This window comes from Carassius auratus, unplaced genomic scaffold (genome assembly GCF_003368295.1).
Source record: "Carassius auratus strain Wakin unplaced genomic scaffold, ASM336829v1 scaf_tig00005954, whole genome shotgun sequence".
In the NCBI taxonomy this organism is placed as follows: Eukaryota; Metazoa; Chordata; class Actinopteri; order Cypriniformes; family Cyprinidae; genus Carassius; species Carassius auratus.
The window spans coordinates 296,674-368,762 of NW_020523716.1; the positions used below are offsets into that span (position 1 = coordinate 296,674).

The window sequence follows — 72,089 nt, forward strand, 5'->3', positions numbered from 1 at the left end:
GATTCCAATTATTAACAAATAGCAGTTTATGTTCTTTACACCATGACAACAACCATTAATTTAAAGCAACAAGTCTACTAAACCTTTCATGTCCTCGTCAATACCTGGGCAGTGATCCTGACACCATGATCATAGCCGCGGGCGTCATGCTGCGAACCGTCTCGATCAGGCTCCTGAAGTCCCTCTTCAGCCTCTCCGCTGCTGCAGCGTGGTGTCGTTAACCCCGGCGTGAAGCATGACCACACGATCACAGCGTCGCATTCCATCTCACGGAGAGAAGCAAAGCAGGTGGAGATCTTGAAGACCAGAGGGAGAGAAGCCGTCACCCGGGGCCTGGTTTGAGTCCTCCGCTCTGGATGCACCCAGGGTCCGTGGTGTCCCAGTGCCGGAGTGAAGGACATCTGGGAAGATCGTGTCTTGGGTGCACTTGGCCTGTGCAGAGAAACACACGGAGTAGACGTGGTGGGACTGTTAACAGCACGCTGTATACTTACCTCGGACTTGTGAGCATCCGCCCGGGAGGTTTCCAGCATGGCTCTTTGCTCTCTCGGCTGGGTCTGCCTCACCTCCAGGTCCCGAATCTGCTTCTCCACAGCCTCCAGCTCGAGATTCACCGAAAGCAGCTTGAACTTGTCCTCACCTGCAATCAAAGGTAGACATACATCCACCATTAAAGCAAGTAACAGTGAGTGAAGCAATGGTAATGTGTGTGAATAGATTATTAGCAATGCAAGCGTGGTTAGCAGCAACCGGTAACCAGGCTATAAGCTAATAGCGGACCTGGGAGATCAAAATAAGACTAGTTTTTGTTGTAGAATACGATGGATATATTCACACATTATACACTGTAAAACCGAACAGTGAAATTAATCAAATGAAATTAGTTAATTGCACTCAAATAATAACGAAAGTTCATTGGACTTAATTTAAATAAGTTCTGTTAACTCAAAAATTTGTTTTAGTGAGGTGAACTTAAAATGATTGTGTTTTCTAGTTCCCAGCATGCTTTGCATCAGAAAACAAGGAAAATAAATTTAGAAATTAAGTGTTATTTTGTGTGTTTTTACACAATATTAACATAGAGGGACATAAGTTAATACATAAATGTTGTGTTATATTAGATTTTACAAAGGTTTATGTTATGTTGGATTTGTAGTGTTACCGTTGTGGTGAAGAGTAGAGCCTGTGGTTAGACTGAGGATGGACAGCAAAAGCCTAATTTTGAGTGTATTTGCCACATTATAGGAGTTGAAAAATAGATAAAATTATGAGTGAATGACTCCCTAATTATAAGTTCAGAAATATAATTGTTTAAGATAACTCTGAGATAATTTAAGGCAACTGGAATTAAATTTTTTAAGTTTATGTAAACTTAAAACATTTAAAAACATCACTTAAATGTTTTTGTGTAATCTGTTACAAAATATTTTTTGAGTTTTGTGAACTTATCAGGGTTTACAGTGTAGAAATGAAAATAACAGTGTATAAAATAGATTTTTAAGATTAAAAAAAGTCTATAAAAAGAATATGGTGAGGGAGCTCAAACGCAGTACACACGGCAACAACAAACAGGCTGTTAATACAGCTGTATTAATGTTTAACAGTTAATATTGCATTAATGTTTTAATACAAACATTAATATAGGCTGTATTAATGTTTAATTACTTATAATATTGGCAAGTAGTCCAAGTAAAAAAAAAAACAGCCTTCAAATAGACAATTCTCTTCTTTCAACAAATCTCACCTGTATAGATTCTGGAGAGGTTGAGTGACAGCATATATATATATATATATATATATATATATATATATATATATATCATAGTATTAATTGCACTATTACAGCTGACATGAACATTAAGACAAAGTTAATATGGTCATAATTTGTTCAATATGCAAAAGAATATTTCAGTTCGTTTAATAATTTGTTCAGTGTAATTTCAATTTTTAAAATTCATTGTGTTTGGAAGATGTGGAAATGAAATGGAGAAATATTCAATTAATGAATTGGTTTATTCTGTTGTATTTGTTACAAGGAAGGTGGAATAAGTGGTGATTGACAAAAGTGGCCTGATCTATAATTCTGGGATCAACTGCTGACGTCTCAACTCATTTTCTCAGATGAGATCAGTGGAGATTCTAGACTTTTTTAACAGGGGTGGCCTTAGTGGAGCACTGATTAATTCAAGGGTGGCATCATAAAATCATGCACCGAACACCATACTCATAAATTGAAGGACAAAAGCCTTACTCTTACATTAAATTTATTTTTATTTGAGTAAAATCAAATATAAATAAACAAACGTCTCAAACATAAAAATATACCTTCAAGACTTTGTTTTTCACAACTGCAAGGACGAAAGAACCTGAGATACTTTGATCTCCTGAGAAAGAGACAATACAAACATACACGGCATCTTCGAGACACCCCACAGAGTGGAGGAGCAGGAGACCTCCTCCCCTTCCGGCCATTTGTTTCATTTTAAATCCCTTCACCCATTCTTCCTTCTACTCAGTCTGCTCAAAATGATTACATGAAAATGTCAATGCAAGTGAACTAACACTCATGTCTAGTATCATTGGAAATGTCTCAGTGCAAATGGTACAATGGTCTCACTCTCACAAAAGTAGATTAGAAGATAATACAGATCTGAAGAGTCAAGAGATATCTTGATTACTGTGATGGGAGTGTCCTTTCCTAGGGTCCTCCATGTAAATTACCCTCTATTCCCATTGAGTTGGAAAACCACCCAGGCTTGGGACCTGAGGTAATGCAAATTCCAATGGTCAGTTCCTCTCTCCATCTCGGGGGATGTTTGTCTTGGTCTGAGGTATTTAAAGGATTGCAGCAAAAGGATCAGGGCGATTTCTGTAGCCAGAAAGCCCGTAGTGTGTTGTGTGTCTCTTCACTTCATACTATGTATTTTCTAAGGTCAGGTATGCATATTTTACTTGTAGATTCATCTTTGAGAATTTGATGTTTTGTATTGATATGATTTGATGTGTTTCAATTGGATATGTAATTGGCAAAATACATATCTACCTGACTGTTAATAAATTGTTACATTTTGATTCTATTCTGTTTTACTCTGTAATTATTGACTAGTAGATTACGTAGAATCCTTGTTAGCAACACGAGCACCCGAATGAACAAGTAAATATAAAAATAGAGTTAACTATATTTGAATAATCAAATGTCAGAAGAATATTAATTAAAAAGGCATACAACCTATTTGCATTTCAACCTAAATTCAGGATCATACTAAAATGGAGTCAGATTAAATGATAAAATGGAGTCAGATTTGAGTTGAACCTAAACTGAATAACTTTACGCGCGTAAAGACAGAACACGCAGGAAACCTTCATCCAGCACCGGATACCTTCCTTGGGCCGAGTGCCTGGACCTTACACAATAACAACTCAAACATAATATCTTTGGCCATCTATTTCTATAACTGTTAACATCCAAAATCCAAGTTCTCAGCTAAATACTATTTATTCATGGAACAATGAATTACAATTTGTTTGCCCATCTATATATTGGTGTTAAAACAACTGATTTAAAACGCAGATTTTTGTGTGAGCTGGTGAAAACCTTGATAAAGTCATCCATATTTAAAGCTTTTGCTCTCCTGGATTCAATACTTAACACACCTAAGAGGCTAAGCCTACCATCAACCAGGGTTCTCCGCAAGTGTGTCTTTATTAGCTTCAGGGCTGAGAAGCTCCGTTCACAGCCTGCAGTACTCACTGGGATAGCTGTGGCAACCTTGCAAAGCCTAAAGAGGTCAGGGAACACCTCTTTATAGGGTTCCAAAAATACAGTGAAGTCTGTAACACTTCCCAATTGTACTGCCCCACTGTCCATCTTTCTCTTTACAACCCTTCTGGCCTGATGCAGCTCATGGGTCAAGTCCTCTTGATCACTGCCATACAAATAACCTAATTGTAAGACTTGACCCTTGTCTAGGAATGTACAGCTTTGAGGGTTCAGTGCCTGTATCCCATTCATGAGTACACAGTTTGACTTTGAAAACCTTCTGTCCATCTCACTCATGATGCAATCTAGGATTGGGTACAGTAACCTTTGCCTGAATGAGTTTTTGTCCTCATCACCCCTGCGTAGGCCTATAGTACAAGTTATATGAGACCCACCCAGTTTTGAGCTCACTCTCTGTTCTCTCTTTTTTGTGACATTTTCAACTGCTACATTACACAGCTTGGCTGTATCAGATATTTCTTGCCACAAATCATGTGCAAATGTCTCGTTCCTGTACTCCTGAAATGTAGCATGAAGTGATTCAATCAAATCAGCTGCTATGGCTAAGTCAAGTGAGGGGGCCTGTAGCAGGTCAGAGAGGCGATTTGTGGTTCCAAGGAGTTTTTGGAAAGTTGTCAGTAAGGCTATGAATGTAAGGTCAGTCTGTGCTAATAAACCTTGAGCATCAGCAGATCTGTCCCCATTGTCCTCTGAACTGATCAGCTCAAGAACATGCAGGACGGCTGGTAATCTGTCCAATAAGTTCCTGCAAGCCACCACTTTACACGCCCATCGTGTATCACTCAGTTTTTGCAACTCTCTGCATTGGCCACCATACATATCTTTTTGAACCTCCATCCATTTTTGATGTACATAGGACCCGGTCATATACACATAGAGTCTTTGGAGGAGGGTGAAGAAACATCTACCTCTGCCACTGACTTCACTGTGTCCACTAAGACTAGATTCAGGCAGTGGGCATTACAGTGGACATAAAATGCCTGTTTAGCCTCTGCCCGAATTCTGGCTGCCACACCCGAGTGTTTCCCACTCATCACAGCTGCTCCATCATAGCCTTGACCAATCAGGTTCTCCTTGTAATTGAGCCCATGTTTTTCAAGGCATTGTATGATTTTATCACGAAGTCCCTTAGCATCCAAATCCTGAGCATGCTGAAAATCAAGGAAACTTTCATGTATAGCCCCACTGTAGTAATACCTCACTACCAACGACAGCTGCTCCTTTTTCTGGAGGTCTTTGCTTTCATCTGCAATTACTGAGAAAACCTCACTCTCCTTCACCTCCTTTACGATGTCATCCCTCACCATGTTTGCAAGACACCCCAGAATTTCATTCTGTATGGTTCCAGATGTGTACTTTGCATTCCCCTTTTCCCTCATTTTCTCACTTATAAGTGCATCATGATTAGCAATCACAGTTAGAGTTTCTATGAAATTCCCCCTATTGTCACAGTCCTCTGACTCCCGGTGGCCCCTCTGAGCCTGCTTCTGAGTTGCTGTTAACAACAGAACCTCTGCAATTGTTTTTATGTATCTCCTGATCTCCTCAACTTTTCTTTTGTACTCTTGATCAATTAAATCCATTAACCCAGAATCAGACAGCATACGATTCTTATATTCTCACCAAGCAAACACTGCATTCACGTGACTGTCAGTCCGGTCATGCAATGTAAGGCCTCCATCTTTATACAGCGCTTTCTTCCAATGTGAAAAACCTGCCTGGGACGTAAATACTGATTCTGACGCTGAAGGGAGTGAGAAATGTCTACATGCATAACAGTAAGCTGAATCTTTGCTAACAGAGTACTCTAACCAAGAATACTTGCTGTACCACTGCGGGTTGAATGCCCTTCTTTTCTGGCCTTGTGTGGTCTTGGGAAACATCCTCAGCACAGGTTGAGTTGGATCTGCTGCCCTTGATTGGGAGATTTCTGGAAAGAACAGAAGTAATTCAGCAAATCATACAAACATGTTTTTTCTATATATATTTTAACCAGGATAAAACATACAGTACACACCATGAGGTCCAGGGGTTGGGTTTGTAGCTGCACGTGGACAACCAGTCAGACAAGATGATGATGATGGACCTAAATTTAAATGTAAAATACATTTTGTTGTATTAACTAAAACAAGTGCAATTCAATCAGATATAACTGAGATGTCATACCCTTATAAGGATCTGAAGTGTCTCCAGCACCCTTGTCTGAATCTGAAATAGCATTTAGAATGATTTCACATGATTTCACTTAGATGCCTAAACATTTTTGTTTTGTGTAGGCTAAATAAAAATGCTGTTTTCCAAATACATAGCCTATTACATCAATGATACCATAACATTTAATTCTAGATTTTACATACCCAGGTCATCAGGTGAAGCTGCCTGTCATCATCCTGATCTGACTCGCTAACATTATCTGAACCACTGCTGGTACTGCTAACGTCAGCTGCTCTGATCAGTTCACTGTCTTCATCAGGTTTGCTTTTCTTGCTAACGAAGAACTGTTGGATATTCTGGATTTCCTTCAGAACAGTCCAACCAACCCCTGGCTACATAAACACCAATTAAATACTTTTTTTTCCATTTACATTATTAGTAATTATTACTTACATTATTATTAGAAATTGAAATTAAACAAACATGAAATGGCACAATGCACAACAAAGAATGTATTATTTACAATTAATTACACAAAATTAAAGCTTATTCAAAGGCCACATCTGACCTGTGAGCTAAACTATTACTATTTATAAAGTTTAAACTATATAGACTACTCTTTCATGTCATTACTGCATTGGTGATGTGCAAGTCGAATTCAGTGGCTGTCACTTTAAGGCGCTGACGGCCGTGAGGTTTGCTTGATTCTCACGGTTTAAGCTAAATTGTTGTTGTGCATTTTGCATAAGGATATGTGGATGAAATGAATTATGTTTTCCATGTCATTTGTTAAAATAAATGCTTTAAAGTCTAACAACTCGAAGAAAATCTGTCTTGGATTACAGGAGATACTGTAAGTGTCTTGTAATGATAATTTCTATGATTTTGGCGAGCACAAATAACTATCTCCAGTTGTAAATGGTTGCATATCCTATTACTCAAATTCAACTAAACCCACCAGTAGGCTAGACCTTCATTTCACAGTAAAGGTATGTTAGCAACACAGGGTTTGAAAACATTGACTGTAGAGCCTATATGTAACCCAGGTTACCAACACTCAGATGAGCTGGGAGTAGTTATATTCATGAGCTCTGAAATGGCCAATAAGAGCATATTGTATTTATAAGAATTGACCAATCACGGGTGAGAATGTTGAAATGTAAAAATTTGATTAATCAAGTAGCAATATTTGATTAAAACCAGAGTGACATTCATTTAAAGACGCTGAATAGAGACTAGAAGCAAAATTGATAAAAATAAGAGACTGTTGAGTCGTTTTTGTATTTCGATTGCAGAGAGGAGGCCTCGTTTCATGCATACGGTGTTATCCATTAATTAAGCGTTTCATAAAGACGCAAAAGACGTTTTCGATCGAAAATCGATTTCATGAAGTTTAGGAGTGAAAGACAAGAGTGGAAACTGAGTTTGTTTGAACTACAAGAGATTAAAACAGTCGATCTCATCCGTGGTCTTGGTGAGTTAACTATTTTATGTGTTACTCTGTGAAAGGTTCACATAAGTGAAAAATGAGAAAAGATGCTGTTATTGGGTAATTAATTGTGAATGTTTGTTTTTCTCTCTTGTAAGACTATATGTGATACACTTTATGCTTTCCCATAGGAAAAATGTGTTGCTCATCTGTTGTTCAATCTCATCTCTTGAGATCAATTTGAGCTTCTCATATTCATATCATTCTGTGATCATTTGTTTCTGAGTTGCTTCTCCTAAGGGTCCCTTAGGAGCAAGACATAAGCTAAAAAGAGACAAGACACCAGTAAGACAAAGGAGGTTAAATTGAGAAAACCATTTGAACAATACTTGAGAAGTGGGATAAACAGTGGAGATCTCATAATTGTATACCCCTGATCTCAATTATGTCTTGGTTATTTGAAAGAGAATTAAAGAGAATAACATGAGATGAATCCGAGATTTTAATGAGACAAATCTGAGAATTATGAGCCTTAAAAGAGATCTTATTATTGTGTGTCCAACGTCTCTCCCATCTCTTGATTATTTCTCTTTAATATCTTACTGAAGCTATATATGAGAATGATATCTGAGGTGTATTTGAGAAATACAAGAACAAACTGAGAATGCAATTTAAAGATTAATTATCTTTATTAATTAGAAATAACTGTAAAAACAATACTCAATATTGAAAAGTTGAAAACTGTATTTGTGTAACACCAGTACAACACTTCAAGACAAAAACACCGACCAGCAAGTGGAACGTGGGATACGTGGAACAACAATGTTAGGCTCACACATGAAAAGTATGGTGGCCTGGAGGTGCAAACCAACATGAAAAGATTACAGGGTTTGGTTAGAATGCTAACTATAGTAAGGCACACTTGTACCAACTCAGCCCACTCCTCAGATGTAGGTGCTAGAGTGTGGGGACATCACTAGTACAGTAAGGCAAGGCAAGTTTATTTATATAGCACATTTCGTACACAATGGTAATTCAAAGTGCACGAAATGTACATCACTTCCAGACTGTAAAAATAAAACACTGACTAGCACATGGAACAATAATGTTTGGCTCACACACACATGAAAAGTACGGTGGCCTGGAGGTGCAAACTAACATTACAAAATCTGAAACACTTTTACAGAGCTTGAAACCAATTTAAATTTTAGAAAACATTTTTAGATATCATAAAACAAATTACATTACCATAACACATTTACAAGTCCTGAAACAAATTAAAATTTCAGAAAACAAATTACCAAGAACACACTTTTACAAACAGCAAGACAAATTGACAAATATCAACAACAAGAAAGGGAATGTACCAACTCCGAGGTTGAACCGGAGGTGAATGGGAGCAGCCAATAGGAGTTGTTGTTGTTGATGGTGTTCATTCTGACCCGATCGGTGCCGTTGCCGGCAGTAGACTACCGTATGTGAATTTGCCATGGTCATTACCGGTCTGGCGGTCCCGTTGCCTACTACTACTAACTATATAAACAATTACCATGAAAATGAATAAGAAAAATAAAAGAATGGGTGGAGAGAGAGAGATAGCGGTCCACATAGGACAGGCTATATCAGTGGCCTACTCCTTGGAGCCTGCTCTGGCCCTACATTTGTTCACAAAGGCTTTCTTGAGCTTGGCCTCCTCAATTGGTTCCCAGTCCGGTAGAGTTGCACATCTCAGGACATAAGCTGTAAGACAAGAGCATTAAAATCTGTCATGAGTAATTTGACAAAAAAAAATTACCACATAGACCATATACAACTGCACTTCAGGTTAAAAGGAAATAACACTGTGAGACGTCCATTTCAGTTCAGAGAATTGCAAATCAGCAAGTAAGATTTTTTGGCCAATCATGAATATAAATAAAACAACTGTGTTATCCTTAAAGGTGCTATAAAGTGATACTGGATCAAACTTCATTTCTGGTTTTAAACTTCTATTCTGACAGAAGTCAGACAACTCTGAAATTAGAACAAATAATTTATAAGCATTGCATGCTGAAGCACAGCATCCTTGAGCATGGATGCAGCAGGTTTGGCATCAGGCTCTGACTCAGTAATATGTTCCCTGAATGATCTGCTTTGCAAGACATTACAGGGAATGAAGCAGACCCCCTGCAGGGGATCATGAAGACAGAGCTCAAAGGTGGATGCTGGGGAGGAGGTGGGTTTGCAAAACCTAATCAATCCCTCCAGGATTTCGCGATGTCGCAATCGCAACTATTGACGCAAATTCAACAAATCCCTGTGAATTCGGTGCGATTTGCAATTTGGACCAATCACCACAACGTTTGACCAATCATTGCGTTCTCCTGCAAAGGGCGTTGTCATATATCAGCAAACTCACTTCCTTGATTTGTTCAGAAAACTCCGCAGACATGTATGTGTGCTACCAATGTCTCACATTTGCCTACAAAATACCATAACAGGTAACACTTTACAATAAGGTTCCATTAGTTAACATTAGTTAATGCATTAGTTAACATGAACTAACCATGAATGACACCTCTGTTCTGCATTAGTTAATATTTGTTAACGTTAACTCACACATGTACTAATGCATCAATTCACATTAACAGCACGGTTAGTTAACATTAGTTAATGCATTAGTTAACATGAACTAACCATGAATGACACCTCTGTTCAGCATTAGTTAATATTTGTTAACGTTAACTCACACATGTACTAATGCATCAATTCACATTAACAGCACGGTTAGTTAACATTAGTTAATGCATTAGTTAACATGAACTAACTATGAACGACATGTCTGGTCCGCATTAGTTAATATTTGTTAACGTTAACTCACACATGTACTAATGCATCAATTCACATTAACAGCACGGTTAGTTAACATTAGTTAATGCATTAGTTAACATGAACTAACTATGAACGACACCTCTGTTCAGCATTAGTTAATATTTGTTAACGTTAACTCACACATGTACTAATGCATCAATTCACATTAACAGCACGGTTACTTAACATTAGTTAATGCATTAGTTAACATGAACTAACTATGAACGACACGTCTGTTCCGCATTAGTTAATATTTGTTAACGTTAACTCACACATGTACTAATGCATCAATTCACATTAACAGCACGGTTAGTTAACATTAGTTAATGCATTAGTTAACATGAACTAACCATGAACGACACCTCTGTTCAGCATTAGTTAATATTTGTTAACGTTAACTCACACATGTTCTAATGCATCAATTCACATTAACAGCACGGTTAGTTAACATTAGTTAATGCATTAGTTAACATGAACTAACCATGAACGACACCTCTGTTCCGCATTAGTTAATATTTGTTAACGTTAACTCACACATGTTCTAATGCATCAATTCACATTAACAGCACAGTTAGTTAACATTAGTTAATGCATTAGTTAACATGAACTAACCATGAATGACACCTCTGTTCCGCATTAGTTAATATTTGTTAACGTTAACTCACACATGTACTAATGCATCAATTCACATTAACAGCACGGTTAGTTAACATTAGTTAACATGAACTAACCATGAACGAAACCTCTGTTCAGCATTATTTAATATTTGTTAACGTTAACTCACACATGTACTAATGCATCAATTCACATTAACAGCAGGGTTAGTTAACATTAGTTAATGCATTAGTTAACATGAACTAACCATGAATGACACCTCTGTTCCGCATTAGTTAATATTTGTTAACGTTAACTCACACATGTAGCCTACTAATGCATCAATTCACATAAATAAGGCATTGATTTGTTGGTAAACATAATTCTACAGCGGAAAAATGTTGTTCATGTTTATATGCACTTTACTATCATTACTTGCATTCAAATAAGCATTTATTAATGGCTTGAGTGAACCTTATTGTAAAGTGTTCACTATTTCAACCTTAACTGATGTGTTACTAACATTTGTAGACTCTTTATTGACATGACTTACCATTAATAAAGCATTTATTGATGGAATTTATGAACCTTATTGTAAAGTGTTAACTATTTCAACATTAACTGATGTGTTACTAACATTTGTAGACTCTTTATTGACAAGACTTACCATTAATAAAGCATTTATTGATGGAATTTATGAACCTTATTGTAAAGTGTTCAATATTTGAACATTAACGGATGGGTTACTAACATTCGTAGACTCTTTATTGACATGACTTACCATTAATAAAGCATTTATTGATGGAATTTATGAACCTTATTGTAAAGTGTTCACTATTTCAACATTAACTGATGTGTTACTAACATTTGTAGACTCTTTATTGACATGACTTACCATTAATAAAGCATTTATTGATGGAATTTATGAACCTTATTGTAAAGTGTTCACTATTTCAACATTAACTGATGTGTTACTAACTTGTAGACTCTTTATTGACACGACTTACCATTAATAAAGCATTTATTGATGGAATTTATGAACCTTATTGTAAAGTGTTCACTATTTGAACATTAACTGATGTGTTACTAACATTTGTAGACTCTTTATTTACATGACTTACCATTAATAAAGCATTTATTGATGGTATTTATAAACCTTATCATGTACACTATTTCAGCATTAACTGATGTGTTAGTAATATTTGTAGGTACGTAAACAGTCAATATTTAATTTATCGGACCTTAAATGTGTGAAAGCCATTCATTATTAACATTTTCAGGATGTTGAGAAAAGACCTCTTTATTACATTATCAGAACTGGTCAACATTGGCAATCTTTGCCAGAACAAAACATACAAAACAAAATTTTTAAGGACAAAACAAAATGTGCTGCCCTATCAATTCAGGCCTAAACAAGGCAAAATATGTTATTGTAATAAACATGGAAAACACGTATATGGTTCTTTTTTTTTTTGCGATTTTTTTATAACATGAAAATTTACTATTTTCTTATTGGAAGCAACTTCCCATCCGTTTTCATTGTTTGTATTATGTTTGCAATGTTCTCATCGGCCATGATTGCGTCTTGACATTTCTGGGTTATGTTTGATAATTTCTCTCCCTTTTCCTGTTTTTCATTGATTTCTGCATATTTCTCTGGTGCTGCAATCGCCAGTTCAGCAATAGCTGCACTCTGCACGATTGTGTTCCGGAATTGTGTACGATTGTGTACACCATACTTCCGGAAAGCTTCTGCCATGTTGCTTCCTCTTTTGAAAAACTCCAGGACTGATTTGTACCGCTTTACCATCTGCCATGGATCAGTAACTAAGACAGTAAAAAAAGAGGAAATTTCGGCAATTGTTATGTTTCTAGAGATCACATTTTAGGAACCCATTCCATTCATGTGTTTAATGGTAAACTACACAACACAGATTACAAAACACAAGTTTTCCATTCCTGATATATTAAAAAAACATTTATTAAATTATTTCAATTTGCACAACCTACCCCTTTGACAGAATTTACTCATTTGCTTGTTTTTTTTTCTGTTTTTTCACTCTTTTCTTTGCTTTCTTTCCCTTCTTCTTTCTTTTCTTCTTCTCCCTCGAAGAGTCTGAGCCAGATGACTCTGAGTCAGAAGACTCAGAAGAGTCAGAATCAGTGGAGTCACTTTCTGAATCGATTTTCATTCTTTTGGGGATGTCTGCAGGCTTATCTTTAATTCTGTCAGGAATGTTGTTGTCCATTTTGATGGCTTTAATCGGGGAAGAAAAAAAAACAGTTAAATGTCATATTCTGTATGCCTGCATTTGTGACTATAGGTTACATGTTAACTTCACTCCAAATGACAAAAAAAGTCCATATCAACATCACCACTGCCTGTTACATCTATCTTAGTTCAGTTTAATACGTGGGTTTACCAGATTTACCACATTTTATGTATTTAAAGAGAGATTTTAATACTAAAACAACACAAAACTTTCACAAAAACTTTACCTTCTGACAGCTGTTGTCTAAGGAAATCTCGATCTTTTGTTAAATCTTCTATTTTCTCCTGCAGATACTGACATTTCACCTTCCAGGTGTCAGTCTCTGCCTTGGCTTTAGCCAAAGCTATAGACACAGTGGGCGCTGCTTCAGTGGGTTTATCTATAAAGAAAAATAAATAAATGATAACAATAGGCTATTTAACAACAAAATCATCCTGATTATGTTAACGTTACACACACAGAGGGAGGGAGAGGGGGGTTGGAGGGACTCTTAAGGTTTACTTAGTTAAAAATTGTAAGTAAAAATCGTTTCGTTTTCTCAGTTATTTCTACTATTCAAGCCTGGATCAACCGTTTTCTTGATGGTTTCATTTGTAAAACTTAAATAGTAGCTATCTAAAGTTAGCTAGTTAATAAACGTGCATCATTTACCGGATTTTTCTGTGCGTTCATCCCGAGACAGTTTTTTCTTCTGTCTCCCTCTGGTCTGATAGTTTAAATTGTCATCTGTCAGTCCACTCTCCATCATCAAACTTGCTTTGGCATTCCACACCTGTTTATCAGTCTCCGCTGGATAACCGCTGGCCGCTCTATTTATTTATTTATTTATTTTTTGCCACAAAGTGCTGAAGGATTGTGGGTATGGTAGTTTTTCTTTAAATGAACTGCAGAAATTAAGCTTCTTTTTAACGAAGCTGAAATAACAATGACTGATGGCTTCGATAAAATAACAGCATTTAACAATTTGAAAGTGAATAATACGTTTGTCTTGTTTTGATTTAAAAATGTATTGCTAAAAATCTCTCGGGATTTGTACTTCCGGAAGGAACGCTACTTCCTGATGAAAAGCCGAAAAGCCCGCTCAACTCCCTCGCAAATTAACAGATGCAACGGCGAACATCACGTACAATCCAGTGACACATCATGTAAGATTTGATTACAGCTTTTAATTATGTAAATCTAAGAATTGTAAATGATAAATGTTACATAAATGTATGTTTCTTTCTTCAGCTCTAACATGAAATGTAGCCTATATAGCACAACACTATAATTGTTTTTCTGATATATTTATTCTTTAACTATTTTATTAAATAAATAATTCTATATATTAGAATTATAATATACTGTATATTCATCTTTATTCATGAAATGCAAAAATGCATAAAACCTTACCATAGTTAATCAGATAATATTTACATTGTTTTCAGTCAATGTATTTGTTTTGTGTGTTGAGCAGGCCTATGTCTAAACCATCTGTTGCATGAATACTAAATATTAAGGTATTAATTATTATTATTATTATTTTAAATATACTCTTTTAAATAATTGTTTATGTATTTATAAGGTGACATGGCTCCGTCATTAAATCGAAAATTGCTGTCAATGATTGAAGGACGTCAAACAAAGAGGAAGAAATTTAAGTTGATTAAATGGCTCCAGAAAAAAAAAATTGCTTAAAGATAAAATTAAGTGCAATTTATGCCAACATAAAATGAAGCTGACTCATAAACCCAACAAAGCAGACAACTATGTTTGGTAAGTATTATTATTATTATTAATTTAAAATAATTGTTTGACCAGAGCTTGCTTGATTAAATTATCTTTTTAATAATTCATAATGTTATTGTCCAGACATAGCTGGACAATTTTAAATGTGAGCTATGGTTTTAGGAACAAATTTATTTAAACAAATATGACGCTCACTAGAATCTTTTATAACATGTTTAAAGGTCCTGTACACGAAACAGACATAAGGGAAGGTTCAAGTCAGTGAGGTATGGATCACTTTTTGCCAAGTCAAAGTGTAATTTATTCTCATGGATGAAGTTCATATATCGGTATGTTTAAAACATTTTAATTGAAGTTTTAGTCTAATTTTGAAAATAGTTGAACAGAAATATGAACACTAAAGTTTTGTCATTTTTTTTTAACAAAGGTTTGCTCAAGGCCTTCAGTTGAGACAAATCGACATGATTGAAGATGGCATTGCTGGAAGCTCACGTACACTCAGCAGCATGGTCAAAAAAGTTTGAGCTATTTGTAAAGAATCTATGAAGTTGTATGCCAGAAGGAAGGGCCAAGTGATAGGACAACCCAGGGAGTTTGTTATGATTGATGAGAGCAACTTCCGTCACAAGCGAAAGGTAATTTAAATATTACCATAAAATGTATCTTTATTTTAGATTAATAACCTTAGTTATGTTAATGAAATTGTGTTTTACATTATGTACTTTGTACATTTGGCAACATTTGCAATTTGGCTAAACAAAAAATACCCAGTTTGGTAACACTTTACTTGAAGGGGTGTGCATAACACTGACATGACACCATCATAATCATGACAGATGTCATAAATGTGAAGGAGGTCTTATGCATGTTTATGACAACTGTCATTAAGTGTCATTCGCTCAATTATGACATTTTTAATGCAAATATGACATTGTTTGAGATGTCTTTGTTATGACAACTTGACATAAACCAATACATCATAACCTGTCAGTGTCTTTGTCATTACAACTTGACATTACCAAGACAACATAAATTGTCATAAATATGTCATAAACATGACATAGCAGATTAACTATCAAACTTAAAGGGATAGTTTGCCAAAAAATGAAAATTCTGTCATCATTTACTCACCCTCAAGTTGTTTAAAACATGTATGATTTTTTTTTTTTTTCTGCTGAACTCAAAAGAAGATATTTTGAAAAATGTCGGTAACCAAACAGTTGATGGACCCCATTGACTTCCATAGTAGGAAAAAAAATACTATGGAAGTCAATGGGGTCCATCAACTGTTTGGTTACCGACATTTTTCAAAATATCTTCTTTTGTGTTCAGCAGAAAAAAGAAACTCATACAGGTTTGAAACAACTTGAGGGTGAGTAAATGAGAACAGAATTTTCATTTTTGGGCGAACTATCCCTTTAAGAAACCACTAGCTTCATGGGTTAACATTACATTAAACTGTCATGTGATTGGTTTTGACAATGGCTGTCATGAGGCCATTATAACTGTGTCATGAATGTTTTTCTTGACCTCAACTACAGTGGTACAAATTTAATTTGTCATTAAAATGTTATAATGGCTTCATGACAGCCAATGTCAAAACCAACCACATGACAGTTTAATGAAATGTTAACCCATAAAGCTTAGTGTTTGATAATGAATCTGCTATGTCATGTTTATGACACATTTATGACAGGTTGTGTTGTCTTAGTAAAGTCAAGTTGTCATAACAAAGACATCTCAAACAATGTAATGTTTGCATTAAAAATGTCATAATTGAGTGAATGACACTTAATGACATTTGTCATAAACATGCATAAAACCTAGCCTGGTAATACCAGACTCTGCTACTTCACTTTGCTTCGTAGACAGAGTCTGGAATGGCATAATAGAGAAGTGTTTTCTCTCTGGCTAGGGGGGGCTTGTCTGAAGTTTAAAATCATTGGTTACCCGTAAGCCAATCAGATACGTTTAGTTATGACGTATGTTATGCGCCTGTACAGCCGCATCGAAGCACAGACATCATGCATCGAACTCAAATCTATGGTTGAACTTCCACTTTAAACCTGTTGTTAAACACTCTTCTTGTTCTGGCTTCAGTTTGAAAAAGAGTTGAATGTTCTCCATAACAGAGCGAATTGCATCCCGTGTCTCGTTTCCCATTTCCGCGGTCGTTTCGGTTTTCGATTTCTCTAACCTACAATTTAAAACTCGGCGCTTAGCATCTACGTCACGGCTCTCAGCCCGCCCTCTGCTCGTTGATTGACCCGGCTGTTTTCAGACCGGTGGCAAACAGAAAGCTCTGACGCTGTATCAGACTGAGTACAGAAGCGAAATGAAATTGAGCGGAAGTAGGAAGTCTGATGTAGTCAGGCTACATAAAACCTCCTTCATATTCATGACATGTGTTATGTCATGATTATGATGGTGTCATCTCAGTCTTATGCACACCCCTTCAAGTAAAGTGTTACCAAGAGTTTTAAGTGTTAAGTTCAAAGAGTGTTAGATTGATTGTTAGGCCGATGAGTGTTAGAATGTATAGAAGGATTGCATTGTTTTGAATGATGTATGCCTTGTTTCCACCGAGCGGTACAGTATAGTACAGTACGATTCGTCATGGTAAACCCTGATCCGGCTTGCATTTCCACTGCCAACAGTGGGCCAACCCTTACTTGATTGGCGCGGTGTATGCCTGAAAGAAACGAACAATATAATTATTGTAAAGTAGAAAACAACACAGAAAATAACAATGGAGTGCATACAGTATAGCAGATCTTGTTCTTGCTTCTCGGCTGTCCTTCTGCTTGTCACAATAAGAAATGGTATTGTGTTTCAACTGTATTAAAAATGGCTCCTGTTGTGTTATCATTCCTCTTATAGCAGGCGCAAGTGTTGATTATCTGTCAACAAATCAACGTTCTGCTAACTCCACCCTTTAGTACCGGACTACTGTGCTAGGTACCCCAATGAAAGGGTCTCAAAAAAGTGGTACGGTATGGTTCGGTTCAGAATTAGGGTATCATTCACATCTTCTGACAATCGAAACTACAAAAAGTGAGTACCGTACTGAACTGTACTGTGCCGTACGGCTCAGTGGAAATGAGGCATTCTATACATTTGGAAGCTTTGTATTTTTAAATATTGTATAGTTGTATACTTGTTTTTCAGTATGGACGTGGAAGGTTCGCAAAGACTTGGCGTAGAAGAAAGTGGGTCTTTGGGATGCTGGGGGTTGCACCAAGAAATAGCAAGCCTATTCTGAAACTCGTTCATCGAAGGTCCCGGAACCATCTTATCCCACATATTGTACGACATGTGCATCCTGGAAGTTCCATACTTAGTGATGAATGGCGTGCTTACAGAGGGGTACTAACCGATCTTGGCTATAACCGTTTTCCTGTGAAGCATAATCAGTGTTTTGTAGATCCGATAACAGGCAGCCATACACAAAATCTGGAAAGAGCATGGTTAACTTACAAAGGAAAAATATGGCGTCTTAGAGGAAATAGGACAGAGGACCTACTAAAACAACATCTAAAACTGATAGAGTGGACTTACTGGCTTGGAAATCGGCACAAATTCTCTTGAGGTCCTCTTGTAAGACTGTTGAAGGATATTCATCGAAAATATCACCTTTAAAACACAAAGCTGATAACTCCCGAAGCCCATTATTTCTCCAGCCTAACTTGACCATGCTGGCTTACTCCCAGATCATCCTTATTTTTACTCTTTTGAAACACCTCTTCCATAGTCCCATTCATTGATACAAACAGTATACATATTTCTTATTTTGTACATTTTGTAATTCTGCTGCAGATTATTTTTCTTGCTTCACACACTACAGTTGTACAAATGAATTTCCAATTGTCTTTTTATTAATTTGTAATATGTATACATTGTTAATTGATACCATTGTTATGTAATGTAGTAAAGGTTTTGAAAATGCAAGTGATGTGTGACTTTCACTCATTTAAGGTCCAGTAAAATCAATAATCACTACTTTGTATCAAATCTACAAATGTTAGTACATCATGTTACAATAAGGTTCATAAATTCCATTAAGACATGCTTTAATAATGGTAAGTCATGTCAATAATGAGTCTACAAATATTAGTAATCCATAAGTTAATGTTGAAATAATGTACACTTTACAATAAGGTTCATAAATTCCATCAGTAAATGCTTTATTAATGGTAAGTCATGTCAATAAAGAGTCTACAAATGTTAGTAACACATCAGTTCATGTTGAAATAGTGAACACTTTACAATAAGGTTCATAAATTCCATCAATAAATGCTTTATTAATGGTAAGTCATGTCAATAAAGAGTCTACAAATGTTAGTAACACATCAGTTAATGTTGAAATAGTGAACACTTTTCAATAAGGTTCACTCAATCCATTAATAAATGCTTATTTGAATGCAAGTAATGATAGTAAAGTGCGTATTAACATGAACAACATTTTTCCGCTGTAGAATTATGTTTACCAACAAATCAATGCCTTATTTATGTGAATTGATGCATGTGTGGCTACATGTGTGAGTTAACGTTAACAAATATTAACTAATGCGGAACAGAGGTGTCATTCATGGTTAGTTCATGTTAACTAATGCATTAACTAATGTTAACTAACCGTGCTGTTAATGTGAATTGATGCATTAGTACATGTGTGAGTTAACGTTAACAAATATTAACTAATGCAGAACAGAGGTGTCATTCATGGTTAGTTCATGTTAACTAATGCATTAACTAATGTTAACTAACCGTGCTGTTAATGTGAATTGATGCATTAGTACATGTGTGAGTTAACGTTAACAAATATTAACTAATGCTGAACAGAGGTGTCATTCATGGTTAGTTCATGTTAACTAATGCATTAACTAATGTTAACTAACCGTGCTGTTAATGTGAATTGATGCATTAGTACATGTGTGAGTTAACGTTAACAAATGTTAACTAATGCTGAACAGAGGTGTCGTTCATGGTTAGTTCATGTTAACTAATGCATTAACTAATGTTAACTAACCGTGCTGTTAATGTGAATTGATGCATTAGTACATGTGTGAGTTAACGTTAACAAATGTTAATTAATGTTGAACAGAGGTGTCGTTCATGGTTAGTTCATGTTAACTAATGCATTAACTAATGTTAACTAACCGTGCTGTTAATGTGAATTGATGCATTAGTACATGTGTGAGTTAACGTTAACAAATATTAACTAATGCGGAACAGACGTGTCGTTCATAGTTAGTTCATGTTAACTAATGCATTAACTAATGTTAACTAACCGTGCTGTTAATGTGAATTGATGCATTAGTACATGTGTGAGTTAACGTTAACAAATATTAACTAATGCTGAACAGAGGTGTCATTCATGGTTAGTTCATGTTAACTAATGCATTAACTAATGTTAACTAATGGAACCTTATTGTGAAGTGTTACCATTTAAAAAGGCAGTGAAAAACAGTATCCAGGGGGCTATAGCACAAAATTAGAATTTAACAAATCCAGGATAACTGAAAAAGTGAGGCTTGATCAAGTCTAGTATGTGCATCTTGGCTTGGTCACAACTTTAAATAGTAATAGTGCTTAACTGAACATCAGTTATGCACCTATTGTATTTTAATACATGTTGATAACAATAAGATAAAACTACTGCTGAGTGAACAGAAAAGGCCCCAGGATTAATAAATCCTGGCTGTTAGCCTGGTCTGGAGCAGGCTAGCTGCACAGAATAAATCTCCATAGTAACTAAGGTGCCTCTGCTTTTGTGAAAACAAGTCAAGACTAAATTCATCCAGGATAACTGGAAAATCCCAGCTTAATCCCTTATCCTAGTTTTGTGCAATACCCCCCAGGTGCTCTTTACGAAAGCGGGGGTAAACTGTTTTGAAAGATGTGCAATATAGTTGTCAAACATAAACAGAAATCGACAATTAAAAAACACTTTGCCACAACTAAATATACGCGGAGAATTCATTAGTTGTCAGTTATAATCATCAAAATTAAAATAAATAAAACACTTGATATATATCAGTCTGTGTGGAATGAATGTATACATTATACAAGTTTCACTTTTTGAATGGAGTTACTGATATAAATCAAATTTTTGATGATATTCTAATTATATGACCAGCACCTGTATATCACAGTAAAGGAAAGTGAAAAATACAAAAAGCATAATATGAGCACTTTAGGTAAAAATCTACCTTTGCAGTTTTAACCTATAAAAAAAATTGCAACTTTCATCACAACTTTTTAGAAAACCTGCCGCAATATTAGGCATTTTAGCCCGCAACAGTCACAACAAAAGCTCGCAAAATCCTGGAGGGCTAAAGGGTTACAGCAGCAGCAAGATGTATGCAGCAGCAAGGCAGCAGAGCAGGAAGTAGCAACGGCAGCAGAAGCATAGCCAGGGATGAGAAGGTAAGCTGGGGGGGGGGTTAAATAGACCGCCCTATTTGGACGAGGAGGGCATGTGACTGATCAGCTGATCAGCATGGGTGCAGCTTGAGTTATCTGCCAGAAATAGTTTCGCAGACTTTGCATCAATCATTGCTACACTGTCATGATTGGATATAATCATTCCCACTACCCTGGCCTAAAAACACACAGAGCCTAATTTTGAAAAAAACTTAGGATTCCGTCAACTTTTTTTACGGTCAACGACCTGCTTTCCTCCGTTTCCTGAGGGGTTGTTGCCAGGGCGACCAAAGGGCACTGCATTTTGACACTCCTCAACAGTGAAGAAATGATCAAAAAGTGCATGAAACAGACGCATGCAATTTGGTTTTGATGCGTGATTCATGGCAGCCATGCGGAATGATGAGATGAATATGCCGCTCCCAGGAAACAGCTCCTGCTGGCCTGATGGTGAAGCTGGGCTGCCACAAAATCTCTCTCCAATTAAGTCACAGAGAGTCTGAAGCTCTCTGACCTGGCCTGGATCTGAAAGGGAAAAATAGTACAAACAATACAAGAGTGAGAAAATACCAAGCTACTCTTTAAAATGGTTAAAGAGCTTTAATGGCAGGCAAGTTTATTTTTGAATATAATTAAAACATGCCTAGATAACCTTGCATAGGCTACAACACCACAAGAAAAAAAAAATATTTAGAGAGAGACACTTTGGAATAAGTCTGTGGGAGGTATATAGAATGAACACTTGAGAGATCATTAATAAAACCAAGGCTTGACAAACAAACCATAATACAAAAAAAAAATCTTAATTCTTGTCACAAGAAAACATTTCCATTTCATTTTTTTTCTTGTCATTTTTTGTCAAGCCTTGATTATATTGATTACAGCTGATGTCCTGTGTTAATTCTAAACATCTATCTTCCAATGATGTATACCTGAGTATTCCCCTTTTCCACAGCTGATGGTTATTGCACTTATGGGACCAATAGATGCATATACAGTAGCTTGTTCGTGTGGTGTCATGTTTTTCTACATGGCCTGAAGAATGCCTATGTAAGGCCAAACATATAGGCATGTTTTAATATGTCCCAAGACTTAAGTAGCCCACCATTAACTAGTGTGTCCCCTACAAAGGCTTTACTTGGGTGGCCCGCCCAAGAAGATGAAACAAGAACTGAAAACGAATACTGCTGCACTTAATTTATATTCATATTGAGGAAAAAGGAGTGAAAATGGATTTTACTTCATTGTACCAGTTCAGATTAATTTGATCACCTTTAGCCCATTTACGCACTTTCATTAAACTATCACAATAATGATTAATATAATGAATTGTTGTCCTGTTAAATTATGTTCATACTACAATATATTATTGCTATAATTTAATTGTTAAGTGTTATTTCTAATTTGCTAACAATATCAAGGATTATGTGCAATAAATAAGATTAGTATATAAACCATCCCATACCATTTATACTTTTTAACGCAACAACCCACTTTTCTGCCTTTTTTTAGGATAGTTTAAACAGTGTTATGTGTTCAAGGGCCAATCACTAATATAGGTACAGAACAATTACATCACAAATGAATTAGCAATTAGAAATTACTTGCCTATTCTCGAGATGACTTCATCGATCCTTCTCTTTTCCTGTAGAATTCTTTCAAACTCCCCCTTACAATCCTGACATGGTGTCCATGTATTTTCTTGCTTGCTGGCTGCATGGCCTCTGCCAGGTGATGGACCAGAGGTGTTGAGGCTGTACGGTGATGGGCTGGGTGTATGGCCTCCACCAGGTGATGGACCAGAGGTGTTGAGGCTGTACGGTGATGGGCTGGGTGTATGGCCTCCACCAGGTGATGGACCAGAGGTGTTAAGGCTGTACGGTGATGGGCTGGGTGTATGACCTCTGAAGGGTGATGGACCAGAGGTGTTGAGGCTGTACGTTGATGGGCTGGGTGTATAGCCTCCACCATTTGATGGACCAGAGGTGTTGAGGTCATACAGTGATGGACTAGGTGTATGGCCTCCACCAGGTGATGGACCAGAGGTGTTGAGGCTGTACAGTGATGGGCTGGGTGTATGACCTCTGAAGGGTGATGGACCAGAGGTGTTCAGGCTGTATGGTGATGGGCTGGGTGTATGGCCTCCACCAGGTGATGGACCAGAGGTGTTGAGGTCATACAGTGATGGACTAGGTGTATGACCTCCACCAGGTGATGGACCAGAGGTGTTGAGGCTGTACAGTGATGGGCTGGGTGTATGACCTCTGAAGGGTGATGGACCAGAGGTGTTGAGGCTGTACACTGATGGGCTGGGTGTATGACCTCTGAAGGGTGATGGACCAGAGGTGTTGAGGTCATACAGTGATGGACTAGGTGTATGGCCTCCACCAGGTGATGGACCAGAGGTGTTGAGGCTGTACGCTGATGGGCTAGGTCTATGACCTCTGAAGGGTGATGGACCAGAGGTGTTGAGGCTGTACGCTGATGGGCTGGGTGTATGACCTCTGAAAGGTGATGGACCAGAGGTGTTGAGGCTGTACGGTGATGGGCTGGGTGTATGGCCTCCACCAGGTGATGGACCAGAGGTGTTGAGGCTGTACGCTGATGGGCTGGGTGTATGACCTCTGAAGGGTGATGGACCAGAGGTGTTGAGGCTGTACACTGATGGGCTGGCTGCATGGCTGCAAAATTTCACCATCAAAGAGAAGTTATCAGAAATCTAAGAAATAAGTCACTGGAACATGCACGATCACAAAGCAAACATGATAAAGCGGCCGTTTGTTTGCATGCTTTGTTATATATTCAAATTCAAAAGCATCGATGTTTTAACTATAGAATAAGTGATACATTGATTATATTGATTTAATTTATCAGGACTCAAAATTAATCACACATAAATACACTTATTTCTATTTTATTTATTTATTTTTAACGCTCATGAAAATAGCCTGCTTATTCAGTCGAGTCTGATTCTTTTTATTAGCCACAGTAGCCGTCACATTTAGAATGAATGTTAATATCTCTATTTTTATCAAGCTCCCAAACAAAAAACATTATTATTTTCTTTTATGATAGGCAACGTAAGATAAACTCTGGAGACGAGGCTTGTGACAGATAATATACGTTACTAAATAAATACACGATTGTGATAAAGAATAAGAAGCTGACGTCTGATTTCTTCAAGCGGTCATATTTTACCATGTTTACTATGGTAACATGTTTAGCGTCCATTGTCAGACACAGACGAGGACACAGAGGATTCAGTGAAACAGTATTTAATGTGAATCAGAGGTTTCAGACACAGGTGAATCTTGACACGTGGAGGACACAGAAATAACACAACTTTCCTTCAGGTGAGTGGTGGTGCAGACGGTGACTCAGACGAAGACGATGGTAGGAGAAGTTCCGATGAGGATGAAGAGGGGAAGGCAGATCAGGTAGGTAGGTTAATGTCGTTCAGGTAAGTGAGGAGATCGGTGCAAGACCAGACACTGAGTGATGGTGACTGGTGGCTTTATATGTGGTGCTGGTGATGATGCACAGGTGTTTAGAATTCAGGTGATTGGGGACGAGTGGGTGTGGCGTAAGTGTCCGATCCTGGGAGTGTAGCAGGTGTGGTTGTGACAGTACCCCCTCCTCCACGGGCGGCTCCTGACGGCTGGGATCTTGTACGACGACGGGGTCTACCTCGGCCACGGGGAGCGGGGCGGTCTGGATGGTCTCGGTGAAAGTCAGTGAGAAGGCTGGGGTCCAGGATGTCGTTGCGATTAACCCAGCAACGCTCCTCCGGGCCGTAATTCTCCCAGTCTACCAGGTACTCCAATTGTGGACCCCGTCGTCGAGAGTCAAGGATAGCTCTAACCCGGAAGATGTCGTTGTCTTCTTCGATGGCTGGAGGAGGAGGTACGGCATCATCACCAGGCTCTGTGGATGGAGGAGACAAGGGTTCAGTGAAGGGTTTGAGGAGTGAGACATGGAATGAGGGTGAGATGCGGTACTGTGCAGGTAGCTGGAGTCGATAGGTCACTTCATTCAGTTGCCGTTCAATGGTGAATGGTCCGATGTATCGGGGACTCAGCTTACGGCAGGGCAGCCGGAGGCGGATATCCCTCGTCGAGAGCCAGACTCGCTGTCCAGGTTGGTATTGCGATGTAGGTCTTCGACGAGCGTCCGCTTGCTCCTTATGCCTCCGCACTGCCCGCTGGAGATGCACGTGAGCCGAGTCCCAGACCCTCTCGCTCTGTCGGAACCAGTGATCTACCGCTGGGACCTCCGAGGGCTTACCTGACCATGGGAAGAGCGGAGGCTGGTATCCGAGGACACATTGGAAGGGGGTGAGCCCGGTGGTGGATTGCTGGAGGGAGTTCTGAGCGTATTCAGCCCAGGGTAGGTACTGGCTCCAACAGTCCTGGTTACGGTGGCAGTATATCCTCAGGAACCTCCCAAGCTCCTGTATCTTACGCTCCGTCTGGCCGTTGGTCTGTGGGTGGTATCCGGAAGAGAGGCTGACGGACACCCCTAGAAGACGGAAGAAAGCGGACCAGACTCTGGAGATGAACTGGGGACCCCGGTCGGAGACGATGTCCTCAGGAATGCCAAAGTGGCGGAATACATTGTGGAACAGTGCCTCTGCCGCTTCAAATGCAGTGGGAAGCCCTTTGAGAGGGATGAGTTTACATGACTTTGAGAACCTGTCAACCACTACCAGCACACAGGTGTAGCCTTGAGAAAGAGGGAGGTCAGTCATGAAATCTATACCTATATGGGTCCAGGGACGTTCAGGAATGGGCAGAGGCACCAGTTTACCCTCCGGGAGTCTTCTAGGGGTGTCTGCTATGGCGCAGACGGAGCATCCCTTGAGGTAGCGGACGGTATCCAGAGCCATCGATGACCACCAGTAACGTTGTTGAAGGAGCGAGAGGGTCCGCCTCCTGCCTGGATGTCCAGATCCCAGAGAGGTATGAGCTAAGTCCAGGAGGGTAATCCGATGTTGAGGGGGGACGAAGAGTTTCCCTCCTGGACCTCCCGGCGGAGCTGGGTGTTGAAGGTTTTCTTGTTCAATCAGATGATCAATGTTCCATTGGATGGGACTTACAATCATGGCTGGAGGGAGGATTGGTTCCGGAGATTCGGGTTCAGGATCTGCTTGATGAAGACGGGAGAGGGCATCGGCTCTATTGTTTTGAGAGCCAGGACGGTAAGTGACCTTGAAGTTGAATCTCGTGAAGAACAGGGCCCATCTGGCTTGGCGATGATTCAGTCTTTTAGCTTCACGGAGGTATTCCAGGTTCCGGTGGTCTGTTACTACCTCGAAAGGGAACTGGGCTCCCTCCAGCCAATGACGCCATTCTTCCAGAGCCAGCTTGATGGCCAGTAGTTCACGGTTACCGATGTCATAATTTTGCTCCGCCGGGGATAGCTTCTTCGAGAAGAAGGCGCATGGATGGAGTCTTGGAGGATCCCCCTGCCGCTGGGATAGGACTGCTCCGACTCCGGTTGATGAGGCGTCCACTTCCACAATGAACTGTTGCTTAGGGTCAGGGTGGACCAGGATCGGAGCAGTCTTGAAGGCCCGCTTGAGTCGGTGGAAGGCTTCTGTGGCTTCGGGGTTCCAGGACAGAGACTTGGGCCGGTTCCAGAGGAGAGAAGTTAGAGGGGAGCTGAGTAAACTGTTATCTTGGATGAATCTTCTATAGAAGTTGGCAAAGCCCAGGAAGCGTTGGAGGTCTTTAATGTAACCAGGTTGAGGCCAGTGTGTAATGGCGTCCACCTTCCCCTGGTCCATCTTCACGCCTTGTGGGTCGATGATGTATCCCAGGAACTGGACTGAGGGCGTGTGGAACTCACATTTTTCCAATTTGAGGTAGAGGTGGTATTCCCGGAGTTTTCGGAGTACGAGCGTGACATGTTGGATGTGTTCCTCCTTGGATGTGGAGTAGATGAGGATGTCGTCGATGTAGACAATTACGAACTGGTTAAGGTATTCTCTGAAGACTTCATTCATGTAATTTTGGAAGACGGATGGACTGTTGGATAACCCATACGGCATGACCCGGTATTCGTAGTGTCCGGAAGGGGTAATGAAAGCAGTCTTCCACTCGTCCCCCTTCCGGATGCGGATTAAGTTGTAGGCGCTCCTCAAGTCCAGTTTTGTGAAGATCTTGGCTCCGCGTAGTTGTTCTAATGCTGCTGGGACCAGGGGAAGAGGATAGCTGAATTTGATGGTTTGAGAGTTGAGGTGGCGATAGTCGATACACGGCCTCAAGCCTCCGTCCTTCTTGGCCACGAAGAAAAAGCTGGAAGCGGCAGGGGAAGTAGATGGTCGGATGAACTCCTGAGCGAGTGCTTCCTGTATGTAGTCCTCCATGGCCTTCTGCTCCGTGATGGACAGTGGATAGACTCGTCCTTTAGGAAGGGTTGCTCCAGGCAGGAGGTCGATGGCGCAGTCCCATGGCCTATGAGGTGGAAGTTTCGTTGCCAACCGCTTACTGAACACATCCTGGAACGCCCGATATTCCGGAGGGATGACATGATCAGCCTCAGAGTCGGGGCTTTCCACTGATGTGGACTGGGCCGGTAGGGATGACTTCTTCCCAGGAGAAATGACCTTGGGAACTTTAGTTGGGGGAGTGATACAGGTAGGATGACAGGATTGTCCCCATTTCAGGATCTCACCAGTGGGCCAATGGATGTGAGGTTGGTGTTGATTTAGCCAGGGGCGTCCCAGGATGATGTCTGCGGTGGATTCCTCCAGCACCATAAACGTAATGTTTTCCTCGTGCAGGAGTCCCACGCGGAGGATGATTGTGGGGGAGAAATAGTGGACACGACCCTTGCCCAGCGGTTTTCCCTGTATTGTTGATATTTTGAGTTCGACGGGGCTTCGATGACGCTTGGCACTTAGACGAGTTAATGTTTGCCGGTTGATGAAGTTCCCCGCCGAACCGGAGTCGATGAGGGCTTGTACTGAAACGGAAGAATGGAGATGTCTTAGAGTAACCCAGGTTTTAGTCAAAGGAGCAGTTAGAGGTGGAATATGGATGGTACTCACCGCTGGGCGTGGAGGTCGTACTGGACAGGATGGTAAGAGGTGTCCATCTCCCCCACAGTAGAGGCACAGGCCGGTGTTAATCCTCCGCTGACGTTCCGATGTGGATAGATGGTTAGAATCCACTTGCATGGGTTCTGGTGCTGGAGGAGCGACAGATGGTATAGCGGGCGGAGGAAGTACAGCGGGAGTGAGCGGATGACAGGCAGTGAGTCTCTGGGCAACTCTAATGGATTTTTGGATTAGACACTCAAGTCCCAGTGAGTCTTCATATACCAAAATCAACTCTTGTACTCTGTCACACAAACCGTTTCATTCCAGCCGCTTGTGTAAGCGAGTGTACGGAAGCGTACGGCATAATCACTCACGGATTCATCTCTCTGTTGGCGAATTGTAAACAGTTGATCATGGACGAGTCACGTGATGACACCGAGCAAGATGGCTGCTTAGGTTGAGGGCTGTGGCGCCACGAGATAACATTTTGTGTGAATATATAGGCATCCGCAGTTTATTGCATTGTTTTTTTCCCCCGCAAGTTGCCTTAATAAGCGTCAACCACGTTCGATATGCCAAATCCCCGGAAAAACGAAAATGCGTCTCAACATCAGCAAAGTGCTAGGGCTACCGCTAGCTCAAAAGCTGCCTACGCCTCTCCTGTATCGCCAGCACGTGAAGATGCGGATGAGTCCATCTCGACTGCTAAAATTCACGAGCTTCTTCAAAAACTATCGGATGAGCAAGCTAAACACTTTGCAGATATTCGCAAGGACGTCACAGAAACGAGAAGAGCCGTTGAGGCGATGGAGGGTAAGCTGGCCGACATGCTAACCAGGATAAATAGCGCGGAGGTGCGTCTCGATATGTTAGAGGAGGCGGAGAAGCAGCGCAGCGTCGCCCCCCCCGGCTTCTGCTTCGGAAGTTGAAAAATTGAACGCCAAACTAACTGAATACGAGGATCGGGACAGGCGAGTTAATCTACGCATTTATGGGTTTCCGGAACGTGTGGAGGATAAAGATGCTGTATCGTTTTTGAAGGCCACTCTCCCCGAAATCCTTCATGTTGACTTTCAAGGGGGCTTAGATCTGGAGCGTGCTCACCGGTCGTTACTACCTGCCAAGCCCGGTGCCCCTCCAAGGCCATTCATCGTGCGGTTCTTGAGGTTTCAACAGAAGGAACGGGTGAGACAACTCGCTAGAGAAATCGGGGATGTCCGTTGGCAGAACAACAAGATAAGCTTCTATCAAGATTTCTCGAAGGCCACGCAGGAGCTTATTATTTTAACTCCTCAAAACCCAGTCGCTTAATGGCAATGAAACTTCGGACGGATGAGCACTTTGCTGATATCTTTTGCATTAAAGACAAAAATAACACTATACAATGTGACCCAAAGAAAGTAAATGCTGTTTTCGCCTCCTTCTATCAGGAGTTATATAATTCGGAAAATAATTTCGATAAAGATGTCTGCAATAATTTCCTGAAAGATGTTAAACTATCTCATCTCAGTAATGACGACGCCATAAAATTAGATCAACCAATCACATTACAGGAGTGCGAGACAGCTGCTAGGGACATGCGTAAAGGTAGATCACCAGGTCCAAACGGAATACCACCCGAATTTTATCTTACTTTTTGGCCCCAGATTGGCCCGCTTTTACTGGATATGGTTTTATATTCTGTCAGAGAGGGATCATTTTCTAGGGATGTTAATTCTGCATTAATTTCACTGCTTCTTAAAAAAGGAAAGGATCCAGCTGATTGCGCTAGCTACAGGCCTCTTTCGCTTTTAAATGCAGATTTAAAGATTTACGCAAAATTACTGGCCCGTCGGCTTCAAGGCCATATGACAGAACTGGTACATAGTGATCAGACTGGGTTTATAAAGTCTAGACTTGCTACAGATAATGTTAGAAGACTATTACACATTATACATGATGCTCAAGATTTAAATTCCCCTGCTGCTGTCCTTTCACTAGATGCAATGAAGGCCTTTGACCGCCTGGAGTGGCCATTTCTGTGGGCAGTGCTAAAGGTTATGGGGGTTGGTTTGCCGTTTATTAATATGATTAAGGTCCTGTATAAAAACCCAACAGCTGTAGTACTTACGGGCAAAATTAGCTCCTCCCCATTTGCTGTCTTGAGAGGATCAAGACAAGGCTGTCCTCTTAGCCCTCTGTTATTCGCCCTTTCTCTTGAGCCACTGGCACAAGCTATCCGCGGTTCTCCCACAATCTCTCCAATTTCCATTAGAGGTACACACCACCATGTTTCACTTTATGCTGATGATATTTTATTGTATATAAATAACCCAGTGCAATGTATCCCACATATTTTGTCTACCTTCGATCTTTATGGCAAGCTTTCTGGCTTCAAAATTAACTGGCAGAAATCAGCTTTACTAACTTTAAATCAGGCAATGTGCAATGCTCCCATCCCTGCATCTATTCCAGTTACTAATAACTTCACTTATCTGGGGATAGACATCTATTCCTCCATACAGACAATTATTAAAAACAATTTTTCTAAAACACTTAACAAAGTGGTGGCGGATCTGGACAGGTGGTCTAACCTTCCAAATTCGCTCAGTGGCAGGGTAGCCATAATTAAAATGAATATTCTGCCCAGAATCGATTTTGTCAGCTCAATGCTCCCCCTTCCCCAACCCCCTAAATATTGGGGCAAATTGCACTCAGCAATAAGTAAATTTCTGTGGCATGGCAAACGACCTCGTATTAAGCTCACCACCATGCAGCGAGAAAGGCAGGCCGGTGGCCTGTCTCTCCCAAATTTTAAGTTCTATGAGTGGGCCTTCACACTTAGACCTCTCCTATCCTGGTTTCACCCTGATGCTCAAGTCTCTGGGCGAACTTTAGAGGAACGGATGATAGCTCCATATTCTTTTACTAATATTTTGTATGCAAAAATCTCACCCCATCAATGCCGTTTGAAATTTGGTCCTATGATTTCATATTTACTTTTGGTATGGAGGAGGGTGGAGAAATTGGCTGGTTGTTTTTCTATCTGGGACCCACACTTTCCAATATTTAACAATGAGAGATTGCTGATTGGCGGTTGTCATATTCGATTTCCTGATTGGGAAAAAAAAAACATTTGTACACTTGGGGATATTTATGGGGAGGCGGGGTTACTTACTTTTCAAAATATTTGCATCAAGCATGGTATACCACGTACCTCCTTTTTCTTTTATTTGCAGTTGAGATCGACTCTAAAAAGCAACGGTGCCCCCTTACAAGCTCCGCTCACATCACATCCAATTCGAAAATTGTTTTACTCTGTCGGGAGCACAAGGGGTTTTGTATCAAGACTCTACTGGCTCTTGCTGCGATATGCTTATAGACCTCTGGCGTTGGACACAGTGTGGAGGAGAGATGTTCCACATTTGTCACCCACATTTGATTGGGATAAAGTGTGGATCAATATAGGTTTATCATCCAGAAACCCTGATCACCAGCAAATTCATTATAATTTTGTACATAGGGTTTATTTTACCCCTAGAAAGCTTCATTTAATGAAGGTTATTGACGATCCTACATGTACTTTCTGTTCTGCTAAAGTGATTGGCAGTTACTTTCACATGTTCTGGGAGTGTTCCCCAGTGGCTGAATTTTGGAAGATGATTGCCTTTAACCTCTCTAAGTTGTTTAAGATTAGACTGCCTTGTACGCCTGCTACACTTATTTTGAATGATTTGTCAAAGTTGGGATTGACACTGGACAAGAGAAGGGCATTGTTGGCTGGACTTACAGCTGCTAAAAAACTACTTGCCACACGCTGGAAACCTCCACACTCACTCTGCTTTCGAGCTTGGCTTTTAATGTATTTGGATATTGTTTACTTGGAGTTGTCAATAGCTAGAGTCCACGGTGCCAAAGAGTCAGCAATAGAGGCTTGGCACTCTTTGCTGACCACTCTCCGTGGGCTTTAGATTTAATCTGCGAGTGAGATATGGGGATCGGGATCCAAGGGGCGGGTGGGTTCCACATGGGATTTTATTTATTTTTCTTTTATTTTGTTTCTTTTTATTATTTTTTTTTTATTTTATTTTATTTTTTTATGTTAATTATGCTTCATTATATATGCTTATGTATAGACATGTATGTAAATGGATGTATATATACATTTATATTCTATTTCTGTGAAGCATGTCTGTATGTTTTTCCCTAAAGGAAAAAATAAAAATTTGATTAAAAAAAAAAACAGTTGATCATGGACAGATAAGGCCGAAGTTTGTTGACCAAAGACGGATTTTAACTGAGAACAGAAATTTGTTACCGATCCGATAGCGGAGGAGTTAGAGTCCCAGAGAGATTGAGCCCATTGAAGAGCTTTACCTGAGAGCAGGTTGATGATAAATGCGACTCAACTGCGTTCAGTGGTGAATAAATGAGCGTTGGATTCCAGGTAGAGGGAACACTGTAGTAGGAACCCGCTGCAATCCTCCGCCGTGCCGCTGTATGTCGCAGGTTTGGCCATGGGACTCGCAGGGGCAACTGAAGAAGTGACCGGCGGTGTAGCGGTGATAGTCGAAGCAGAAAGTTGAGTTTGTTGTAGTAGTGAGGACCGTACAGCGTTAACCAGTTCGGTGAAGGGATCCGCGGTGCGGTCCTCGCCTGTATCTGGAGAGCTCTGCATCTGGTCTGGTCTTCTGTCAGACACAGACGAGGACACAGAGGATTCAGTGAAACAGTATTTAATGTGAATCAGAGGTTTCAGACACAGGTGAATCTTGACACGTGGAGGACACAGAAACAACACAACTTTCCTTCAGGTGAGTGGTGGTGCAGACGGTGACTCAGACGAAGACGATGGTAGGAGAAGTTCCGATGAGGATGAAGGCAGATCAGGTAGGTAGGTTAATGTCGTTCAGGTAAGTGAGGAGATCGGTGCAAGACCAGACACTGAGTGATGGTGACTGGTGGCTTTATATGTGGTGCTGGTGATGATGCACAGGTGTTTAGAATTCAGGTGATTGGGGACGAGTGGGTGTGGCGTAAGTGTCCGATCCTGGGAGTGTAGCAGGTGTGGTTGTGACATCCATATCTTGTTCATCGCTTATAAATATGTCTGCCTTGTATGGTGATTATAATCCACATTGGATCAAGTTATTTCAAACACTTGCTGCTGACTGAAAGTGAGTTTTGAGCTCAACTGATTTAATAAAGTGTTTAATGCTGGTGTCATAGCTGTTATCTTTCTGAAATGATCCGCAGCGCAGACTCTCTATTTTTATAAAAGCTCCCGAACAAAAAACATTATTATATTTTGATGATATGCAAAGTGGAGCTAAACTTACGAAATGAGACAACAGATAAAATGTTACTTAATAAATACACAATTGTGATAGAGAATAAGAAGCTGACGTCTGATTTATACAAGCGGTCATATTTACCATGTTTACTATGGTAACGTTAATGTTTAGCGTGCATAGTATTTTACATTGCTTATAAATATTTCTGCCTTGTTTAGTTATTATAATCCACATCGGATCAAGTTATTTCAAACACTTGCTGCTGACTAAGAGTGAGTTTTGAGCTCAATTTATTTTAAAAAGTCTTTAATGCTGGTGTTAAAGCTGTTATCTTTCTGAAATGATCCGCAGCGCAGACTCTAACTACTCTAAAATTACTTTAGTTATCAATTAGCTACTAAAGCTTTTTTTTTTTTTTTTACATCGTGTAAATTGTTGTTGATTATAATGAGAGAACTTGAGTTTAATCATGAGGACGTTTTAATAATTCTTTAGAGTTTCAAAGATTTAATCGTGCCGGTTTAATTTTATTCGTTTCTTGTTTTAGGCAAATTAGGCCTAAATAATGGGAACGAAATTATACAGTGCTTCACATTTAAACATGCAACAATTTCTTAATCTTAATTTCTCAATTTCTGAATAATATAACGCATAATTAATATAATATAAATAATACTGCACACCTTTTAAATGTGTCCAATCTAAAATATGGTTTAATACCATGTAGCTTAGAAAATATAAGCACAGACTCTTTCACGCACAGACTTTTTTATAAGCACAGACTTTTTCACATTCTAAGAAATGCACATAACTTCATAAATACCAAACTTTCATCTGTGAATATTAAATATTAAATATATTAAATATTTAAACTATAATGTTTCTTTCATTTTCCGTGACTGAAGCCATCAAGTGTAACACATCAGCGAGGCAAAACTGACGTCTATTTGCGAAAATGTGCTTTGATGCGCTTGTTTGATAACTTACTTGTGGTTAAAGCGCCACTCAGTGGTCAAAAGCTGCAAATGCACTTTATACCTCATGCAACACGTCAGGCGAGAAGTGCGTTTTTCATGCACAGTCTGTTTCTTTCCTAGGTTACATAATCTAATCTGAGGGAATATGTATGGATCCTGACAAGGTTAAGGTTATGATAGATTGGCCAAGTCCAGATTCCTGTAAGGGCCTGCAGCGTTTTCTGGGGTTCACCAATTTTAATCTGCGTTTTTTTCACAACTTCAGCCAACTAGTCGCACCTCTGACCGCCTTGACCTCCCCCAGAACGACGTTCAGGTGGTCCGATACAGCCGAAGCTGTATTTGTCAACCTCAAGAGCCCCTTCATTTCGACTCCCATCTTGGTCGCCCCGATCCAACACGTCTGTTCGTGGTGGAGGTCGATGCGTCAGAGGTCGGAGTAGGTGCAGTGCTTTCCCAACCCGCTTCCCTCAGACGACAATATACTGCCTGTGATTGGTGGGATATAGTCAGTCAGAGGTTCAGTCCAGCTTCTTACCAGCTATGTTGATCAATTGGCCAAGATAAATCGTAACTGAGTTCCAAGAGAAAATGAAAGCACAAGAGATTTTGCATATGTGTCATGCCCTCTGTAGGTGTTGGGACTCAGAAATCACTGATGAAGAGGTAATCAGACTCATCTTAAAAACCCCAGTGTTGCTGGAGTGAACTCTGGACTGGTGCATGAACCCAGCCTTTTGCCAGTCAAGACCTCTGCAGGAATGGATAGACATGCAGCCACTAACGGCATTCATCTCCCCAAGCGCTTGAAATGATTAAAGCAATGCAAATGTCAAACAAAATCTAGTGGTGTTTGTATGACATAAAACATAAACCATTAATATGATAGTTAAAGAGGAAGATAATGAATTTGAGGGGTTTTACTCAGTACACTAATCATTATGTCAGTGAATGTATAGGGAAATGTTTAATGTACGTGAAGTTACAGTCATTACAGGTTTGGCAATCATGACCACATTCTCCAGCATCTTCCCTTCCCCAAGAATAAGGAGAGTCAGACCAGCAGTAATGCATAGTAACACTTCTGATCCTCAGGACTGTCCCACAGTAAGCAGTTTAATCTACCAGAGTAACACTGACAAAAAAAATCAGTCATCTTACTAGTGACAGGTAACAGTAGTGATTACCAGACAGCTTGTGTCAAGATGACTTACGACTTTGACCTTTTGACAGGTTGAACTTCCGGTGACCTTATGATGGATGGGTTGAACTTTCCGAATGAGTTCATGGTGTTAATCTATGACCCCTTCCCATGCATCGATCATGTGGTTTTGACAGAAGCTTTTGCCGGTTGTTTGAACTTTGTCCCAGTTATATGGGTTATATGGCTTGTGTCACAGGCCTGCACCCCCTCCCACTACATTCCTGAGCAGTATATAAATGGGATCGGTTATTTCATATATGTGACATTCAGTTATTTCACATTTATATATAAAACATTCTATAATTCATATAATCTTAAACAATTAAAGGTTGAAAAAAACATTTAGTTATTTCACATTCATATGTAAAATATTCTATCCTTTATATAATTTATATAATAAACATAATCTAAAGCAATTTAACTAAAGGTTGAAAAAACATTCTGTTCTTTAAAAGAATATAAAATAAAAAGCTTACTAAAACGAATTGTTTTAGCTGAATAAATTGGCTTACCTTATTCTAGAGAGAACCTACAGCTTGTGAAACGGGCTCGCAGCTCCATCTGTCGGACTCTCTCTGAATCAGCAATCACAATGAGACATGGTCAAGGTTTTGTTAGGGTTACAATTATTTTCAAATTATTATCCCTAAATTTTAAAAAGTTGTAATAATGTTTTCAAATTATTAAAAAGTGTTAAAAACTAAAATACTCCTTTCCTGAATGAGCTTACCCGTCTCAAAACATAGTGCGTTCTCACTGTCTGAGATACCCCATCCACTGTTTCAGATAAACAATATCCATTCTACATTTTTTAGAGAGCAGAAGGTGTTTTCACCTTTTCTGACCCTGTGCTGCTCCAAAAATCAGTCCGTGTCTGTGTTTGCACACCACAGTTCACTCTCGTCTGAACTTACTACAAAATCATAATATCTTTAAAGATGTTGTTAAAGGGGGGGTGAAATGCTCATTTCCACTCAATATCCTGTTAATCTTGAGTACCTATAGAGTAGTACTGCATCCTTCATAACTCCAAAAAGTCTTTAGTTTTATTATATTTATAAGAGAAAGATAGTCTGTACCAATTTTTCCTGGAAAAACACGAGCGCCTGGAGGCGTGAAGTGTGGGCGGAGCTAAAAAATCACGAGCGCAAGTAGGCTTTTGCATTGAGAGCGTTTGGAATCTGTGAACCAGATCCAGAGGCTGAAATTTAACAAGAGCAGCATCAGCAACGATGTCTCTATGTGGGATGTATTGAAACTGTATATATTTGCTTAGCGGTTTTGGAAAATGACTAAGTTCCACTTTGTCGTCTGTTTTTTTTTTTGTTTTTTTTTAAGCTGTACATGTGGAAAGTGCAGTTTGATGACATCATCGCATGTTGTTTACTTGATGTGCTTATGCGCCGATAGCTAAGTTAACAACACAGAGATATTTGAAGCAGTTTTACTCACCGCCTGTGGTTCCAACACACGATCGTGACCCTTTTTCGTTGGGACTGCATCATCCTTAAGAAATAAACAATGTGCAAATCCGGCATCAAACTGGGCCTTGTTTGTAAAACAAGCATCTTCGAAATGCAGGGAACAAACAAAAACACTTGCACAACTCCGTTGATGCTCTGTAAAAATAAACTCCATTCACTGGTCCCTTAATGCTGTTTTTTTTTGGTAATCTGTGCAGGGTTGTCTTGCCCTGGCAACCAAAAACACACTTCTTTTGTGACATTTCGCTCTCGCTCTGGTCAGTGAATGTCTCTTCGCTCCACCTAACGTCACACAGAGCCATACTCAAAAAAAAACTTTCCGAAACTTGTGACAAACCGGAAAACGTATTTTTAGAACAAGGATGACACCTAGCGGTCACTCAACACCGATTTCTTTTTTCAAGACGGTCACCTTTATAAATGCAATTTGATGTGTTCAAAGCAATGCTTGTACACGGAGATGTAAATGTATTTAATTGTTTATGCATATTAACCAGATTGCTGTCTTGGGCAAGCAAAGTTTGGTGCTTGTTTAATATAAACTGATGTCAACTGTCAGTGACCTGATGATTCAATCTGATCTGAAAATTAGTAAATCACACCATCTCTTTACACTCTACCTTTCATGTTAAAACGTGAACTATCCATACGACATGACCATTTGTAGTTTTTTACGTGTTATTGTCGGTGATTCATCAATGTTATCCATAGCGCTCTCTATCCGAAGACGCATCTGTGGACCATGTGCCGCGGGTATTACATTGCATTCATATCTCTCTCTCTCTCTCTCTCTCTCTCTCTCCCTCTCATGCATGTGTAGCTTCTGTCACGGGTGCGTACTGGACAGAGGACTCAGATGCAGAGTAAAGAAAAAGCAGACTCTTTATTCTCGCCACAAAACACAAAATAACATAAGCAATAATGAACTGCTCTGGTGCACACAGAGATCTCCGAGCTGGCCGGCACACTGCGGACCACTCGCGCTGCCGGATCTCCGAATTACGGATCCTTTGACACAAGAACAGAAGGTGAGACTGATACTGAGAATAATGCAAAACATGGGCAAAGACAAAACAGAAACGAATCACCGAAATGCAAGAACTAGAGACACGTAATGACAACAAATATTAGCAAATAACATACAATAAACCAGGCAGGCAGAGTGGTGTGTGAGACCAAACTATATACTATTGAACTAATGGGGAGCAGCTGGGTGTGTGAGTAATTGAACAGGTGTGCATAGTGAACCAGGTAATGAGTCTGGGAGCAAGGGAGAAACACAGGTGGAGCAACTAAACAGTAATGAGGTGACAAGGTGGGCGGTATGGAGTGAGAATCATGCCAAAACCTCACACACACACAAAATGTGTTTTACTCACACCCAACGATTCACAAACAAACTCAGTGTGGTTTGCAAATACAAAACATCACTCACAAATTAATGTATTTTGTTTCTATCAAACAAATACAGTACGTTTTACATATACAAAGAAACGTATTTCTTCAATGACAAAAATATCCTCCAAGTACAAACTAAAATCTTTCAAATACAAGAAAAATTCCTTCAATTAAATAAAAATCCTTCAAGTACAAAACAAAATCCTTCAAGTACAAAACAAAATCCTTCAAGTACAAGACAAAATTCTACAAGTACGAAAAACTGTCATGTGACTTTTGGCACTAATTTTCCGCCTTGCTGATCCACACGCAAATGCCTTCAGATCCACACACACATGCTAGTAAACTGTCATGTAATTCACTGTCACTCCACAACAGCAGGTGGCGCTGTTAGAGACTTGCTTGGCGCCGCCACCGACATGAAAACAGAAGAGAAGAAGAAACGCTAGCGTAACTTTAGACTTTATTTGTCCCCATAGGGCAATTGGTTTTGCAGCAAGATAAACACAGAACAGTCACAGATGCATAAATACAAGACAAAAACACGTAAGAAATATTTACTGTTACTGGCCCTTGTTAAAGTAAAATCTGATAATTTCATAATATATCAACAATTAATATATCAACAATTTCATAACCAACCCCATTTCAGCAACAACATCATCAAAAACAAGCAATACTATACATATTATAATAATAATAATAACCCCCATCACTATTTAATAGTTATAGTCTGTCTACTCCTCCGGGCTGAATTCATAAACAAGATGGCTCTCGGGACGAATTAATGCTTATATCTGTTATTCTTCACTGGAGGTAAACTGTATTGAGACCCGGAAGGCAATATCCGCAACTCAGAGTGAAGGGGGTGGGAGATATCAGAGATAACTATGATGGCCTTCCTAATAACCTGTCTATCATACAGGACAGATAGGGCTACTCTGCTGGACACCTATAATTGTACTACTGACCTTCACTATATTGGAAAGGGCAGTTTTGGCCTTGACAGTGAGACTACCATACCAGCAAATTAATGAGAATGTTAAAACAGACTCAATGTATGATTTATAAAAAAGGGTCATGAGAGTCTTGTCAACACGAAATTTTGACAGTTTGCGAAGACAAAACAGTCTTTGTTGGCCTCTTTTGCAAAGCATTTCTGTGTTGGAGATAAAAGTTAACTTATTGTCAATCAAACTGCCTAGATACTTGTATGTTTCTACAAATTCCACCATCTTCCCATTTATAATAGTGGTCTGTGGAGTTGATGACTTTCGCCTAAAATCAATCTGCATATCCTTTGTCTTTTCAACATTTAGTTGAAGGAATGCCCTATCACACCAAAGTGCAAAATTATCCACAACAGGACCATGGTCACTTTCCTCATTAGAGAGGAGACTGATAATAGCAGAGTCATCTGCAAATTTTAAAATATGTCTATTTTCATGCTGACTGCGGCAATCGTCAGAATAAAGAATATAAAGGAGAGGTGAGAGGACACATCCCTGAGGAGACCCAGTGGATGATGACATCTCCTCGGACAAGCAACCATTTACCCTCACTCTCTGAATTCTGTCGGTTAAAAAATCAAGAATCCATCCCACAATATTAAAATCGAGAACAAAGTTCTTTAAGAGCTTATCAACTAAAATATGTGGTTGTATTGTATTAAAAGCAGATGAAAAATCAACAAATAAAATCCTTGCGTGTGTTTTACTACCTTCAAGATGTTTGAATAGTAAGTTTAACAAGGTAGTAGTGGCATCATCTACCCCTCGCTTAGCCCTATAAGCGAACTGTAGTGGATCTAAGAGATTCTCTGTTTTTGTAAGTATGACTTTTTTAACCAGTTTTTCAAAACACTTCATGACTAAGGAGGTCAGAGCTACTGGCCTAAAGTCATTTAATAATTTTGAATGATTTAGTTTGGCCACTGGAATAACTGTTGACTGTTTCCATATGTTCGGCACTCTCTGTTGGTCTAGGGACATCTGGAAAATATAATGAAAAATTGGACCTAATTGCTCTGCACAAGAGATGAGCAGGCGACTACTTATATTGTCAGGCCCAGGGCTTTTTCCTGAGTGCTTAAACATATTAACCACAGCTTGTTCGTCAAAAAAGGGGACAACACCATTTCCAGATAAATGTGATTTCTGTTCTAAAATAACATTACCAAAATTAGTGGTATCAAACCTCATATAAAATTTGTTTAGCTCTGTTGCAAGCAAACTGTCACAACTAAACCCTTCTAACACAACCTTGACATTCTTTTCTCTCCTGGTGCCGATAACAGTTCTCATACCATCCCAGGCTGAACGTAAATTCCTACCACCAAAGTCTTTCTCTATTTTTTCCTTGTAACCCTGCTTTGCCCTCCTTATTTCACTTCTTATTTCCTTTTTCAATTTATTTAATTCTAAAAAGTTTCCTTCCCTAAATGCCTGCCTCTTTTTGTTTAGTAACAGCTTTAATGATTTCCTTACCCATGGCTTATTGTTTGGATATACCTGTACAGTTTTATCAGGGATGACATTATCAACACAATAGGAAGCATAACAACTAACAACATCTGTAAGATCATTTATGTTGGTACAGGAGTCCTGAAACATGCCCCAGTCGGTGCAATCAAAACAACCCTGTAAACTCAGGATTGCTTCCTCAGTCCAGTTCTTAACGTGTTTCATGAGAGTTTTTCCCCTCCTTAGGGCCGTGCGATATGACGGGATGAGCTGGACACAGTTATGGTCGGCCCCGCCCAGTGGGGGGAGCGGGAGAGCTTTATATGCGTCCTTGATAGAACCGTAACACAAGTCCAGTGACTTCTTTTGCCTGGTCGGGTACGTGACATATTGGTGAAAGTCTCTCAGACATTTCTTCAGCGAGCAATGGTTAAAATCACCAAGAACGAAGACAGGTGCTTCGGGCGATATTCCTTGCAGTTTTTGTGTTACTTGCAGTATCGACTCCGCGGCTTTATCCGCATTTGCTCTTGGATGAATATACACAACTGTCACAAATATTTGGGGAAACTCCCGGGGCAAGTATGGGGGGCGCAGGGACACTGACAGAAGTTCAACATATATTTTACAATATCTTTGTTTCACGTATAGGCATCCCCCTCACCTCGCGACCTTCCAGTAACACTCGCATCTCGGTCCAGGCGGACAGGTGCCCCAAAACCATCAATGACCAGCTCCGAGTTCAAATCACTTTCTGAAAGCCATGTCTCTGTGATCGCCAGTAAACACGCGTCTCTGAATTCATGCTGGAAGCGTACATTGGCTTGCAGCTCATCAGTTTTATTTTGAAGTGACTGGGCATTTGATAGAATGATAGAAGGCAGGGGGAACCGGGAAAGAGATTGTTTTTTCAGTCTATGAAGTACGCCACCTTGCTTACCTCGTTTCCTGGTCTTGCGGGGTGGCTCATCTGTAAATTCCCCCTTTCCTCTCGATTTATTGGCGAAACAGCTTAGGTTAGGGAAGATTAAATCCGAGGGAGGGTTATTGACTTGGAAGTTACTCCATTTTAGGAGAAAGTCTCTACTGTATCGGATGTGCGTAGGGTTGGGCAACTCATTCAGCGTCTCCACGAGGTGTAACGCCGTCCACAACAAAAACAAAGCAATCCACTCCATACTACTCGAAAATAAATGAAATAAACTGATAAATAAACAAGAAATAAATTAATATAAACAAACGATAAACAAAACGTAACGTAAACATTAAACATTAACAAAACATTAATCCTGTGCCTCGCTGCTGGTCGCTGCATGAGCATGCGCCCTCCCTAACCCTCCCTGAGGGACGTTTTGAACACGATGAGCGGCCAACAGGTGAGTTTCCAGTCATTGCTGGTGAAAAATCAGCCTGAAGGGGTTGTTATTCGCTATAACAACCGCCTCGCTATACACGATCCCACTTATTACATTGCTACCTACAAAATAAATAAATAATTTGACAAAATGTATTGATTTTAAAAACGATTGTATTGCTTCCGCTAAAGAAAATAGTCCGTTCCGCGTCCATATCAACAGTCTGTTTTTCATGGCAAGGGTGTGTTTGGACCTCCAAATCAACCCTGGTCTTGTCCTGCTAGTGTCTAATAGAATATAGAGGCTTCATTCCATGTCAAATCAGTCAGAATCCAGGAAAGTGGTTGCAGCAACATGTCAGATGAAGAGTTTTTCTATATTATATATGTAATATTTATAATATTCATATTTTTGTCAGTCCTTGAAATTGTCATTCTTATAGCATCAAAAAACTATCAGAGAACCATGTTTGGGCATTGATATCTTAAAGTGTTATTCATAGCCTCACCGAACTTTGCAGGATGGAAGACAAGCATGTTCTTAGTATAACTGAACCAAAGTTTGTACTGCATGCCTATTGAGATTCTACAAGGGCCTAGATTTGGGTAAATGGCTAAACCCCTGATACTGAGGGTTTTATAAACTCATTTTCTGCATCCGTATGATATCAATCATTACATTTTCTTTAAGCGCAATCTTGTATTAATCGTGTGTCAATATTTGAGGTCTCTATCACTAATCGTCATGAAGATATTAAGAATAAAGCAAAGTGTAGTTTTTGGTCATTTTACTGGTCATGTTCAGTTACACCAGTATTTTTGACCTCATACATTTTTCCTCTTTTCCCCTCTCTGCTTGCACAAACAATGTTAGAGAGAATCCACACACGGCTCCAGCATATTGTCTGTCAGCAACCCCTTGACCTGGATTACCTTGAATTTGTGTGTTTTCAGGAGGCTGTTCTTTTTAGTGCTACCTCTAACCAGGTTCTCATCCCACAAGGCTTTTTAGATGCACTCACAGAGCTGCACAAGTTGGTTAAGAAAGAGAAAACCAGGTCCCCATAGTAAAAAAAAAAGAGAAAGATTGTATTTTTTTTTTGGTTGTTCCAACCCCCCAGATGTTTTAAGATTGTATTCACACTACTAGGGATGCACCGGTTGACCGGCCATTAATCGGAACTGACCGTTTTTGCTTAAACTACGCGATCGGCAATCGGCCGGTTTTTGGTATTTTTTTTGGCCGATTTTCCGGAAGTTCACTCGCGTGCACAGACTACATTGTAATCGTTCGCTATTTCATTTGTCTGGAAGAGTATTTCGAAATCTGTGCGCAGGACACAGGCAGCCGATCAGTACTGGAAATGCAGAGCTTCATGTCTGAGGCACAGATAGCAGGAAGTGATCAGCCGTTGGTGTACTGACACACAAATAAGAGTCCCTTTCCTGCGCGAGCATATACTGTACCAGTCCCCTAACCCTAACGCTAACCCTAAGCAGGACAAGACCAGGGTTGATTTGGAGGTCCAAACACACCCTTCCCATGAAAAACAGACTGTTGATAGGGACGCGGAACGGACTATTTTCTTTTGGCGGAAGCAATACAATCTTTTTAAAATCAATACATTTTGTCAAATTATTTATTTATTTTGTAGGTAGCAATGTAATAAGTGGGATCGTGTATAGCGAGGCAGTTGTTATAGCGAATAACAACCCCTTCAGGCTGATTTTTCACCAGCAATGACTGGAAACCGCTCATCGTGTTCAAAACGTCCCTCACGCTAGCGTTTCTTCTTCTCTTCTGGTTCCATGTCGGTGGTGGCGCCAAGCAAGTCGCTAACAGCGCCACCTGCTGTTGTGGAGTGACAGTGAATTACATGACAGTTTACTAGCATGTGTGTGTGGATCTGAAGGCATTTGCGTGTGGATCAGCAAGGCGGAAAATTAGTGCCAAAAGTCACGTGACAGTTTTTTGTACTTGTAGAATTTTGTTTTGTACTTGAAGGATTTTTTTTGTACTTGAAAGATTTTAGTTTGTACTTGGAGGATATTTTTGTCATTGAAGAAATACGTTTCTTTGTATATGTAAACAAGGTGTATTTGTTTGATAGCTACGTTTTTTATTTGCAGAACAAAATGCATTAGTTTGTGAGTGATATTTTGTATTTGCAAACCACACTGAGTTTGTTTGTGAATCGTTGGGTGTGAGTAAAACACATTTTGTGTGTGTGTGAGGTTTTGGCATGATTCTCACTCGATAGGGGCGGGGTCAGAAAAGGACAGGAGAGAGCACATGGCACCAAATAAACAACACTCACAGAAGACAGTGACAGAAAGACAGAAGACTGTGACAGCTACACATTAAATCCTCTTCAAGTCTTATTTTCTTCTTTTAATGAATATAAACACATTATACATTCACAAACAATATAAAACAAAACATTTACAATAGTTTTAGTCATCACTAAAAATATAAATTGTACCAGGATCGGGGAAAAAATATATAATTGAACAGAACGAAGAATATGGTCTATTGAGGAACTCGAACGTGTCATTGACACAATTCAGTTAAATTCAATTCAATTAAATTGTTGCAAAACATTTTATACATTATATATAGAAACTTTTATGTTCATACGCACAGCATATTAATGATTATTGTATCACTCCCTAAACCTACCAACATTGTAAACATTCTAAAGATCATGTAGTATAACTGATCTTTTTCAAAAGCTGTTTAATTATTTTTACTGTACACCTACAGTACCACCACACGATACAATGCTGCATGCATGTACATTTTTAATTAAATTTAATTTTTAAGCGATCTGAATTATGACTACTCAATAAAACTCATCATAAACCACATGTACCTTGTTATATCAGTGTAATATTCATGCTACTATACAAGTTTGTATTCTGATAAATCATATAAACAAGCAGACATATAAATGAACATATCAAATTAAAGAAAGAATATGAAAAATAAAAAATTATATATGACAACATTTTACTAAAGCGGAACATACACTTTAAAAGTTCATCAAACATATAAAACACATCGCGGTTGGAGACATGTTACTAAACCAAAGCAAATCATTTATCATACATTTTAATGGTGTATTCAACCAATACTTATGTTTATTGAGCTTATAAAATACGTTTTAATCATATCTTAAAACAAAAACTGGCCATAAACGCTGCCTTCTCAAAATTACAGACATGTACAATCACAATCATGCTGCTCACATATTTATGGATATTCAGACTTTAGCCATTAATACGTTTTAGGATAATGAAAAACACCAATGTCTGGGGGGATGCCAAAATATCTCCAGTCCCCCAAAACCCTCTCAGACTCCAGGGTTAAAGAATATGGAAATAATTAATTATATAATGACAGCAGGCTACTAAAGCAATTCATTAAACAAAAAAACAAAAAGTATTCATCATTTAAGTTAGTCGAACTTATAAAACACACCATACTCTTCTTTTAAAAAAGATAACTTATTTTAAATGTGATTATATGTAACATACTAGATAAAATAAACCAATAAGTATAAAAAAAATATCCCTTACACTCGAAGAGTGCTAAGAGATGTCCAAACCTGAATGAAATATCCCCAAAATGTTGTATTGTTAAATGTAAGTTAAACAGAATCTCACAGGTCCTAGTCGGGGTATTCTCCTGTATGTGAGACCTGAAGGGGTGCTTCACAGACCCCTCACAGCGAGGGTGGAGTTCCAGACCGCATGATCTAAGTCAATGGGGTACATTATTTCAAAGCTAACATTAATGTAATGTTTGAATAATCAGTACCCCCCACTACATCTGATGTCCGCTGTTTCTTAATTCAACAAAATGATAATATATATTACCTAAAATATTTATATTTTTATATAATAAATAATAATTTATATCATATTATATCATATCATATACAGGTCCTTCTCAAAAAATTAGCATATTGTGAAAAAGTTCATTATTTTCCATAATGTAATGATAAAAATTTAATTTTCATATATTTTAGATTCATTGCACACCAACTGAAATATTTCAGGGCTTTTATTGTTTTAATACTGATGATTTTGGCATACAGCTCATGAAAACCTAAAATTCCTATCTCAAAAAATTAGCATGTGTATTTTAACAGTGTTATTAACCAATCATTATTGCCTCATTGTTTTTTGTATAATGCATTTTAAGTCTTTTTAAAGGCTATTGATGGCTTAGGTCTGTTAAAATACATAATGTAGGCTAATACAAAGCAAACAATTTATGTACATTAAATGTTATTACGAATACCTGTAAAGGGAGACAAAGTGTAATTGCTGCTGTTACACTTACAGGACGACCAAATCCTTGTTTAGGCTATTGGCCCACCACGTTTAAATCAAATATTCACTTAATCTTTCATTTTTGACCAGCTTTTGCTATAGATGACACAGCCTCTATAATTTCTTTGACAAAAAAACATGTGGACATCACAAACCTTAAAAAAACAAACCATGGTTTTATCATAGTAAAACTGCTTAATTTTCTTTTGCATGATTTCTGAATGCTTGAGACTATAAAATCAATAGAAAACTGTATTAATAAAGCCATATCCATAGGTAACTGTCGAGAGCTACAATTCTAATTTGTAAACAATATATATATATATATTTTTTTTACTTTTTTTACTTTAAATTTTTTTTATTTACTTTTATTTACTAATTAAAGTTCTGTTTTTACCCATATAGTATTTTTTTTTTTTTCAGAATATTTGAGGGAGGGGGGCACAACAATACAGTCCTGCTTAGTGCACCCATTTGGCCAGCAGCGGTCCTGCATAAATAGTTCATAAAACTAAAAAAGATAAAATGTCCTGGAACTTGATCATGTATTGTTTAAGTGGAGAGTAGCCCTACATCAAACTGTAAATTCAATGATAATATGAATAATAAGTATTGCAAAACATTGATAGATAATATAATATAATATAATATAATATAATATAATATAATATAATATAATATAATAGCTTTAAACCTTAAACCTGTAGTGTAGAAATAAAATTTGGCTGCATTGCAAAAAAGCAATGATTAAAAGTACATCATATAATGAATTAGGGATAACAGTTACATCTTTTAATTATCAATAAAACCGAATTAGATTACCACGATTTGAACAACTCACAATAAATAAATACAGTCCATCCCAAACACAGTTTTCAGTAACAGTGTCACGTGCTCACAGCACACAGAGTAGTTTAGTTTTGAGTGAAAACGGCAGAAAAGCTGGGAGGTTTTAAAAGAGTGCTGAGGGAATTATACACATGAATATATGAATGAATGAATTATATCAATGTATCTCTGAAGGTTCTGACTGTCTTCAGAAACGATTCAATGGTATTTTGTTTCCATCTTCGCTTCATGTAATACCTAAAGAAGTGTTCTTAATCACAATACTTCACAGTAGTGAAGAGTTTACAGGAAACGGCTGTAATTCAGCTTTTCCATAAGAGTGCATTGTTGTCAGTCAAGTTGTCATTTAAAATCCAAACATCATTGGTAACGCTATTGTTTTAGTGATTATGCAAACAAAAATTCACTTTATTTGTTGTTTGTTGATTTTGTCAGTGAAGTGATTTGTGTGTCAGTATTTTTGAACATCTCCAGCATATTTTAACAATACAGTGATAACACTGATAACCGTGATCATTTTGGTCACTATGATCATAAGAAATTTTCTTACCGCTACATCCCTATAAGGAATGAATATCATGTCACATTAACACAAAATTAAACATGCAACATAAGCTTTATGTTCTATGCATTTTCTAAATATATTTTCAAAATATATTTCAATATATTTAACAGTGTTTCACATAAATGTGAATATATTACCTTTCTGTAGGGGACAGATCCTTAAGAACAAGGATCACTCTCTTACAGGACAGTTTCTGTCATTCCAATCTCTGTCAATACTGTCTATACTATTTAATACAATATGCAGAATGTCAGTGTGCAACATTATCACCAGGTCACTTCATTTATCAGGACTTTAACCAATGCACTAAATGTGTTGTCAATGTGCAAGACTATATCTGGTCACTAACCACTACTTCCACTTATTCCATTTCAGTTTATGGCTGTGTGAAGTTGCTGGATATTGGCAGGAACTGGAGCACGCTGTCGTAGACGCCGCTCCAGAGCATCCCAAACATGCTCAGTGGGTGACATGTCCGTGCAAGAACTGGGATGTTTTCAGCTTCCAGGAACTGTGAACACAGGGTTTCCGCGGCGTCTTAAAAAGTCTTAAATTGTACAAGAAAGTCTTAATTATGATTTCAAGAGGTCTTAAATTTTGGGACTGAAAGATCAGAATTGCGATATGGCTGAATGTGACAATTAAACTACAGAAGGCTAATGTTATGATTTCATTAAATATACACAAGCGCTGCATGTTCAGAGTCTGGTGCTGCTGCTTTGTGTTCTGCTGTTACCGGGGAAACCGTGCTGGCAGAGCATAAATTAACATTTTCAATAAGCCTGTTGTTTCGTTCAGAGTTCAGACCAATGTGAAAATCCACCCATGTTTTTACCTTTAGCTTTAAGTGTGAACTGGTGGATCGATAAGAAGACAATGCATTATAAAAATCTAAACATAGGGGTGTGCAATATGTATGGTCTGCAATTCATATTGTAATTGTAGTTTTAATGAAGAGCGATTTGATATTACGAGAATATCGCTAAAAGCAAACACAAAACAGACTTAAAGAGTGCACACATACATTAGGTGATGAAGTCTACTAAGACTACTAGGCTAGTGACAATGCCCCTGAATTTTTGAGATACCTAAACCCAACAAGGTTTTTCCTCATCTCTAAGGTCTCCCATATATGAAATGGATTCTTGGCTAAAAATATTTTACTGCTAAGATTGTTAAATTAACAGATATTGTTATACACCCCAAAACCAATAAAGGACTAAAATATAGCCTGTCCGTATGGGAGTTAAGGCGTATAAACTAATGAAGATCAATCACACAAGCTCTGAGAGCTTTGAAACTTGACATGTTTGTAGTCAGGAAGTTGATTTAACTACTAGAAAAGACTGAATGTAAATATCTTTATGTATGGAATAAATAGAGACATGTAAACACATACCTAAAATAAGCGTACATGCACAAATTTAATATCTATGCAGAATGTTTTCATTTACTTTGTGCTTGCTTTGCCTGGGATTATCATAGAAACACATATGATGGCTTGTTGGAAAGGTGGGGTTGTGCTGAATCCAGCAATACCAAATGTAAATATAGCATGACAAATAGGAGTGTTCTGTCACTCAATGTATGAGGTGTCCAAAATGAATGAAAATGGAACACTGACATAATTTAGTCTAAAGCCCATTATCAGTGGTGAGAAGAAAGTTGAGAAATTCATTGTTTCTGCAAAGTAACTTACATTAGGTAAGTGTGATCTATATTTATTATACATTTAATGATGATACATTTCATAAGGCACAGTATACTATACAATTCATATGAAACACATATCCAATTGAAGGTTAACATTGGAATGGAACACCTTTATTAAAATATCGTCGCTGTCGGGCGGAAACCTCGCATGTCCACATTTTTTCACAAATCGATGCTATTGGTCAGTCCCCACGTGGTTCTTTTAGTTTTACAAATTATTAAACAATCTAAAGTGTTGAAAATAGATTGAGAGCAAATCTCTTAACTCCATCGGACACTTCAACTGTCTGAGAATCCTCGTAACTCCACCTCTTCTTCACTTTTTGTGTCCTCAGGATTTAAAGACGCAACGATTGAGAAATCCTCGTCGAGCAACACATAAAGCAAGCTTTAACTCTGTTTTTATCTGTGTTAAACTACGATATCAGTTATTGATGTATTTTAAAATGTCTACTTATTAATAGGCTTATACTTACTAGGCTTATTAAAACACAGTCCACAGACTCACAAGAATTGGAGTAGTAGGGATAACTATATGCTTTACCCTTATTATTTTAGTTTTTGAAGTGTTGTTAATAACAAAGTGTTTATGAAGAATAATTAATATGATTTAAATTTTGGTTATGTGTATATATGTATAATCAAACAAGTACTCCTTACATTTTACATGTAATATTCGTTTATAAAGGACAAAACAGTATGGTCAAAAGTTTGAAGTTTGAAAAACACCTTTCAACACGTTTATAAAAGCCAACCTAAATTATGTATGTACACTCATATACAATTTCCTTTGTAACGTTTGTCCTGCATGTTTAAATTAAACACAATGTGTGAATGTGTTGGGGAACTGACACAGAAGAACTGATTTAAAACATAGTGAGATCAGTTAATGAGGGGCACCACTGAGGGGCACAGAGATTGAGTGCCCTGGCAGCTTCACATTTTGGACAACTCCTGCCTCTGTTTTTTTCTTCATTGCCTCTCTGACCTGATACTACTTAGACTTCCCAGGGCTCGTCGCTTCTCAGGGGACTTGGTGTGTGCAAACACTGACGGCACATAATCAGGGGATAAAGGGTCATCACTTTTCTGTCCTGATAAAAGAAATCAGTAAGTCGGTCATCAACTGCCATCCATAGCACTTAACTGGAATATGAGTGAGCTTAAATATGACATCAGCCTAGTCATAAAATATTGGGAAACTGCCTGAGTACCACCAAGAGGGAGCTAAGGAAACATGGTCCCAGCCTAAAACTATCCTGACACATCTTCCATTTTCTATTCGTAAAGTAAATTCCTGTTAAACGACAAAAACAACCACTGGATGAGAAAAGAGTATTTTACAATAATATTAGCACTGGGTCTCGGTACCCAACCCTAGTAATAACCACTTGTGTCAGATACAGATGACACTCTTTTGAGACACTGATCAGTGTATTCCTGACATTATGCTACGTCTGTGAATGGGTAGACTGAACAGCTCTTACTTGCCCATTACATAGGCTACTCATGTTACAAATAACAATTTGACTGGGTCTCCATCTGAACATGGGTAACGGTATGGTATTACACAAATGAAGTACAAGTAACTAAATACTTGGAGGGCTGCCAGTTCTTTCGGCTAATAGCAGCAACCCACCCTGTCTATTAGCACAGCGCACCGCACAACAAGAAATAACCTTTGTATTTTTTATTCTTTTATTATGTATCATTCCTTACCTACTTATTTGTATTTTTTATTCTTTTATTATGTGTTTTTTGTTTGGTCGCCGTCATTCTGTTGCACTGCGGAGCTTGTCATGAAAAGAAATTCCTCGTATGTGTAAACATACCTGCCAATAAAGCTCATTCTGATTCTGTGGATTGATTGCAGCGTATTGCCTTGTGGATTATCATATATCCTGAGTACAAGGACTTGACTCTCAGGGTCTTTTTTGTTGGGATTACTTGAAGTGCACTTTAAGGACTTATTGCTATTTTATGTGTAGGGGTCCTTTTTCCACTCATCATCAATGGGACTGTATTTGGGGATGTGAACAGTTACTGGAACACACTGAACTCTGAAGATCCCTAGTAGTTACCATCTTTTTCTTTGTTGTATTAATTCACATTATTCTGTAAACCATCTGTGGGTATAGACATGAAGAACTGTATTGGTTTTCTATCAATGCATTTTCTCTTTTTTTGGCTAAAACTCTATCTATAAAAGATATAAAAACTTAAAATTCAGTCTTTGTGGTTTGTGACAACACACTGGGAGATACAATAAGATTCTTTTAACAGTGTAAAATTGGTAGTTGGTGGGCCCCTTCTGGTTTTTCACATATATAGCTACGTGCCTCTGTAGTGGACAATGGTTATACATTGACCGTGCTCTGTGAATGTATGACTGCGGTCACTTGAACCATCACCTGCTCAAGCCAGCCATCACCTGGATTTTGCTGCATGTCTGTTTGTGGAATTAAGGTGTTGCGATACATCCTTCCAAAGGATGGATGGCTTCCAAAAGCATCTTTCTCATTTGTACAGTAATTCCAGAAACTGAAGAACATTCAAATCCAGGGAGCGGCTGGCTTGATGGGTGTTCACAGATGAAGGCTCACTTGACTGGAGCAATGTAGGGACACAGGTTTTTCCCTCGCTAATTTTACAGTTTACTAGAGCCTCAAATGCTGAAATAACTTAATATTTCACTTTTGGTTATTGATATTTATTTAAAATCAAAAAAATGTATAGTATAATTCCATATGCTTAGTCTCGCATAAAATTCAAGGCATTGATGTTTGCCTACAAAACCACCAATGGCTCTGCACCCATTTACCTAAATTTGTTACTTCAGACTTATGTGCCTCTAGAAGCTTGTGTTCTGCAAGTGAACGTCGCTTGATTGTTCATCCTAAAGAAGCACAAAGTCACTTTTACAGACTTTCACATTAAATGTTTCCTCCTGGTGGAATGACCTCCCCAACTCAATCCGAGTCCTTAGCCATTTTCAAGAATCGGCTAAAAACACATCTCTTCCATCTTTATTTGACCCTCTAACTTCAGCACTCACTATTCTGATTCTATTCTTTAAAAAAATAGCTTTCTAATCATTTTGTATTTTATGTTTTCTTTTAATTTATTATGCAGAGTTTTCAAGAAGCTGGTTTAAGGACATTCATGCTACAATAAGGAACAGTCAGCATATCCTTACTGATATTAAAATATGTTGCTGTTTAACTATATTTGTTGCAGGCCTAATGAAATAACAACATATTTGATGCAGATTATGAAGTTATTTTAGTACAATTTCATGGGCTTAGCCTATATTACTGGTACTGATACCTGTACTTGTCTTTTCTTTGTTTTTTGTTTTTTTACAGTTACAGCTGTTGATTCCTTCTCAAAGTTGTCACCTCAAGATATAAAGTGTCACCCTACAGAGTTTTCCTGAGTCAGTCAAGCTGTGTGAGGGACAGTAAGGACAATTACCTTATTGTAAGGACAGTTTTGTAATAAGGTAATTGTGAACTTGCTCCTTTTTTAAATTACTTTTATTAAAGTATTATTTCAAGTGTCTGAATAATGCATGTTTTTTATTGACGTGAAATTGTAGCACAAAAAGTTCCAGAGAAATCTCTTCTCAATCCTCTCTGAAGTGTTTCTTCCATCATTCTGGTGAAGAACAGCAGTTTTTCTGCAGACGATGATTGAGACGCATCTAAAACACAACTGAGTTTAGAGTTACACTGAGTCTCTTCCAGGAATGTGTGTGAAAACTGCTGTTCACTTAAAAAAAAAAAAAAGTGAGTGACTAAGAACAAAAGAAATAAACTGGACCGTATGTGAGGCCTTCCCAATGTTAAAATGAAAGTGATAGTCTTGAGAACTTTGATGCCTTTTTTGTAACTGGAAATGTTTATACCCAAGTAATAATTAAAACTGTTATGCTGACAAATGAAACAGACAAAACATTGAGTGGTGATTTTGTAGCCAGAAAGCCCGTAGTATGGAGGGTGTGGACAGATCACACTGAAGCTCCAAAGGATGAACCATGGGGCTTCAGATTTGACTCTCGCTGACCTAACACGATGTAGCTTTGTGGTAATAGACAGAAATACACTTTTTGTTATGAGCATGCAGGATGTATCTCACTTAAAGGTATTATAACCACTCTACATTCTCTGAGAAACTCGTCAGTGTCCGTGGGTTCACTATCGGCCGAAGTGCAATTCCTGTGTGGTACCTGGTCCCTAATGAACAAATAATTGATAGTATGGGATTTCCAGAATACTCAAATATCTAAATTAATAAACAGTCAATATCTGTGATCAGCTTTTGATAGAAATATAACCCAAATTTAATGATCACGTGAAATTGGATTCAGATTGAACACAGAGCTAGACTAAAATTAAAACTAAATCCTGATAAATTCAGAAGCACAGGTAAAAGATTGAATACACATTAAACCTTCGACCAGGCCGCTGGATTCCGCTTTTGGGATAGCAGGTGGATTCTTATAACCCTATAGGGAAGCTGACCCCTACTGAGGATGGACATGAATATATCTGTGTTTAGACTTACTATTTTACAAAGTGGCCACAGGCTTACCTTCTCAAGTTGAAGTCAGCCAGTGAGGTTACAAACTGCATTGTGAAATTCTTCTAGCAGTTTGAGGCACCCCAAACAATCCTGACTGATCAGGGAAGGGAATTTGTCAATGCTGTATGTTTTATGATATATGTTGTTGTGAATTAAAAAGTCATTTTTTTTTCAGTCAATTTTTTTACATGGTATATATTCAACAATTTAAGTAGTAAAATGTTGTTATGCACTGCAATTCAAATTAAACACATGTTAAATATAGTTTTGAAATATAAAGATTTTACTGTACTGTACTTCTGTCATGATCTCTAGCTCCGCTAGAGGCCACCTCATCCTGTACTCTTTACCATTCACCCTGCACTCCATTTCCCATAACCCTCTGCCTGGGAACATCAACAACTGCAGTCATCAGTCTCCCACTACATGAATGGCATACACAAACCATTTCATTGCTGGTTATTGCATGTTCGTATGTTTTCCTAGTTTCACCCTACCTGTTTTGATCCTGGATTGTTTCCTAATTCTTGATTATTTACTGCCTGCTAGTGATGGAAACATAATGTTTGCGAAGCACAGAGAATTTCACCACAACTGTGGTAAAAAGATTCATTACTCAAAGCTTTTCAAGATGGTGCACACTAACGACATTAAAACATCAAAAGGTGGGAAAAGCTGCCTTTTTTCACACCTCCCCCTTTACAGAATAACCAGCCAAACCCAGATCCAGCAGCTTTTATGGCATTATCCAGACCAATTATGGATCCAGTGGTCCAAATAATGTGTCTTTGTAATTGGAACATTTCTCTTAATTGCCAAAGCATAACAGTACTATTTTCTTTCAATGAAGTACCTTTTATAATGTTAATTCTATAAGCAAAAACTCAAAATGCATGGTGCTGAATGATATTTTATTGTAAAATGACATAACAAAATTCTTTAAAGGTATGATTTTGTGAAAACAACAACCTGAACCATGTTCCCTAAGGGAACAAGAAATTTTCAGGTTATCACCACAGTGACAGAAAGGACACAGTTATGAACCTTTTATAGAATATTAATGTTTTTGATGTATCATTTTGGTTCTGTTTCTTTAACGGCCACGCACTTGCTGTTAGACGAGGTTGAATAGGTGTGGGCAGGGGAATAAGGCTTAGGTCTCTTTTTACAACCAAAAAAAAAAAAAAGGATCTTAATTTTTTTTGTCAATTATTAATTGAAGAGATAAAACCATGGTTAATTTGCAGTTACCATGGCTACACAAACCATGATTTTTGGTGTTATTCTTGTTAAACCTATGGCTAATTTTTGTAAGGGAACATGTAAAGTCAGAGAGAATATCAGATGCATTGGTGGTGGTTAAATTATTTCTGACATTAAAACACGTTATTAACGTCAACAGCCAAAAAAGTTTCACAGGATTATGAATGTGCCTGAAAGTGATGCACGGGCTTCGTTTTTACTTTTAACAAATTATTTACAATTTATTTTAATAAATACAAAAATGTAAAAGGTGTGCATTGTAGTTGACACCTAGATGAACGGTTTACAGTTGACTGTTAAGTCATTCTCAAATGCTATTGATGTTAGAAAAATGTATACCAATATCGCATGCAACTTAGAGACGGTCCCTAAATTTGCAAATATTGTACGCAGTACCATCGCTCCCTATACGCAGAGTACACAGTTTGTGTAGGGCACCAACTCCCAGGGAGTCACCATCGCAGCTGCTCTAAAGAAATAAAAACAACTTTTGTTTTATATTAACATATACGTATATGGAAATAAACATGAACATATATACATAATTATAAAAAATGTGTTTTACGGTGAAGACAGTAGACAGGTGAAGCACACATGACGCATGCACTCTCAGCTCATGTTTGAGGCTGTCTGCAAATGATCATAACTGATGAACAGCTATAGCTGGGAAAAGACAACATTAGTCCGGCGCCGAGATAAGAAAAAAAAAAAGCCCAAGATGAGGCCCGTTTATAATCCTTTTAAACTTTTTTGGATGTTGTTAACATTGAGTTAATAACGTGTTTTAATTTCGGTGATTCCACCACATCTGCCTTAATATTCTCTTAGAGTTTCCATGCTCCCTTCCAAAATTAACCATAATTTTATTACGAATAAAAAAAAACATGGTTCTTGTAGCAATGGTAACTAAAAATTAACCATGGCTTTGACACTTCAAATAATAATTAACAAAGTATTCACCTAAGCGAACAACAACCTTTAAAATGCCATAAAATGCATTATATAAAAACAATGAGTCAATAATGATTGGTTAATTAATAATAATCATGTTTCATTGAATAACACTGTTAAAATACATGATAAAATACAATAAACAATTTATGTATATTTATTGGCTATTATTGGAAATGCCTGCAAAGGGCCCCAAAGGCCTGTAACAGGATGATCAAACCCTTGTTTAATATTGACCAAACATTTAATTCAAATATCCACTTAATCTTTTATTCTTGGCCAACTTTTTGTGATAGAAATGCTAGCCTCTATAATTTCTTCAACAAAAACATGTGGACATCACAACCCTTACCAAAACCAATTTTTTTATTGAAATAAAAATTATTTTGTATCATTTCTGAATGTTTGAGAATATAAAATAAATCAGACAACTGTATTAGTCAAATCTGTCTAGCTACAATTGTAATTTGTAAATAATAAAATTTAATTACAATTTAGTTATTTACTTTTATATTTTATTAAAGTCCTATTTTGACCCCCTTATATAAGTTTTTTTTTACTTCCATAATAATTTGGGGAGGGGGCACAACAATACAGTTCTGCTTAGGGCACCCATTTGGCCAGCAGCGGTCCTGATTGTACATCCAATGTCAAGCCAACTTTATGCCAGTTTTTTTACCGTCTTTCGTTTTCTTTTCTCTGCGCTGAATTGTTGATGTTTTTCATGGGCATAGATGTCCATCCATCACTTATGATCATTTAAATTTTTTATTTTTTGGAGCGGCTGGGATGGTGCACCCTGGGAGTTGGTGCCCTACACAAACGGCGTACTCTGCGTGTAGGGAGCGGTGGTACTGTATTTATGTAAACGCTGGTAACTTTGACGTGTTTTAATGGGCGCGTGAATTGAACATTCCAGTCACATTTAAACTAGAGCGGAGGGAGTTACCATGGAAACGGGGCGTCAACTCAGCTGACACGTATCAAACTCCGTCTCTCTGTGCTGTTTTCACTGTTTTCAGGTAAGTCTAGTCACTAAAATCACAGAAATAATACACACAACTGTTCCTGACACTTTCTTACTTGTAACTAACACGGTTCTGTTCGATATTTACTTTACAGAAATGGTTTAGTGTCTTTGGAAAAAGACCGTCACCACAACCGTTAACTAACTACACAGGCTAGGTGTATAAGAGGTAAGCTAACTACAGATCTGCACCTGCCTGAGCCTGCATATTTACAGATGCAGAATAATCTCTCTTGTGCTTCATATTGTAAACGGGCCAAGCAGACTATCAGTCGCGCACCCTTTCTAGAGTCAGTGGAACAGTTTACCCACAACAATCTGGTAAGATTAGCTATCAAAAACCAGAGGTGGAAAGAGTACAGAAATATTCTACTCAAGTAAAAGTACCATTACATTATTTAAACTTTACTTAAGTACAAGTAAAAGTATCAGTCTAAAAATCTACTCAAGTAAAAGTAAAAAGAAGCTCATTTAAAATTTAGAGTATAAATTACTTAGTTACATTTTAACAGGGAGAGGGAGGCAGAAATGGGACAGGCCAGGGGTGTCAAACTCAGTTCCTGGAGGGCCACAGTCCTGCACAGTTTAGATATTACCCTAATTAAACACACCTGATCCAGCTAATCTAATCATTTAGGATTATTTGTAAACTGCATGATATTTGTGCTGGAGCAGGGTTAGAACTAAACTCTGCAGGAACTGAGTTTGACACCCCTGGGATAGGCCTATTAATCTCAGACTAGTTGATTTTAATTAAAGGAATCAGTTATTTAGAATAATAAGACATTTGGGTTGTTACCAGGCAAATCAGTATCAACAAACTCATCTTTTGAATGAATAATGAATAGTAATTATTAATTGTTAATAATTAATAATTATATTATTGTAATAATCATGAATAATGTTTTGATATACAAGATATAAAATGTTGAATACTCATTTGAAGTTATAAGAAATTAATGATTTAAAAAAAAAAATCAAAGGCTTACTTTAAATGTGAAATTAAAATGGCCAGTATGTGTCAGCAAGTCACTGTTAATAAGTGAGTCATTGCGATTGAACCGAATCATTTAAACGGTTGATTCATTCAGGAACGAAACACTGTCATGTTGCTCAGAGACACAGAAATGTGCTTTGGGGGCTGTTCTTGAAATTATTTTTTGTTGTAGAAATAGAGCAAAAACAGGCAAAATGGTGTCTAAACCTTAAGTCTCTTAATTAACTTGTTTACTGAACTGTTGTAAAAAATCTAGATGTAATCATGTTGATTTTTGGAGGAAAAAACTGCATTTTTTGTGTGATATTGATTTACTATATGAAATTATATAAATATATAAATTTTCTGCCCCATATCTTAAATTTTGTGATCATTCTAAATGCATTTTAGCAGACTGAATCACACAGTGAAAGAACACACACTAAATGCATGCACATCATTAATAAAACAATTATGATATTATCGCAGACGATATATATCACACACCCCACATCACTGTCTTTTTGGCTAATTTGTGCAAAACCTCTTGCTAAAATGTCAAAGCTTCATTTTAACCACCAATGCAAAGATGCAGTTATTTAGCTTACCTCTACATGCTTGTGAAGGGTTGATGTCTTGTCGAGATTTTATAAGCTGCTAGTTTGGTCTTCCTAGGTAATCACAGCTTACACTGCGTAATAGAGCATTTATATGGCCAAGGGTTTACTTCATTTCTTTGAGTTCAACTTCAGAATATGACGGGGGTTTTGTTTTCAGCGGTGTCTGCAGCACTAACGCCTGTTTTGTCCGTCTGCATCTTTCTTGTGATTTTAGCACCAGTTTGCTCTCCTGCCCATTATTTATTGGAGTAGTTTCCAGGGAGCGATTTGTTTTTTTTTTACTCAGTAATTAATGTATTTTAAAATGTAGCAAATTACAATACTTCACACAAAATATACTTAAGTAAAAGTAACATTACAGATTTTTTAAATACTTTAAAAAGAAGTACACAAAATAGCTACTCTATTACAGTAACGCGAGAAAATGTAATTTGTTACTTTCCACCTCTGTCAAAAACAAATCCTGCTTCCTACACAAATGAATCTGCTCTAACGATGGACTAGTAATTAAATTCTGCCAGTTAAACATTACCACAATACACAACCAGCAGATGAGTGCTACTATACGATTCTGCATTAGGACGTCGTCGTGATACACCAACATACACACAAAACCATCACAATTATAAAACTATTTGGAGCTGATCCCGGACGAGCCCCCATTAAATGTAATACCTTCACTATTGTTAGACTTCATAATTCTAGGTTGAAAGTTGTAACATTAAGATTGTAATGAGTTTTGCAGTCATGCGGGTGACAAAAGACAAAATACCAGTCCAGGTCTGACAAAAGAAAGTGACTTATTTACAGACGTTAAGGAGAGTGTGAAATAACTTTATTAATGTCAATAATAATAAAAGGGAAAATCACATACAGTATGAAACAAAAAATTAAATTAATAAACAAGCCCACAGGAGAAAAGGGACACAAGTGGCGCTAAAGAAAAGAGAAGAACAAAACCAACCTAACTCAGTTTCGATCTCTAACCTAACTAAAGAATAGACAAACAATGAAAGCAAATCTTCGGCGTGTATACACCTTAACTTACCTATACTGAACTTAACCTAACAAAAGATACAAAAAAGTGCTCACTTCTAAACTGATGTATCTAATACAACAAAAGTCACTAGTTATTGGAGCGTGTATGTCAAATGATATTCTACATTTCCCAAAGCTCCCGGGGCAAAGCGAAGATTATCATCAGCAAACCATAATAAACCATAAAAGAAAATTATCAGAAGAATAAATGAGATGATAATATAAACTATAATAAGGATGGATCTCACAAAGCACAAAAGGGCAGATTAACTAAAAACAAGAGCAAGAGACGCGATGACGTCATTCAGGTTAATGATGACTGACAGCCTCTTGAACCAATAGCAGTCCAGAGGAGTTGAGCCTAAGAAAATGAGAGGAAACCAGAGAAAGAGAGAGAGGAAGAGAGAGATGGAGGGAAACTAATAGGACATAACAGACCCGATGCCGCATTTGAGTCTCGCGTGGCCAGCACAGATCTCACGATCACAAACTCGACAGTCTGTCTTTATTCAGAGGATGTAGGTTAACTAATACCCTTAAATCTGCTGCCTACTGCTTGCTTTTGATCAAAAGTGTAATTTACTTTCTCATACAACTCACTAAATCAGTAATAGACAGAAATCAAAAGATCACGATGAAGTGCCTGCTGCTCCATTCATCCAGGCACTTCAGTTTGGTCTGTCCTGCTCATAAAGTAAAGGTAACATCAGTCTCATCAAACATCAGAACAGAAAGTTTATTATTTTGTTGCATGGCATCTATTTTGTGAGAGCTCCTGAGGTTTGGTTTCATGGGGAGATCATCTGGGGTCTTACAAGAAGACGTGTCCAGTTTCAGAGCTACATGAAAATATATCTTGTGTTTGCATGGAAGAGTAGAAGTGAAAGAGAAACTAGATCTTTGAAAGAAAAACAGTAAAGAATGAGTTAAATAATATACGATTCATGTTTCTCTTAAACGTGTCATGATCTCTTCTTCAGATCTCCTTAAAAAGTTTTTTTCCAGTGTGGTATTTTTGGTGCTCTTTCAGTTCATCATTGTTGATAAAAGACTTCCTGCACTTAAACACATACCGCCGTATCTTTTCTGCTGTAATATTAAGAATGAATCTTCTCCTTTGTGTGACTCACCAGGTGATCAGAGTTTAATGGTCTTTCTTCAGATGAGAGTTCAGATGTGATTTCAGATGAAAGCCTGAGCCGCTTCTTCCCAGTGTGAACTCTCATGTGAATCTTCAGCCTTCATTTACATCTCAATCTTTTTTTACACTGAGGGAAAGTGACAGACTTTTTTGATCCTGTTTCTTTTATCTTTCTTGTTCATGTCATCAGGTCTGAAAGAAACATTAAATCAAGTGAGATTTCAAATGACAGACAAATGTGAAATGAAAAGTGATGAAAACCCCAACGTTTCTCCATGGATCATTTTTTTACTCACCTGTGTAAATGTGACAGAATTTTGTGCCGAACATTCGTGTTGGGTGTGAAAATATCCTAAAATACACAGAAGAGAATCTGTTTTTCAGCTTAACGTGATGTAACGGAAACAGGTCAATTTAGCTCAAAGGGAATCGTTTAATAATTTAAAGGGAATTTGAACAGAATCACTGTTTCACGGCTGATCACTGAGACGCCCTGCGATTCACTGAACAAGCCGTTTAACATCAAATCTGCGCTGGATATTAATATCCAAACTATAGTGAAACACTATCAATTAGCACATTAACAAGATCGGCAGTTTAAGACATTAACTTGTGAGCACAAAACACCAGATACTTCTCTTTTCAATATGAATAAGGCTTTATTAGATAAATCTAAGACATATAAACTAATATAACACATAAGTTTACAGCAATACGTTAAATTGCATAGACATGAACAACCATCAATCACTTAATTAACGCTCAAATTGAGTTTCTCAATGGGGTTAAAATTATATTAGATACACCAGCACAAATGTCTGAGGATACAGTTCCTTGGTTTCCTATGAAGGGGAGCCCCGTTGAAAGGGGTATCCGGGTGTCGCTGATTGGCTGGAAGTTCAGTAGTGGCTGAAGTGACGTCTTGGGAAGCCCGTGGTTGTTGGGCGTAGGCTGAAGGTGCAGAGTCGTGTGCGCTGGTTGGAGTTGAACGGGCACCGGAGGTCAGGCGTCGGAGACTCGACATTACAAAACTTAACTCAGAACACGAAACTCTCAAACGGAAAAGAAAAGAAATAAAGTTTGACGAGACGAGGTGGTGTTCCTTCTCATTGTGGCTAAGTAGCAGCAGGCGTGCAGGCCGAAGCACGCTGCAACCGCGCTCAAAGAATAGTGATGACAAACAGCATGACTAATAGCAGCAGCATAGCTAGAGACTAAAAGCAAAGATTTTATGGTGTCCTAAGTATTTAAACTGGCCTGTTGGCCACACCTCAAATGTTGTCTTGACCAATCAGATATTGTCTTGGCTCGTATCATAAATCATATGTTTATCTTACCAAGCATGTGGTCCGAATTTTCCTGCCTTGCAGGGTCTAATTTTGAACATGATTCCTATTACCAGGTTATGATATATTTGAAAAAAATAAATGATTGTCAGGACAATATCAAGCAAGCAGATTCAATTAGATCAATACTAGACATGACTATGTATCCTATAGTTATCAAAAGACATACACAATAAGTGATTATACATGATAGTCAAATGTGTGGGTTACATATAAATGAATATGGAGTTAAGCGATGGAATGATATTCATTTAGAAGTCATTTTGGAGTTCATTTTGGTCCATATATATGTGCAAAAGACAGTTTCTTTGTCATTCTCTAACATAGGGATGTTCTGTGAAGAGGTTTAAAGCCCTTCCCCCTTAGGAATTTCAGTCTGGTTCTGCTGGGTGGGGGGAAGTCAATGGAAGTGTGTAACTCATGGGTTTCCATGTGATGTCCAGCGTTGCATTTCAATTACGAACAACAAATTTGACAATCTCTTCTGCGAATTAAAATAGTCAATAATTGTTCTAGTGGTGTTAATGTTGAAAGCTGTTGTGTGAACAAGTTGGTTGGTTGGTTATCTTCCTTGGGACTGGTGGCACAGAGTGTTTTATGACTTCCTGAGGAATTCGGCTCGTGTTACAAACACCGCTTTGATAGACTCTTTAATTTGTCTGGTTCGACTCATTTCTGTTACAGTGATCTCAGACTGTGCTGATCTGGTTTCTCCGCTGCATGGATCTTCTTGTGTATCTTCAGGTGATTTTTAAAAGCAAAACTCTTCCCGCACTGATCACATGTGTGTGGTTTCTCTCTGCTGTGGATCGTCTCGTGTTTTCTCAGACTTGCTGACTGACTGAATCTCTTGTCACAGTGTGAACACTTGTAAGGTTTCTCTCCAGTGTGAATCCTCTGGTGCAGTTTTAAACAGTTTGCTGAAATAAAAGTCTTCTTACACTCAAAGCACATGTAAGATTTTTCACCGGTATGTATTTTCTGATGTCCTTTTAAACTTTGCAGAAGTGAAAAACTCTTTCCACAATCAGAACATGAATGTGGCTTCTCCTTCGTATGAACTGTCAGGTGATTCTTCAGGTGTGATCCAGAAACAAATCTTTTGCCGCACTCATCACAAGCATACGGCTTCTCTCCGGTGTGGATCCTCGTGTGAATAGTAAGTTCATGTTTGTATGTAAATCTCTTTTCACACTGATCACACATGTATGGTTTCTCTCCGGTGTGGATTTTCATATGTTCTTTAAGGTGTGGTGATTGTGTGAAAGTCTTTCCACACTGATCACATGCATACAGTCTTTCTCCCGTGTGGATCCTCATGTGTCCCTTAAGATGTGCTCTCTGTGTGAAGCTCTTCTCGCACAGATCACACGTGAACGGCTTCTCTCCAGTGTGAACTCTCATGTGTCTCTTGAGTCTCCCTGTATCTGTGAAGCTTGTCCCGCACAGATCACATGTGAACGGCTTCTCTCCAGTGTGGATCCTCATGTGAACATCAAGATGTTGTTTGGTTGTGAAACTCTTTCCACACTGAGAGCAGGTCAAAGATTTCTTGACTCTTCTTTTCTTTAAAAATGTCTTTTTAGTCTTTGAGCAACTCAAGGGTTTTTCTCCAGGGTTCTCGTGATGTTTCTCCTCTGCTTCACTCAGTTCTTCACTCTCCTCGCTTTCTTCCATCAGATCTGAAATGAAAAAAATGTTTTACATTAATTTTCAGTAAATATTCAGTAAATAATTCAAAAATAGTAACATAAAGTAAAAGGACATAGAAGTGAGCTCTGATGAAATAGCCTAAAGTAGATACCTGTTATAAAATATTACAGCCATTTTGATGCTTTTTTATAAATGAATTTTACATCCCTGAAACTTTCCATAAATGAGTTACACTAATCTTTAAATAATTATTTTTAAAGCATTATATACGCACAAATCCTATGTTTCTGTAGTGAGAACTACTAAATATATTTGATCAATAACAAAAATTATCTAATGTAATATTAACATTAACCATAAACAATAGTGCCATAATGTTGATGGCAACTTTTAGATTGATATTTAATGGATTTGACTAAAAACTGTTTTAATTATTATGGGCTGGTCACACTAGACTTTTCCTTCCAGTGACTCATTCATACGCATGTGAACGTGGGACACCAGAAACACATGTTTTGCTGTGTGTTAGTTCAAGTTTAATGGCAATTGATTATTGTTCATTTATATCATAATTTAATTAGACAGTTCTATTAATTCTTTATATTTTAGGTGGATCTCACCCGTCAGTCTGATTATTAGTCAGAGGTTATGGCTAATGTTATTTAATAGGCTGCTCGTGCTTGCTATGATTTAAACAGTAGCTCCACTCACTCTCCTTCAGAAACCTACATAACTCAGTTATAGCTTTTGACTATTACTATGAAGTATGCCACCTCATGCTTGCTATTATTTTTGTAATTTTAAATAACTCTCTTTTGTGATCTGATGTGGTTTCTTACTGCAGAGTGAGGTTGAAAACTACAGTCTACTGTAATAAAGGCTATATCGATAAGCACTGCATTATACATTTACTTTATTATTATGAAAACACCAGAGGTGGCTTGAAGACAGACACGGTAAATATTGTCACAGCCATGTTTTTTTTGTGTTTTTTTTTTAAGTGAATGCATTAAAGGCCAATATTTCATATTAAAAGCATGAACTCTGTTTTATATTTTGCAGACCTCCTGACAAAAATAAGCAATTACTGTCACAGATTTTTATCATAAAATAATATTTTGAATCTTCAGACCTTTCTAATGCTTTATAGTCATATTGTGAGCAGGATAATCATTCTCCAGAAGGAGTCATGACAGAACATCTGGAGTTTGCATTGACTGGGATTTCACACTTCTTTGAGGAACAGGAGGTCATTTAGATGGAGACCGTGGGAAAAACACACCATCTGCAGCAGACAAAGCATCTCTAAACTCTCTCACTTCTATTAGATTCCTGGTCTGTTTCTTTGGACACAAGTCACACTTTTCTAATGATACCAAACCTGACTGAATTGACCTGCATTGACAGAAGATTATATTTCATCTGATCTTTCTGAGTGAAGTGAATGGAGGGAATGATGGGTGAAGAGGCTGAAGTGGGGGAGAAGAGAGAGATGTGATGGAAGGACAGCAATCTTGACTCTGTGGGCTGTGAAAACAGATGTCTGTGTGTGTTTGTATTGTCTCTATCTCAGGACATCAAAGTATCTGTGGTTATTTCAGCCTTACACTGTTACTCATTACATGATTTTCCTCCTTAGAAAAAATGGATCTCTCGGTTTACACAAACTGTACAGTGTTGATCTCATTCATCAAAGTTACTGTAAGAAGAATCATCTCTATAACTATGAAAAACAGCTTTAATTCAGGAGAAATATATCTTTATCTATAGACTAGATAGGCATTACTTGATACATTCTGGTGTTTACCAAATGTTCAACATTTTGGTAACATTGTTGCAAAATAATAGTAAACCAGATATAAATAAATGTAAAATAAAAATAAAATAATAGTTGACCTGATGTTGGCAATCAATATGAACATTTCTTAAACCTCCCTTTACTGACCACTTGATGAAAGCCATTTTTTAACCCATTTCACAGAAGATCTGAATCTGAAGAAGTGCTTGAAGAATAAACCTGACCTGTTAGTTCTTCAGTGTCTTCAGTGAGTTTGATTCTGCAGGGTTCTGGATCTCTCATCTTCTCTCTGTCCTCTTTAAGAAACTCAGTGCTTGCAGATTTCAGCTCTTCCTGATGATCTGATGCTGTTGTAAACTGATGGGAATATTCCAGCATTTATTAGGGAACTCCTGGGGGCGGAGCTTCCCTGAGGATGTGAACGGTGTGGGAGGAGCTTCACTGATGATGTAATTGCAGTGGGAGGAACCGATCTACCAAAATCAAATATATAACAGTTACTGAGTTTGTTGTTATGCCAACTGATAACAGAATATAAATATTGTAATGAAATTCTTCCAAAATATAAATAATGGTGGGAAAAACTCACAGTGGAAACATCCAAAGTCTCTTTAAGACAAGTCATGTCACTCTGCGGCCATCTTTGAAATGCTCTCGGGCATCCAAGTGCAGCTCCTATCTCTTTGAATGGGGAAACTTCAAACCTCACAAAACTCTTCACTAGGGTTGTTAGATGAAACGGTTCAAAAACGTCTGGGACGCGAAGACACCTTTTCCCACCTTTGACCACAAGATATCATTAGTGTGCAACGTGCTGAAAAGATACAGTTGAGAGGAAAGCCTCGTGCTTCGTAAAGCTTCATTTCACCATCACTAGGAAAACAGTTGAAGGCATAAACTCCGAAATAAATCTACAGAGCTGTAACCAAACAGTCTCAGTCTGTTGAAAACAATGAAATGAGCTTTGAGTAGCAATTTACAAGAGATCTGGAGACATCAGCATAATTAACGAGGTGAGAACGGGAGCTATTGACATGAAATAAAGAGTCTTTTCAGCAGCTCTGGTCATATTGATGAGCCTCAGATCAACAAGACATTCAGATCATCAGCAGATCATCACTTTATTCTGAGTGTGTTGTTACAAACACATTATGTGAGTCAGGATGTATGATAAAAGCCTATAAAACATTCTCTGTTGAAAGACAATGTGGTTATTTCTCACAATAGTGCATAGATATTACAAAAACAAACACAAATGGCACTCATCTTCATCAACCACTACAGGTAAATAACTAGGCTACACTCTCAGAAAAAAGGTACAATTCTGTACCAAAGAAGGTACAAACCCTTGTCACTGGGGCAGTACCTTTCAAGGGTACAGAACTGTACCATTCCAATATGCACCTTAAAGGACTTGATTTGTATCACGGGGAACCAAAATGTACCTTTTCTTTTTCAAAACGTGTTGGTACAATATTGTACTTTCATCAAAGATACACATCTTGTCCTTTAAGGCAGCACCCCAGAGACAAGCCCAACTGTACCTTAACTGTGACAAATATGTTCCTCCAAGAACTATTGAAGGCCATTTTTTCTGTTGAATAACATTCACATTTAACACCTGAACACAAAGATATTTTAACTAGTGTAAATGCATCTTTCCAGATTGCAGTAGAGACTTAAATTAACAGAGTATCCCTGCATTTATTAAAATTTCAGATCAATTCTGAAGATCCTCTCCTCACTGAAGACTTGTGTCCAGTCAGACGTTCACAGTGTGATGTGTGTGTGTGTGTGTGTGTGCTGGTTCTTCCTGAACTAAATGAAGAGTCAGTATTAGAAAAGACAGAAGTAAAATGATTGCATTTATATTTCCACTGACTAGTTACAGCTGGATCCTGAATATGTTTATCTTACTAAGGATTCTTTGCATGTAACACCTTTCTGATTGTGACAGTTGTTCACTCTCTCCCTGAATATCACCAGATGTATGGTGTAATGGTATGGATATTACGTCTTACACAATGCAGGTTGATAGTTTCAGCTGAACTGAGAGTGCAGTGTGTCACCTCCTCAGTGAAATGAGAGAACATCCGACAGACAGACTGAGAGATCCCTGAGTTTATACATGCTTACTTTCTGAAAACTTTACTCTCTCTCTCTCTCACACACACAGCTCATGGGAGTTTTACTTACTCAAAGTTGTTCTAAGGGCAGAAAAGAAAATGATTGGTTGAAAGATTTAACCAATGAAATAAAATCAGAGGCGGGGTCTAGACGTTTGGAAATTTTGGAGGGAAGATCCGTTGTAATCGACTTTTCGTTGCCGTGGGAGATCACATATATTGTAAGGTAAGTAAATTTACCATATATTATAAAAAAAAACAAAAAAAAAAACATGAACAGCCTCTAAGTGTACTAAGATAATTAGGGGAACATTGAAAGTGCACAAAAATTATAATCCTCGTCTAAACATCCGATCGTATTTTCTCAGTCCACCGCGCCAAAGCTGTTAACTTAATTGGATAACTATGGTAAAACATGGTTTTCCAGTGCTAACTTAACCCGCTGTCTGTGAAGCCAATATATGCGATCACATAATTAGTTCAAGCCACCTTCAAATTTATACATCCCCCGCCCTAGCGTTGCAAGTGGGACCAACGTACTTCATATCGCTGTTATTTTTAGTCTATGCTGCTCTCGGGGCAGAAGTATTCAATAGATTCATATCGATGTTATTTTTAATATTCAGTTGTTTCATATTTCTGTTATTTTTAGTCTACGCTGCTCTCGGGGCAGAAGTATTCAATAGATTCATATCGATGTTATTTCTAATATTCAGTGGTTTCATATCGCTGTTATTTTTAATATTCAGTTGTTTCATATTTCTGTTATTTTTAGTCTACGCTGCTCTCGGGGCAGAAGTATTCAATAGATTCATATCGATGTTATTTCTAATATTCAGTGGTTTCATATCGCTGTTATTTTTAATATTCAGTTGTTTCATATTTCTGTTATTTTTAGTCTTTGCTGCTCTCGGGGCAGAAGTATTCAATAGATTCATATCGATGTTATTTAGAATTTTCAGTTGTATCATATTTCTGATATTTTTAGTCTTTGCTGCTCTTGGGCAGAAGTATTCAAAAGATTCATATCGATGTTATTTTTAATATTCAGTGGTTATCTTATCGCTTTTCTTTTTAGTCTTTGCTGCTCTCGGGGCAGAAGTATTCAATAGATTCATATCGCTGTTATTTTTAATATTCAGTTGGTTTATATTTCTGTTATTTTTAGTCTATGCTCTCGGGGCAGAAGTATTCAATAGATTCATATCGATGTTATTTTTAATATTCAGTTGTTTTATATTTCTGTTCTTTTTAGTCTATGCTGCTCTCGGGGCAGACATATTCAATAGATTCATATCGATGTTATTTTTAATATTCAGTGGTTTCATATCGCTGTTATTTTTAGTCTATGCTGCTCTCGGGGCAGACGTATTCAATAGATTCATATCGATGTTATTTTTAATATTCAGTGGTTTCATATCGCTGTTATTTTTAGTCTATGCTGCTCTCGGGGCAGACGTATTCAATAGATTCATATCGATGTTATTTTTAATATTCAGTGGTTTCATATCGCTGTTATTTTTAGTCTATGCTGCTCTCGGAGCAGGAGTATTCAATAGATTCATATCGCTGTTATTTCTAATATTCAGTGGTTTCATATCGCTGTTATTTTTAGTCTATGCTCAATATTACTCAATATTCATATTACTGTTATTTTTTAGTGTATTATGTGCTGCTCTCAGGGCAGGAGTACTCATTCATATTACTGTTATTTATTAAACTATGCGCTGCTCTCAGGGCAGAAGTACTCAATATTCATATTACTGTAATTTTACTAAACTATGCACTGCTCTCAGGGCAGTACTCAATATTCATATTACTGTTATTTTACTCAACTATGCGCTGCTCTCAGGGAAGGAGTAATCAATATTCATATTACTGTTATTTTTTAGTGTATTATGTGCTGCTCTCAGGGCTGCAGTACTCAATAGATTCACATTACTGTGTTATTTTAGTGTATTACATGCTGCTCTCTGCAAATGTAGTACTGAGTAGTGCTAGTGCTTTTATAACCATTTTATTTGTTTTTTTTTCTAGACAAATGGAGAATATTTGGCTTGAGGGGATAAGGCGAAAGTTAAAGAAAGTAAGGGATGCCAGATTCATTCAGAGGTCATACCTTTTTCTGGGGAGGAGACTGATTTCATGCAGGGTTACATTAAGAAACTGGAGGAGGAAACCAAAAGCACCTTCAAGTCCCCTGTGTCTACTCATAAAGACTACTTTTACTTTTCATGTGAAAGATCGACCAAAGCAAGTGGGAAAAGCAAAGGAGAACCTACAAAGACAAGATCTAATTCCTGCAAAGCTTATGTGTCATTTAAAATAATCAAAGATGGTAGTTTTACAGGTGCTGTGGTCAACAAAATGCTTCAACACAACGGACATGATGTGTGCATGAAAGAAGAGGGCATAAAAAATCTCATTGACCAAGAGTAATTGACCTTCATTGAAATGTGGCTTGATCAAGGACTGTCAATTTCAGAAACACTTTTAAAATGCGTGGACTGGGCAGAACGTCATGGACATATGGACAAATATAATCGGCAATATTACGTTACACCTGAAGATATACGATTGATCAAGAAGACCAATAATGCTCTTATTTTCCTGATGTGAAAGACTGCATTAGTGTGGACAAGCTGATCACATCGGAGCTGCAGGAACACATTTGTTACTACCAGCCTTTGAGTGAAAATCAACCACTTATAATTGTAGTGCAGACACCCTGGCAAAAGGATATACTTAGAGAACATCCCCATACCATGGTATTCATGGACGCTACTTACAAAGCCATGACATCATATGGTTATGCATTTTTTGCTCTTCTTTTGACCAACAATATTGGAAGAGCAGTCCCATTTGCTTACTTTATTATTAGTGAGGAATCAGCGGACATTCTTGCTCTCTGCTTGGAAAAGCTTGCAAATCACAACCCTGGATTTCTTCCCAGGTAAGAAGTTAAAAAAATAGTAGAGTCAGTAGTAGTTTGGCAGCAAAGTGTGCTGATGTATTGAGGTATTTCTATGTACAAACATTACTATGGGATGGAACACTTGCTTAAATACCGCACATTGTAAACTACCTTTTTACAAAAGCTGTCCATTTTTACAAACTCTAAAGATGTTGACGTATATTCATTAATTCTCAATTCCTTATCATATAGGTCGATAATGATTGACCGTGACCTCAAGGAACTCAATGCCATAAGAAGAGTTTTTCCAACAGCCAAGGTTCTTCTTTGCTGGTTTCATGTACTCCAGATAGGTTTATTAAATCTTTTGTACTGGAAAAAGACCTATTCATTTTACAGACCTATTCATTTTAAAAATACAATTATAATTCAAATGCCATTATATGACTATAGCTTTTGAATGTTTTTGTAGGCTGTACATAGGTGGATGGTTAAAAGAGATGGAGGAAACTTGCCAGTGAATCAGCGGAATCTTGTGATTCAAGCAATGGTTGGAATGAAATCCTGTTTAACGGTAATATTTTTATATCATAAATCACTTCATTCTTTAGAAATCATTTCAGTACATGGAAATAAATCTTGAGTTGTTTACTATAGATTTCAATGGGATTAGTTAAGTTTGTGTATTATTTTTTAATGAATTGTCTTTTAAAAATGTTCCCACAAAAAAAATTCAAATCCTTCTTTACTAACCCTCATGT

At 38.0% G+C, this 72,089-nt stretch overlaps 2 protein-coding genes and 1 long non-coding RNA gene across 3 annotated transcripts; 1 reads left to right on the forward strand and 2 right to left on the reverse strand.

Moving 5' to 3' along the window:
• Nucleotides 1–12,297: 12,297 nt before the first annotated feature.
• On the reverse strand, nucleotides 12,298–13,826 carry LOC113071095 (uncharacterized). The gene is made up of 4 exons (XM_026244460.1): nucleotides 13,733–13,826; nucleotides 13,308–13,460; nucleotides 12,982–13,065; nucleotides 12,298–12,635 (listed from the first exon to the last, which is right to left on the reverse strand). Exons 1-4 carry the CDS (start codon nucleotides 13,824–13,826, stop codon nucleotides 12,310–12,312), a joined length of 657 nt encoding a protein of 218 aa, XP_026100245.1. The 3' UTR covers nucleotides 12,298–12,309.
• A 946-nt stretch (nucleotides 13,827–14,772) lies between these two features.
• On the forward strand, nucleotides 14,773–15,319 carry LOC113071107 (uncharacterized). The gene is made up of 3 exons (XR_003280042.1): nucleotides 14,773–14,836; nucleotides 15,031–15,138; nucleotides 15,237–15,319. It is a non-coding gene; the product is annotated as an uncharacterized LOC113071107 (long non-coding RNA).
• A 47,995-nt stretch (nucleotides 15,320–63,314) lies between these two features.
• LOC113071103 (gastrula zinc finger protein XlCGF8.2DB-like) lies at nucleotides 63,315–66,630 on the reverse strand. Its single transcript, XM_026244470.1, has 2 exons — nucleotides 66,513–66,630; nucleotides 63,315–64,519 (listed from the first exon to the last, which is right to left on the reverse strand). The coding sequence occupies exons 1-2, from the start codon at nucleotides 66,568–66,570 to the stop codon at nucleotides 63,516–63,518; spliced, it is 1,062 nt and encodes a 353-aa protein (XP_026100255.1). The 5' UTR covers nucleotides 66,571–66,630; the 3' UTR covers nucleotides 63,315–63,515.
• Nucleotides 66,631–72,089: the final 5,459 nt, after the last annotated feature.

Coding starts and splice junctions, on each gene's coding strand:
- LOC113071095 (XM_026244460.1), bottom strand. CDS start 13,826: ATGGAGAGTGGACTGACAGATGACAATTTAAACTATCAGACCAGAGGG. Junction 13,461..13,732: donor TGAACGCACAGAAAAATCCG/GTAAATGATGCA, acceptor TTTTCTTTATAG/ATAAACCCACTGAAGCAGCG. Junction 12,636..12,981: donor AATGAAAATCGATTCAGAAA/GTGACTCCACTG, acceptor TTACTGTCTTAG/TTACTGATCCATGGCAGATG.
- LOC113071103 (XM_026244470.1), bottom strand. CDS start 66,570: ATGAGAGATCCAGAACCCTGCAGAATCAAACTCACTGAAGACACTGAA. Junction 64,520..66,512: donor AGACACTGAAGAACTAACAG/GTCAGGTTTATT, acceptor TTTTCATTTCAG/ATCTGATGGAAGAAAGCGAG.